The 70,235-nt window shown below is 47.1% G+C and overlaps 3 protein-coding genes and 1 non-coding gene across 4 annotated transcripts; 3 read left to right on the top strand and 1 right to left on the bottom strand.

Moving 5' to 3' along the window:
• Positions 1-37,509: 37,509 nt before the first annotated feature.
• LOC129734639 (ras and Rab interactor 2-like) lies at positions 37,510-42,111 on the top strand. The gene is given in 5 exon segments (XM_055698275.1): positions 37,510-37,549; positions 37,864-38,160; positions 38,163-38,255; positions 40,346-40,477; positions 41,840-42,111. Coding segments are annotated over 5 exon segments (690 nt in total). The 3' UTR covers positions 41,968-42,111.
• Positions 42,112-47,920: 5,809 nt separating this feature from the next.
• On the top strand, positions 47,921-50,829 carry LOC129734598 (N-alpha-acetyltransferase 20-like). Its single transcript, XM_055698238.1, has 3 exons — positions 47,921-48,848; positions 49,867-50,012; positions 50,495-50,829. The coding sequence occupies exons 1-3, from the start codon at positions 48,694-48,696 to the stop codon at positions 50,578-50,580; spliced, it is 387 nt and encodes a 128-aa protein (XP_055554213.1). The 5' UTR covers positions 47,921-48,693; the 3' UTR covers positions 50,581-50,829.
• Positions 50,830-52,115: 1,286 nt separating this feature from the next.
• LOC129734653 (small nucleolar RNA SNORD45) lies at positions 52,116-52,200 on the top strand. The gene has a single exon (XR_008730141.1). It is a non-coding gene; the product is annotated as a small nucleolar RNA SNORD45 (small nucleolar RNA).
• A 3,572-nt stretch (positions 52,201-55,772) lies between these two features.
• On the bottom strand, positions 55,773-62,803 carry LOC129734593 (ribosome-binding protein 1-like). Its single transcript, XM_055698231.1, has 7 exons — positions 62,320-62,803; positions 61,626-61,774; positions 61,267-61,389; positions 60,103-60,255; positions 59,638-59,756; positions 58,697-58,850; positions 55,773-57,782 (listed from the first exon to the last, which is right to left on the bottom strand). The coding sequence occupies exons 1-7, from the start codon at positions 62,705-62,707 to the stop codon at positions 57,723-57,725; spliced, it is 1,146 nt and encodes a 381-aa protein (XP_055554206.1). The 5' UTR covers positions 62,708-62,803; the 3' UTR covers positions 55,773-57,722.
• Positions 62,804-70,235: the final 7,432 nt, after the last annotated feature.

The following is a 70,235-nucleotide window of genomic DNA, read 5'->3' as shown; positions in this document are numbered from 1 at the left end:
CTACAAACCTGCAAGACCACCACATTCCAGGAAACGGACTGATAAGCTAATTAACATACGAAGCGGGGTTTAGGTAACGAATATGTATAGGCGTTAATTGAATATTCATTTGTTCATTGTATAAATGTGAGATGGTTCGTCACTTTGGGTATGCACGCTTGTGGAGGAGCGATCCCCCGTGCATCTGCGCGCAATGAACATACCTACTTTATAACTTTCGAGTTATAGAGTCTAATTCCGCACGTCAGTTTGGCGAGCCAGGCAGGAGGATTTCTGCTCGGCTGAGGGACCAGCTGCGGAGCGGACGCTCCTAGGCGCGCCCCAGGAGATTTCCTCGGAGGAGCCTCCTCTTCTCAGCTGTTCACCCGGGAGCAGAAGAGAAACCCCTGGATCCACAGATAAAACGGTATGTTTAGTAACGGGGCGGCTGGTGAGACGCACGGAGATGTCCGGCGCGCAGCGTAGTCCCCAGGAGGAAAGGTACCTTGGGAGGGGGTTTGCTGACCAAGGGGTGGCCGCTAGCGATCTTGAGGGCAGATCGAGCAAACCCGAGGTTACTGCCATTCCTAAAAGCCCGGAGGCCTCGTGACGGAAAGCGGGGGGCGGGACGGAATAAGGCGGAATCTCACAGGAACAAGAGGGACCTCACAGCAAAAGTAAAAGGGAAACTTTTGCGTAGGAAAAAGAGGAAGCTAAAAACTTTCTTTAGGTTGTTTTAAGAATTGGGGAATTCCTGGAATGTAACAACTGAAATAGCGCTCTGTGTCTTGTTTGTTCTATGTGTTGTCTTGTTATATGTTCAAAACTCGGAGTTATGAAATGTATGTTGAAAAATAATAACATTCTGGTAATTTGTGGCAAATAGCGGAAAACTTAACACTCTGCTTAAGATCAGGAAAAATTGGTTTTTGTTTGTTGTTTGTTTATTGGCAATTGTTCATTGAAATGCATACTTTGTGAACTGTTAGTGTTCCTAAGAGTTTGTACATAAGTGCACGGTACCGTATAACATACTGCTTGTGTGACTGCGGGCTGCCCGGAGAGTGTGAATGGTGTGATTGAGATGCGCATTTTGATTTTCCGTGTATAGCTTAATTATTTTGACTAAGTGTGAGTGCAAGAGTGCTTGAGACAGGCGTTTGAGTGCAAAACGAGTAAAAAGCTCTATCCGCGTTTCCAACCTTGGGTGGCTAAGGCGGCCGGAGAAAAACAAAGTAATTAAAATTGCAAAATGGGAAATGGAAGGAGTAAGCCCTGTGAAAAATCGCCTTTGGGTTGTATATTAAAACATTGGAGTGATATCGTAGGACAGGGTGGTACCGAAAATAGAAGGAAATTGGTTAAATATTGTAAACAGTGGTGGCCTTTGTATAAATTGGAGAGTGATGCGAAATGGCCTCAGGAGGGAGGAACGTTAGATTATAACACTCTCCTGCAATTAATGTTGTGTCTGAGAAGAGAAGGAAAATGGGACGAAGTATCGTATGCAGACATGTTCTTCGCCCTCCAGGACAAACCTGAGTGGCAAAAGGACTGTGGATTAGTACCCCCTCGGGATCCTATGGTACTAGCACTAGAAAGAGTGCGGGATTAGCATCACCTGATCTTTGATTGTGGCTCTAGAAAAGGATAGGAAAAAACTGAGACCTAAACTAGAAAGATGTTCTTGTTGAAATTTTTGTGTTAAAAAGCTCAGGTTGCGGTTCCTTCTGTGGAGCAACCAGAATGAAACACGTTGTAAGATATAAAAACTTGTACTAATGTATGTAAAACCTGAGGCATGTGAGCAACCAGAATGAAACACGTTGTAAGATATAAAAACTTGTACTAATGTATGTAAAACCTGAGGGGTGTGTGTGTGTGTGTGGAGAATCAAAGACCTTGTGAAAGTGTTGGGGTGAGTTTGTACAAACCCCCGTACCCCCTCGAAGGTGCGACTGAAACATGCTGGGACGTGTGGCAGGGTGTTTGCTGTTTGCCTGCAAAGGCATGATACGTAATAACAACAGACTTAAAGCAACAAGTAGCAGATTTGCATTCAGGGTAAGAAAGAGTTAAAACAGAAGTGCTGCTGCAGAGGCAGGCTTGTGTAACCTGCAGAGCAGGAAGAGCATCTCCTGCCCCGAACCCTTCTGCTGGTGAGGAGGAGGGGTTGCTATTGCTGACAATTGAGCAGAAGAACCTGACAATGTCACCCCAATTGCTGCAGCATTTGCAGTACAACAGGACCGGTAACGGCCCTTCTAGGGCAGGGAATGGGTATGAGGTGGAATTTTAGTGAATACAAAACCAACTTACTTGTTAAACTTCAGTAAAAAAAAAAATAAAAAAAATTGTTACAGTTGTGGGAGCTGCTGGCCACCAGGAAAACATCCTGAAACCTTTAAAGTACAAACTAAGAAGACAAATAAGAATGCCAATTTCACCAAAATCTTTGTTGGGATGAGATTTATTAGAACATCTAGATGTTTAAAGAAGGAGAAATGAAATTAAAAGTTAAATATGATCAAGTAATTGAAATATTGAGTTTATCTTTAATTCAACAGAAAAGAGGACAAAGGACCTCCCTGAAGTAAGAGAAATTTTTAACCAGGTGTATCTGAAAATAAATTCCAGGAAAGGTGAAAAATGCTTTACCTGATACAGTAAAATGATAAGGGGGAGGCTTGCTCAGTTCAGATAAAAACAATATCCCTTGGTCAGCAAGGCTGTGGGGATATTGGCAGAAAAAGTGAAATAAAATACACTCTGTAGTAGTTCTACTAATGTAAATCTGTGTGTTTTGCCATGACAGTGACTTGTTATGGGATGTGCAGATGAAACTGCATTGACAACGAAGTACAAGGAATAAGGTTGGTCAGGTGCCTCCTACCATAGTCAAGGGCAAGACTGGGTTGGCCTCTGTGTTTGCCACCAAGAAGAATCTTGAGCTCCGCTGTTGGCTGCAACCCAGTAGGCGTTGAGCGGTGGGAACATATGCCATGCCAGACCTTGATGTGAGGCATGGCCCACTCTGAGGCACTGATTTGGAAATTGGAAACCGCCTGGCCAACCATGAGGCCAGACGAGTAACAGAGGAGGTAGGAAAGGAGGAATTATCCTTAATACCAGATGATAAAATCCAAACTGTAAGTACAGATCAAGAGCCAAACTATTCTAAAGAAAACTTAAAGGTAATTCAGGACATGAATTATAAAATAAAATTAAGTAAGTGGACTTATTTAAGGGATGGTTGTATAGTGGTACCATCCAATTTAATATGGACCACAGCCCTATTATTAATAAGACGCATTGGGGAGCTGATACTTTATATAAAAGTCTAAATCAGAAATTGAAAGGGCGAAACTTGTATACTGTAATAAAAAAGGTGACTCAGCAATGTGAAATGTGTTTACGCAATAATCCCAATACAGCAAATAAAATAAAACTAGGGAACATTAGCAGAGGGAATGTTCTAGGGCAACATTGGCAGATCGATTTCTCAGAACTTCCTAGAAAAGGGGGGTATCGATATTGGTACTAATGGATACCTTTTCAGGTTGGCCAGAAGCCTTCCCATGCAGAACTGCTTAAGCCCGGGAAGTGACCAAAATACTACTCCAAGAGATAATACCTAGGTTTGGAGTCCCAGCGGTAATGTCCTCGGATAGAGGACCACATTTTGTGTCCAGAATAGTGCAACAGATCAGCCACCATCTAGGAATAGATTGGCAATTACATACCCCATACCGACCACAATCGAGTGGCCAGGTGGAAAATCAAACAACAGATTGTCAAGTTAGGTCAAGAAACAAATCTAACTTGGCCCCAATCTTTGCCATTAGCTCTTACACGAATTCAAACTAGACCGAGAGCAAAAGAGGGGCTTAGCCCATTCGAAATTTTATATGGACGACCCTATGGGGTACAAAAGGGGATGTCTTCACAGATTGGTGAAGAAACAATGACTTCCTATATGGTAGCACTAAACAAACAATTAATAAGAATTGAGAAGCATGTGATGGGAACACGCAGTAGGGGTCTGGATGGACCTGTTCACGATATACAACCAGGAGACTATGTATACGTTAAGTGTTTTGCAGATAAAACCCTGGAACCACAGTGGACCGGACCTTTTCAAGTCCTACTCACCACCTACACTGCAATCAAGGTTGAGGGACAGAATTCTTGGATTCACCATACCCGGATTAAGAAAGCCCCTGCAACTTCTTGGAAAGTAACCCCAGATAAAAAAGAACTGAAACTCAAATTTACTCGGACAAATGGGAACAATGTGGGTGGCAAGTAAGTGAACCTGAGCGGTTGCGGATCCACCATATGGGAAGGGCACCACAACAAACAATATAGAACAAGAGTCGGGGACTGAGCCAGTGGCCAGTCTTGCCCAACTTGTTATTAGTAAGCCCCAACTCAAACAAAGATATTTTTGATCAAAACAGATTTTAACGTTTAGATTCTTAAAATGATCAATAGTGGGTTTAAACCATTTGTGTTTTTTTGTACCCTCTCTCTTGCCTACAACCAAGAGCCTGATAATTGGCCTTGGAATCATGCCCAGAAAAAACACACTGGAATAATGGGAAAGGTGGACTCAAAGACGAAACTAGCTATGGTGGTTTTTTCTGAAAATGAGGTGTACCAAAGGAATCAATGGGATCGGGAGGATGTACACAAAGTCGACCGATTATGGGGAAAATTAGGAGATAAGATAAAAGTAGGATGTCAAACATATAATGAAAAGGATAACACCAAGATTTCGGGAGACACCCAGATTAATGTCAGAAAGGTAGATAAGGAATTTACCCTTCTAAATACAACCATGTGCTTTAATTCACGGGAATGTTGGCACAATTTTACCTTAACCGAGCCCATCTTTATAATATGCCTAGGAAAGGAATCCCCAAGAACAGCTCTGACTTATAAGATCAAAATAACAATCATGCTAACCACTGTTCCTACCACCACCACAGTTACAACAACCCCATTAACGCTTGATCTTAAATTAACTAAACCAGATCCAAAGATTTATACAATTGGACCATATGTAATCAGAAATACAGGTCAGCAACAAATGTTGTTTAACCCAGAATGGTCTCTTAAAAGAATAGAGTTAAAAATACAAGTCAATGTTTCTGATGTTAAGCCATCCTGTTCCCCCTTCTTACGAACCTCTTATGAGGGATGGACAACTTGGTTAAGAAAAAGGGGAAATATTTATCGAAACAGAATAGTGAGAGATGTAACTGGAATGTTGGGAACAGGACTCGGAGTATTAAATTCCATAGACTCAGAGGTGATAATGAATAAACTAGCCGCCACCACGGCCGATCTATCAAAACTACAACAACCACTAAAATCTTCATTATTGGCATTAGGGGCACATCAATGGTTGATATCGAAGGTACTCCCCAGGTGGGAACAAATAAACATGGAAGATCATCAACTCATCACTAAGGCATTAGGTGGTTTACAGGATGACGTCGCCCTGGCTCTAAGTTGCATCCAAGCCCAAATGTGGATGCAATCAATAGCTGCATCCATAATAAGAGAAGGAGAGGAAGGCATATTTCCTACAGAAATTCGAAAGATGGTTTGGGACAGTGCTACGGAGGTAGAAAGAAAACTCCAGTCATGGTGGAATGTGGTGAACTTTACCTATGACCCCAACACACACACCATCACAGCTTTTGTGTTAACCATACATAATGCAGTAATAATTACCATACACCCCATTGTAGCCCTTGGAATTAACCATAATGGGGTGCTCCTATACCCTTTTGAACATAGAACATGGGCCAGAAAGATAGGCGACAAGTGGCAAACAGTAGATTAAGAATCTTGTATTATGCGAGAACAGCAGGGCTTCCTCTGTGAAAGCAATACTATAATGGCTCAGGATACTAGTTTAGATACAGATCAGAAAATATGTCATTTCGAGGCCCGACCAAATGCAAACTTGAAAACAGTAATTATATATGCAGGGAAGGGATGTGCGTGTTTGAGAACTAAGTGTAACACAATAACCATAGATGGAGAGGTAAAGGAGACTGCACAGTATTCAAATTATTGTATTTGTAATTTTACTACTATCACAGGATGCGATTTTAGTTACTCAGCCCCAGTAGTGTCTCATCAATTCTTAAAATCCAATTTTACCCTATCACAGATAATAATTCCTACCCCCATAGGACTAAATATAAGCAGTATAAAAGAACTATTAAAACATGCAGATTTACAACGTATACGGGAAGAAACCAAAGAAAAGGGACATGAAACTCTTCTTATGATCCATCATGATGTAGAGGGGATCAAGAAAGTTTTAAAAAAGGTAGAACAGGATAGAAACCATAATTGGTGGGATACTCTCTTTGGCTAGTCACCTTCTGCAACAGGAATTCTTAACACTATGGTACACCCCATTGTGATCTTATTGATCAGTTTAGGAATTTCCTTAATACTAACCATTATGTTATATTTGTGGGTTTGGAAAATGTATGATGCTTTATATCATTCAGGAAGGCTGCTTAAGTAAAAGAATTTACTTAATTTAATAGAAAAGGGGGGATTGATATGGAGAAAAAATGTGAAATGGGGATAATGGACATGGATTGTGATTATATGTGTCTGCTTAAGGAATGTGGGTATGGTGACTAGTCATGGGTGCGGTGACAACTACAGTTTTGAGGAGACGCCTGCCCCTCTTCCTCTAACAAAGGGGAGACGCCTGCCTTTCTTCCTCTAACAAAGGGGCTATTTAAAAGAGAATAAGAAAAGATGAGAGACATTCAAATGCTATCTAGAGGGAGGGAGTGCTAAGTCTCCTTGCTGGAAAAGATTGGGTGGTCACAATCACCTGAAGAAGATCGGGTGGTCACAAGGACATGAATCACCTACAAACCTGCAAGACCACCACATTCCAGGAAACGGACTGATAAGCTAATTAACATACGAAGCGGGGTTTAGGTAACGAATATGTATAGGCGTTAATTGAATATTCATTTGTTCATTGTATAAATGTGAGATGGTTCGTCACTTTGGGTATGCACGCTTGTGGAGGAGCGATCCCCCGTGCATCTGCACGCATTATAGAGTCTAATTCCGCACGTCACGAACATATGCATTTGATTTACTTAATAGAAAATATCTTGGCAGAAACACATGCTTGTGCTGTGTATTCTGTTAGAGTTTGGCTTTTTAAAATACTCATATGTTCTGTCTAATGAAAAGCTGGTAGTATCTCCCATTCACCTAAGAATATATGTTCAAACATAGCTTGAGGTATGCTGCTAATCACGTTAAGAAAAATGTATAGCTTAATATCAAACTAGCTAAAGTGCAGTCACTGGGGAATATCTCGGTGCTTGTAAACTTTAATTTAAAGAGTGCTATGAGGCTGGATTACCCGATAACCAGTACAATTGAAACAGCAATATACCCCCTCTTTTTTGAAGGAAGACTGTAGGTCATTTTGAACAGCATAGAATCATTTAGGTTGGAAAAGTCCTTTAAGATCATTGAGTCCAGCCATTAACCTAACACTGCCAAGTCCATCACTAAACTGTGTCCCTGAGCACCACATCTACACATCTTTGAAATGCCTCCGGGGATGGTGAGGCCACCCTGAAACTTCCCTGGGCAGCTGGTTCCAGTCCTTGACAACCCTTTCAGTGAAGAATTTTTTCCTAATGTCCAATCTAAACCTCCCCTGGGGCAACCTGAGGCCATTTCCTCTTGTCCTATCCCTTGTATCCTTGTTGGATCTGGTAGAAATGATCCCCAAATGGCAGTGTGCAAAGGATTAATTTAAATTCCAGATTCTGGTTGCCTGGCATTAGCAAAAATAAAGCTTTTGTGTTATTTCTCTTAACAGTTAAAAATTAGAGGCAGGAAAAATAAAGAGAAACACTAAGTACTGAATCCCCCCCCCATTTACATTTTGGTAAGACAGAACTAATTTGCTCTCCTATCTGCTGTGCATCCTGGTGCTGAGCTAATCTTTTCTATGCCCTAGATTGTTATTAGCCTTGCTTCCTTATTACTGAAAGATTTACTTTCTAGGACTCCTTTTAATTCCATTTGGTCCTACACTGCCTTTTGTCTTAAATGTTATTTTTTTTGTAGTGTCCTTTGAAAGATTCTTGGCCTTTTCTAACCTGGGACAAATTTATAGTAGCCTGGTCGAGTTTTCCTAATAGTTAATGATCTTCCCAGCAGGATATGTTCTTTGTCTTCTTCCTAACGTGATTCAGGACGCATTCTGTTTTAAAGTGCCCTTACCCTTGAACCATTGTGCTGGGATTTAGTGTATTGACCCAAACTCTAGTAGATTTTTCTTGAGGCTTTTCTGTGTCACTTTGCACAGCACTCATAAGATACCTGCTGTCAAAGTGCTTGAATTTTAGTAATAACACCTTGGCATTGTTAAATTAAGTATGTTTAAATTTTCCTTTGGCCGACTCATCTGTTTTAATTCCTTAAGTATTCAGATTTGTTCTGAGACAGGTCGAGGAAAGGAGCACTTGTTCTTTACAGAGGATGAAATAGCAGAAATAAATGTGTAAATAGGCATGGCCATTAGGCCATTAGGGGTGTTTCTATGGGGATGCCTGCTATGCCCAGAATGGTGTAAGAACAGTAATCCGCTTTGCAGATTTGGCTGTATGACCATATCACTATATTTAGAGGTGCAGGCATCAATAGATGCAAGGGTTTTCACAGAATTAAGAAAACCATCTTGTCCATGCAGTCCAGCCATAAATGATGCAGAGAACAACAAATAATAGAAAAAAAAAAAGTCTTTTCAGAGCCATATGAGTAAATAGAGTATTCTGTGCTGTCCTGTACACGCATGTGTGTACATGTATTCGTAGCCAGTGAGTCACGGCTCCTAAGCCTGATTTAAAAACTGAATGAGTTCATTATAATCCCCCCCCCCCCCCCCCCGCCCAAATATATATATCTGAGGAATCAATCTAATCTGCTTTACTTAATGAACATGTGAAAGTGCTTACCAGGGATAAACATGGGGACTCTACATATTTCTCTCTTTTTTCCTCCAACAGAATGAAAACACCTTTGAGACAATAAAGGAGTTGGAAGAGGAGCCAGTGTGTCCCATTCAGTATTCTCTGTGTATCTGCGTGCACCGCTTCCCCTGTTTGGTTTCTGATCTAGACGGGAAGGACAGGGAGGGTGTAAGGACATTGCAACTCTCAGAGAGAAGATAGGCTTTTGTGCTGGCTTCAGCCAGTTCTGAGCTCTTTGGGGCTTAAATCTCCCCAGAATGGGTGTGATGTTGAGTTGTCTACTCCAGGGCAAATGGAGAGGAGGAGGGGCGCCTGGAGGGAGGACCACTGGCGCAGGGGACACCCTGAGCATCAGACGTTGTTGGAACCACTGATGACTAGAGCTGTGACCAGGGGGGACCTCTCAGATTTCTCTGCATGTGGTACCCCAATTGCTGGGACATACATTAAGCAGAGATTGTGCAGTGTGGCGGGAGGGTGACTTGGTTTGCAAAGGGGGAGCTCAGGCCAAACCCCTGCAAGGCAGGTAGAACTGCAGATCCTCCCTGTGCTTCGTGTTCACCTTGCCTATGACAACGTGCCGCAGAAAAGCTGAGCACAGCCCTTTGCTGACGCCCAGCAGCTTGTGCTCCCTGCTGTGCCCCTCTGAAATATTTTGGTTGATCGTCATTTCACGGCGAGCTCTATTGTCCCCACAGCCAGGGCTACTGCAGCAGTAGCAAACCAGGGCTTCTAGTTACTCCCCGACGCCTGCCTTCCTCCCCCTCTGCATCTCCCCAGCTCTCACAGAGGAGTGGTTGCCAGTGGTACCTTCTTCAGGCAGGGCACATCTGCAGCTTCCCATTGAATACCCTCCTTTCCTTTGAAAGCCCTGCCTCTTTCTGGCGGGTGGGGTTTGCTCATTTCCATGAGCGCTTTTGCAGGTGGTGGTGACATGGGAAGGAAAGGGACATACAGTGCTGGAGGTAAAGAGCCGCTGCGCATCTGTTTGCACCGTGTTTGTACAGCTGAGGTGGATACAAATCGGGGGTGGCTTTGCTGGAGAACTCTGCCAGGGATATAACTGACCGGCTGTTTGGGAGTCCCAGAGCAGCACGTTCAGTAACAGGAGATCGCTGCGCTGCCTGCCCTTGCCGTTGCTGTTGCGCATGCGGCAGTAAACACCTCCTCTGCACAAAACTGAGTCCGGGTAGAGTCCATGGAGACAGTTTTGGTAAGAGTCCCAGGTGCTGCAGAAAAGCAGTCTGAGGTCTCAGCTGAGCTGTACTGCTTCAGAAGGGAGATTAGCCATAGATAGGTACGTGCTTTCTTTCTCAAAGAGGGGAAAGATGGTGTGGGATAGTCCTTTGCTCGGTGGTCCTGTGGGCATGTGCACCGGAGAGGAGCCATCACAGGCCACCTCTTCCTGAGCAAGCCACCACTGTGGGAGGCACTGAGATGCTCAGCAGAGGCAGTTTAGGAGCGACAGGGGTGATCTGTCCCCCTGCTTGGAGGTAATCCCCTCCATACAACCCTGAGATGCAACGTACCCAGCTAGAAGGAATCCCAGTAGAGGTGGACAAAAAGATGAACACGTGCAGGTATTGCTCCCCAGCAACATGCGAAAAAATTCATCAGCCGTACATATCCTGGCATGTATCCGTTCATATGGAAGGTGAATATTTATGGTTTTTAGTGTAAGTCAAAAGTTGTTGGACAGTCTGTTTTGCCTTGGAACGAAACCATACAATTAAATTTCGCGAAGCAACCCGTGTTTCAAATCCGTAGACAAGGTGAAATGCCATCTGCATGAGAACGTTTCTCATCAGCGCGGATCTTTGCTGTCTCTAAAGCAGTGCAGGCTGGGGCTGTGGGTGCTACTGGAGATATGCAGCCCGCCTGCACTGCAGGAAGGTCATTCTGGTCTGACTGTCAGATGGAGCTGTATGTTGTACAATATTGTACGTGTCGTGCCAAGCTTTCTGCAGGTAAAGAAAGAAGCAGTCGTGTATTTGACAACAGCAATCATAGGTGTTGCTGTGAAGAAATTCAGGGAAAATCTGCGGCGCATGTGATTTTGACTACAACCAAGCTGTAATTCTGACTTGTCTTGGTCACTTTAATTAGTAATGTGTCATTAATTTAAAAATAACCGGTGCAGTTAAAGAGCATGGGTGTTGGTCAGAAATGCCTGGTTTCTCATGTGTAAATTCACCAAGTCAGACGCACTGATGCAAGTGCCTGGATGAATCGGCAAAACAGGGCTGGGCTAGCCAGGGCGGGCACGGGCAGCGTGTGCAACATGTAGTGGATTAGGCAATAGCTCTAATTCAGAGTTATGGTGGAGGTGCTGAATGTGCTTGGGTTTGAAAGCACACAGTCTTCGTTAGCTTCAACGGAAACTGCAGGATTCTGCTGTGCAAATCAATGAAACTGAGATACAATCCACTGTTCAGGAAAGTCAGAACATGTTTTTAAGGAAGTCTCTGTTGGGAGGTAAAACCGCTGCTGAAGCAATAGCAGCGATGGAGCGTGTGTAAAAGAGCCTGGGGAGACCCGCAGCCTTCTGGAGCCAGGCAGAATATTTAGGTTTGCATGACGCCGTCCAGCTTTACCCCAGCACTGCTGTGAAGTGTCGCACCTCATCTGGAAGCAGCAGGCAGGGAAATAGGGAAGTGATTCTCCCTTCCCAGCCCTGAGGAGGAATGTGGCCTCTAGAAATGCTGAGGGACTTGGTACTTTATGCAGTAAGATTTGCACATGTATTTTGCCAGAGATACTGAGGCTAGAAAAACATGGCGAGCAATGTTCAAGACTATGTTCAAGACACCCATCGTTATAAATTATACATATAAGCACTTTTCAGCTGCAGCGCTAGGACTCCTGGAATAAAAAGGGTTTCAACACCAGCTGCTTCCCTTTGAACTGGTGGAAATCAAGTGTCAGGATTACCTGCTCCTCTGCTGTCAGACAAATGGCGTGTGAGGTGAGTTGGGAGGAGCTATGAAGATGCACAAAAACCTAGGTGAGCTGAAGACGACCAGATGTCAGGTTTACAATCTGCATTATCTGTGCTCCCGGGAGCCTGGGAGCCCAAGCCTGTGTGCCACCTCCTCCCGGGTGGGCTTCCTAGTGAGAGGATCCTTAGCCCGAGTGGGGCGGCTGTGGTTTGTTTGTGAACCTGTGGGCAAGGGTCAGGAGGCAGAGGAGAGCCTGACGGGGAAGAGCCCGTTTGTCATGTCAGAAGCAGATGGTCCCTGTGTGAGGCCACGTGACACCAGCCCCCCGGTTCCCATGAGAGTTGCCCTCCTGAATGCAAAGTGCCAGGGCCGGGAAGGCTGGGCTGGGGCTCCGGCTGGGGCTGTGTGGGCGTTTGTGTCAGTCCGTGAGTGACCTCTCCCTGCCCCTCGCCTTCCCAGCCCAGCCTGAAACGGGTTTTGCTCATCTGTTGCACGCTGTAAGAACCGCTGGGTGCTCGGGGAGCGGGGAAGCAATGGCAGCTGCTCTCATGTAACCCACCCGCTGTCACCCTGGGATGTGCCATGTTGTGTCGCGTCACTTCAGTCTCTGAGCAGCAACTGAAATACCGACAGGGAAGGAAGAAGAAACCCAGGGTGTAACTTCTGGAAAGCAGCCGATAGCACTTGTGCTCTGTTTGTCTTGTTCCATGTCATTAATACATTTATATAACTTTTCATAGTGATTTTTTTTTTTCTTTTCTACAAGATCACTTCTACAGGATCCGTATTGCAATGTCTGGAAGTAAAATTCAGTTTTCCAGCAACATCAGTGGGTCTTCTGCTCAGGCATCTATTGTCAGGGCAGCAGTTTGACTGAAATACTCTGTCTAGATCTATGTCTAGAGACACATTTGTGTCATGCAAGGAATAAAGCTGGGGTCTTCAAGATTTCAAGCCTGTGACTTTGTTGTTCATGATTTTCTGTGTACAACACATAGGGAAACTGAAATTGCTGGAGGAATACTGTGTGGCACACAGTGTGTCAGAGATACAGAGGTGTATATCTACGTATGAGAGAGGTTGTGCATGTTTAAGAAACAGGAAGGGCCTAGTTGTGACCATATGTAGTGATTTTCAGCAAATTTCCCTTATACATTAAAAGGTATAATGCCCTGGAAGAAAGGAATTCACACAGATGCATCTTAAATCTGTATTATGATAATTTTCTCTTGGAGTGCACAAATTTGAGGGGATGTTTTATTTTGTGTTAAGATTTTTGTCACAAGTAGGATGATTCAAGATGCACTCTAGGTGTAAATAAGTAGTATTAAGTCGTGCTGGTTATAAAAATGTGTGGTTTTTCACTGCAGGTGAGAACTCGGGATCTACCTTTCATACGTCATCATCAGCTGAAAAAGAAGACATGCAGGATGCCATTGAATATTGTGGGGTGTGGGTATGTAAACCCAAATATTTTGGATTACAGTCTGATTCAGTAAGTTGTACTATACACTAAGGTAAAGAAAACTTACCAGTCAGTGAATAATGCTGAAGGGAGAGTCCTGTAGGTGAAGGCTGTGTTACAGTCTGAAGGAAAGCTGGATACAGTTGTCTTATGGTGGGGTAAAATCCTTGTCACTATGTCGGATGCTTGCTGTTACTGATTTTTTTTCAGTTGGTTTGCTTAAATTTTGAGCGGTGTTTTTCCTCTTGTGCACTGCTGAGAAACAGTGTGGCCAAATGTGGGGTTTTTTGCCTGTGCAAAACGCACGTTCAAGTGAAGAGGGAGATTTGTCTGTAATAGGCTGATCTGTTTGGTGAAACATGCCGATCTTCCTCTTTGTAAGACAAAGGTCAAAGAGAACACCTTGAAATGTGGTGACCTTTCTGAGGCTTCCCCAGCCTCTGCAAAATACACTCTTGTTTGGCCACGTGAAGTGTTTCAAAAGGGTTTTCTCAGAGGGTATCCTAGAGGGGAATAAGGCAGGCGTCCTGCTTGTGTTGGGCATGTGGGGCAGGGCTGCACAGTGGGGTCTGGCATCCTCTGGAACACCCGAAGGGACAGAGTAGCAAATTATTTCCACCCCACAGCCGGGCATCACGAGAGAGGGACGTGCCTAATTCTAGGAGGCAAAGCACAGGACTTAAGCCTGTTGCAAGGTGGTAGTAGTTGGCCAGTGAGCTTGGGAAGGGGGAGGGTGAGACAGGTGGTGTCTGGCTGAGGTGCTCCTTCCCTCTTGTGAGCGGAGGGGTCTTTGCCGTGGGAGAACAGGGCCTGGCTGACGAGAGGAGCACGAGGAGCGTGACGGTCTCAGCCCGCTGGGACACCAAGGCTGCAGGCCCTGTTCAGAAGGCACCACGAGCCGAGGAGGCGTGTGGGCAGGACTGTGACACGGGGCAGAAGCAGTCGGAGCTGTTGAGAAACAGAGCGTGGGGACAGGGACTTGAGGGGGCTGGGTAGGGTTAAGGCGTGGTGCGGTTTTCCTGCGAGCTTGGGTTCCTGATTCCTGGGATGAGGGCAGGAGCAGGCAGGTTTCCCTAATAAATCCTTTCCTTTGCACCTTGGAGTGGAATTTATTATTTCTGAAGCTTGGGTGAAGAAATAATCCTCCCTTAGCTAGTTCTCTGTGTGGTGAACGGTAAAAAGCTTGTCATGTTCATTCCCGTTGGGTTAGCTTAGGTGGCTGGGGACTGTACAATGCCAGATGGTAGAGCGCGATGGCGGGAGGAGGGTGGGTGAGGAAAATGTTGGCAGTTTAATGAAAAATGGTATTAAAGCAATAAACCGTGAAAAATAAACATGCTCTGTGACAAATGCCGGCAGTTACAGAAAGCAAGCAGGCTAAAAGGTAAAAGCAACCCTAATGCCTAGGCAAACCTAACCCAAGAAACTGCTGTCTCTGAGTCCTTCTCTTGTTAAGAAGATGGTGTGCAGTGAACCTTTCATTTAGTATCCCTTGATTTTTGTTATGAAAATGGCTTTCAAAATCCCTTATTTCTATTATAGGATGAGTTTGCAACAGTAATTGCATAGATTAACTGTAATATTTTTTTTCTTGATAATCTTTCTGTCTGTACCTGTTTACTTAAGGATAAATATATTTTAGAAACTACCAACTTGACAGAAAAAAACAGCACATGAAAATCACACTGATAAGGCAGAAATTTTACATCAGAAATTTCACAGCAGAAAATGAGGAATTGCACAGTGCTGACAAGCAGTTAAGTCCAAAACCTTGGGAAGAAAGATATGCAAGAATGTGAGTTTGAAATGAGAAAAGGGAATTGAAAACAAATTGTAAAAATGTTACAGCAGAGCTAAAGCAGCTGCTTGGTGAAATTAATGAAACTGGGAAAACTACTTCCCTTGTGGAAGAAATGTCAGAAGATGGCTTCAGTGCTGAACTGAAGAGTTCTCATGTTGTTTTGTCTCATGCAACAGAATCAAGTAACAACATAGAAAGTAAAGGTGAATTTGGAGATACTAAACTTATGCTAGGTGGAAAAGTACCCAAAATGGAAACTGTAATCCGAGTCTTGGTGTCCTTTCTGATCAAGATAACTGAAATGCAAACATGGAAGATACCTGGATTACAGATGAAGCAGATTGCACAAATAATATCGAGGATACAAAGATGCCTCTAGCAAAAGGAGAGAGAGAAAAAAAGCGCCTCCTATGGAAATGGAAGAGAATGAAACTTGAAGTAGTAGAAATGCAGTGGGAGGTCCTGAATACTCCCCGAGATACAGCTTTAAAACAAGTCTTTTGGATGACATTTCTAATATTATTCCTTAAATAAGACCAGTTTCTACACGTGATGAAAATGCACTTTTTGTATCAGAGAGGGAACTTGGAAAAGACTCTGGATTTAGTGATGATTTTCCCAGGGACTGCTTTATCGACAACAAAATAGGAGAAACAGAAATGGAAAGTCCTTTTGCAAATGCTCAGCATTCGTGTGTCATGCTGAAAAGGAATCTTGATGAAGAACTAAAACAAGATAGGGGAAGATTTAAGGGTAAGGTAGGAATGCTGCAAATAGTATTCCTGGCTTTGGAGAAAGAGAAGGTACGGCTGCCAAAAGACTTGGTTCACCTGCTACGCTTTAATCTCGCTCCGGATCAACGGTCCTGTTCACTTTAGCTATTTGTCATGAAGGGGAAGATGCTTCCTACAAATTGGGTTTTGTTCTAATGGAAATAGGTGACTTGTGAATAAAGAGGGCAGTGGAGAGTTGTCTTTTTCCCTATTTTTGGAAAACGGAATGCATTATTGTTCCAGTTTAACAGCAGGTGGCACTTGGTTCCAGTGCAAGTAGTTATCACTTCATTGCCATAAAAAGAAATCCATATAAATATGTCGGTTCTGATTCTGAATCAAAGAATGAAAATAGCTTCTGAACAGGGTCTTGACTAATAATTCACGTGCTGTGGTATCTGCATGGTGTGTCTTCATTGCCTTTCCCTAAAATTCCTCTTTCCTGTGAAACCAGTTGTGTTTGTGGGTTTGGGATCTTTTTTTTCTTTCCTCCCCTTGTTCAGGGAGCAGTAGCCCAGCACAGTTCCACTTGATTTTTTTCAGGTGGTGTTACAACTAACATTGTGCAGTCCTTCTAACTCTGTCCATCAGTAATGCTTTCACTTTTTTGTTGTTCATGTTTTAAGAGACACTATTGTTTTCTTTCTAAGGGCTGTATTTTTGTTATGTCCTTCATGATGAGTGAATTCAAGGTACTTTCAATGGCATAATACACTTTGTAGTGTAATTTTGTGAAAATGCTCCTCTATGAATTACAAAAAAGATTTCATTTTATATTATTTCGGAGGTAAACCCTGAATTAATCAATCTTGGATGTGGTGTTTCTGTCTTCTAGAAATACTAAGAAATACATGAAGCTTAACTTTGTTTTTATAGGTTGAGAAGGAAAAAGCAAACAAAGATGTTCAAAAGTGCAGGCGGTGGCAAAACAGCAATGTCTGGACAAATTAAATACACCACCAGGCAACATCACTAATCGGCAAATGAAACAAAAGATTACTGTAAGGAAGAATGACTGTTTGAAAATGGAGAATGAAAACACGATAGAAGAAAAAGACAAAAAGAGTTTTTCATCTGGGGAGAGCTCAAAATTGATTAAAATGCCAATGAAATGGTAAGCTAAGGAAATAATCTCTAATTCCTATTTGTAGTACTATGTAAGTGTCTTAGGTTTTCTAATACTGTAGTAGTTGAAGTAGTTTCCCAGTGGTGAAAGCCATAGTGAGTAGTCCACTGCTTCTGAAAAAGTGAAGAAAATTTCTTTTTAGAAAACACGAAGCTCATGATGGAGGTTCAAATTTATTGCCTGCTCTAAAAAAAGAAAAGGGGAAAAAAAAAAAGAACCCCCCCACCCAAATTCCTGTGAGTTACATGTCAATACTGAGGCAAAATGCATCTTCAAAACCAGAAAGAAAGGCAGACAGGAAAAAGCAGTTATTTTTGTAGGAAATGGCCACCTAGAAAAGAAAAGTAGGAACTTGCGGTTTGCTACTACTCCCTTTTCTAGGTGGTTTTAGTGATCTCCGCGCAGTTGGTGTTTTCCTTTTCATTAAGTTAATATGCCCTTTGTCAGGAGAAGATGATATTACCAATCTCAAATAAAACCAATCTCAAAAGTCTAAAGAAGGCACACATATTTTTATGCAAACCTAAGCAGGAGTTTTTTCCTGTCTGTCCTTCAAGGAATCTCTGCTCTAGATGCTTCCTGTAACGTGACTATTGGATATAGTCCAGCTTAACCTGGATCTAGCTCAGATTCCACGTGTCCCCCTCACTCCTAGGGGCAGGTTTTTTAAGCACTTGGGTATCTTCCACGATCTTTGCAGTCAAGTCTGTGATTTTATCATAGATATTTGTTGTCTCAGTTTTTTCTGGACATCATCTTAAGTATGTCTGTTTCACGGAAATACTTTTTGCAAACCTACTCACTTGGTGATTTTTTTCTTTCTTTCTGTGTAATGCAGTAAAATTGCCCTGAATGCCGAAGGTGTAAAGGAAAGTAAAAGAAAGCCTTCAAAGCAGAAGGCTCATCAGCAGATGAGCTCTTCCAGTGGCAATCATGGTCAAGTACTGGAGCAGCAAGAGCTGGGGGCAAGTTTGGGTTTTTGTTGTATTTTGGGTTTTTTGGCAAATCTGATGCATATGAAGATTCTTGTTCTTTTGTGTGACCACACTACCTGGTGTGCTTTGGGTTGACAAACACTTCTTTTTTGTTTAGAGTGCTTTGAGCATGCTGGCCAAGTCAACAATAAGGTCAAGTGCACAAATTCTGATTAATTACATGAGTGTGTGCACAGGCATAGAAGTATTACATGTGTTTAAAAAGGGTGAGGAGAGACTTAGAGAAAAGCAAGATTACTCTTTCACTGCAGGTATCTCGGGATTTTTTGCCCTGCTCCCCGCTCCACACAGCTGTGTACCCTCCTGACTTCTTGCCCACCCTGAACTTACTTGTGTGGGTTGTGGCAAAGTGAGAAAGAGAAGTTGTTGACACTAGCTAAACTAGAAGTTTAGCACTAGCTAAAAATCTGGTGTGTTATCAACACTGTTTTGGTCAGAAATCTAACACAGCGCTGTGTGGGCTGCTGTGAAGAAAATAAACTGCATCCCAGCCAGACCCAGGACACCAGAGAATCCAAAATTACAGTTCTTTGACCTTTAGGAGAAGGATTCTCATTACTGAAGAGAGCTAAACCCCTGGTATTAAACAGGGAACGCACGTAACCGTATAGCTACATGTCTGTAGCTGTAAGATTTCTGTCACTTTGTGTGAAGTTGAGAGAACAGTTATTTCAACTATTTGCTTAATATCTTGTGGAAAAAATAGCCTTCCAATAGACATAATGGTAGACAATAACTGTTTCAGTCTTCAACTACATCTAGCAAAGTTGTTATACTAGATTTTAGTTTAATTAATTTCTGCAATGAAGTTTTCAAAGCAACTGTAGTATTATTCATAATGCAATGTAAGCATTTCAGTACTGAAATATATTTCTGTTTTCTAGACCTGCAGCAACAACCGGGAGTGAAAAGAACAAGGTACTGTAAAGCTGGTTTCTTGATAAACGGTTTCTATCAGCTTTTAATCACTTAGATGGGAACTGTGTTTATGTCGTTGTGATAAATAACTTAGTCCCAAAATAGGATTACAATCAAAGTTTGCAATGTATTAAGCAAATAGAGGCAAGCAAACAGTGCTGGGTGCGCCGGGAGTCTCCGCTCCACCAAGACGTGCGCTGCACAAAGTTCATTTTTTGTTTATATTTCCTAAACTATTACATATTCATAGCTATTTCTAAGAAAGGGCTGGTTTATGTAAATGGATCCTTGGAATAGGCGTGTACTTCGTGGCGCATGCTCTTTCTATCTCCGAGGGTCTTCTTAACCCCTATCCGGTGGTCGGTGGATGAAGTCAGCAGTCTTCCTCGGCTCACCCTTAGGATGACCCTATATTTTACACATGCGCCCTGTAAACTTCTCTTACTTAACACTATGCGGTTAGCAGCTCAGCCTGCATATCAGGGTGTGTAACCAGATGTCCTTTGTAAGATACAGAAATTAGGTATGTAGCCGGATGTTCTTTGCAAGATACAGGAACTATATACATTGATCACTCTGTTTTTCTTAAGCATATGGTTATACAAGGGTATGTAAGACAGAAGGTTACATTTCATCATGCAGTCCTAGCATTGTTCTATATTGACACGAATCAAATGAACACATTTCACACAGGGAAAGTGGCTGTGAAGAGGGAGAGCGATTTAGTGGGGCAGAAGGTTTTAGCCCAGCCGTAGGGTGGGAGCAGGCCAAACCAGGGGAAGTGATACAGGCTCCCCTGCGCCAGGCTGTGGGAAATGAAGGACCCATTACGGTGAGGGTCCCGTTTTCAATAACAGAGTTGAAGAATTGCAAAGCAACCGCAGGAAATTACCGAGACGACCCTGAGAAGGCGGCTGGTGTTTTTGAAATAATGATGGTTAAAACACAGGATCCAGAGTGTAAGGATATAGAGGCAATACTGCAGGTTTTGTTTGATAGTAGTGAGAAGGAGATGATTTGTCAAGCCGCTAGAATACATGTGGAAGCTGAGGTTAAAACAGGAACTGTGGAGCATCATTTCCCCTCTGTTGGTCCAAACTGGGACCTGCATGTTAACGGACCCAGGCAGCTTTGGACTCGGTATCAGAAAGGGATTATATTTGGCATTCAAAGTGCTGTGGCTAAGGCAATAACCATGTCTGAATGGTACGAGGGTAGGCACGATAGCCAAGAGCCCCCCACAGATCTGCAGAACAGAATGAAGGAGGTAGCCCGCAACTCTACAAGTGTTGACCCTGAATCTTAAGAGGGATGAGATCAATTAGCCCCTCTACTGGTGGGCCAATCCTGGGATGGTATTAGAAGAAAATTACAAAAGTTACAAGGAAGTGATTGCTTGAGATAGGGGAAAGCTGTTGGATGTTGCTTGGATTGCATATCGTCATAGAGAGAGTCAAAAGGGAAGAGTAAATTGTTGCTTGTTGGCGGTATCAGAGTAAAATAGTAGGGTGAGGGCAAGGGCCTGAGGATGGGGCAGAGCCCCGAGAGGGGGACTCCGGCCCAGCCCTCGGTTGGGTGATAATCAGTGTGCACAGTGCAAAAGGGATGGGCATTCGGAAGAAGACCATCTGCTTAATGATTGGAGCCCCTCTGCCCCCTTGCTCCCAGTAAGCGAGGAATGAGGGGGAGCGGAGGAGTCTCTCCCCAGAGGAGCCTCTGGTTAAAGCGGAGCTGGGAAGTGAAGAAGTTGAGCTTTGGGTAGATCCTGGGGCTACTTCCTCTGTTCAGAAGGCTTTAGAGGGGAACTAAGCAATAAGAATATAAGCATTGCTGGTATGGCAGGGACCCATGAAACTTGGCCATTTTTGAAGCCCTTAGCAATGAAGCTGGGAAAACAGTGGGTTACTCATCAGTTTTTACATTAGCCAAATTCTCCAAAAGCATTGTTTGGGGAGAGATCTACTCCAAAAAATTGGAAGCAGAAATCTGATTTTAAAACAAGGAAATAGAAAACTTCATTCCAGAAACTGTTTGTGTAGAGGCAGCAGCTTTGTTATTACAGGCTATGCTGCCTTGAAAGGAGAAAGATAAGCCCAGAGGTCAGAGATGCTGTGATTCCTATTGTACGAGCCGGAGAGGTTCCTGGAAAATCCCACAGGTCAAAACCTGTGAGGATTGACTTAAAGCCTGGATCATCCCTGCTGAGGATGAAACAGTATCGCCTTGAAGCTGGAAGCTAGGAATGGGTCGGTAGCGATAATTCAGAAATTCTTGAAGTACAACCTGTCCGTGGGGTGTGCGTCGAAATCCAACACCCCTGTTTTGCCAGTGAAAAAGGCCAAGGGTCAAGACTGCCGATTGGTGCAGGATTTAAGAGCAACAAATCACATACCTCAAGGTATTTATCCTGTAGTAGCACATCCATACAGATACTAAACCACCCTTACAGGGGAACAGGGATGGTCTACAGTTTTTGATGCGAAGGATGCCTTTTTCTGTGTTCCCCTGGGCACTGACAGTCAGAAGCCTTTTGCTTTTGAATGCGCAAACCCAGAAACGGGAAGGAAAATGCAATACACTTAGGCGGTTATACCACAAGGCTTTCAAAATATCCCGACAATCTTTGGGAATCAGTTGGCAAAGCAGTTCGACATTTGGAGAACAGAAAATGATCAGGGAAGAGTTCTGCGATCGTAGGATGATATTCTGGTCGCAGCAGGGACTTGGGAGCTGTGTCTTTCCCTGACGATAAGCCTTCTAAATGTCTTGGGAATTAGTGGATATGGAATTATCGAGGAGTCACTTCCACGTTTGGGGTTTGAAGTGCTGGAAGGCCAGAGACAGTTGGGATCCCAACAGAAGGAGGCTATTTGCTGCCTCGCGGAGCCTCAAACTCTCAAGGAACTACGAGGATTTCTCGGGGTGGTCGGATGGTGTCGGCTTTGGGGAGGCAATTGTGTTTTATTTGTGAAAGCTCGGTACGAGCTCCTGAAAACCTCCTGCCATGGGTCTGTTAGCGGGACAGAGGAGGGTAAAGCCACTTTCAAGCGTCTGAAAAAAAGTGAGCTCTGGTGGAGGCCCCCGCGTGGGGATTACCTGATGTGACAAAGACCTTTGCACTTTTTAAGCGTGAGGGAAAAGGCATTGCCTTTGGAGTTCTGGCACATTGTTTAGGGCCTCAGGGGCGGGCTGTAGCTTACTCCTGCAAAGAGCTGGATGAGGTGAGCTCAGGATGGCCTGGATGCCTTAAAGCAGGAGCAGCACCTGTGCTACTGATGCAGGAGGCCCCTAAGTTCACCGTGGGGCAGAAGGTGACCGTCCATGTACCACCCGTGGCCGTCACGGCACTAGAAGAAAAAGGAGGACATTGGTTGGCCCCTAGCATAATGTTAAACTGTCACGTGTCATGTGGGGAGGGGGTCCTCCCATTTTGGGATGGGGGGGTCTGTTTTTGGGGCTCCGTTTCCTTGACAGTGCAGATCTGAGGGTTGCCCTGCTGCTAAGACTTCCATCGAGGGGGAGCTTCTGCGTGATAACTGAGAATGACCTGCTGGAGGGTCCCCTTGGGGGATCCTGATGTCCCAGGAGTGCTCTGCGGAGGGTCCTTCTGCTTCCAAGATGTCCCTAATGTCACTAGGGTGTCCCTGGGAGGGTCCTAATGTCCCCGGGAGTGTCCCTGGTGTCCCAGGGATGTCTCCAGGGATGTCCTAGTGTTCTCAGGTGGCCCTATAGGCATTCGGGTTTCCCAGTGTGTCCTGTGGGGGTCCTGGTGTCCCAGGGGGAGTTCCTAATGCCCCTACAGTTTCCCTGGATGCAGGTCGTGTGTTTCCAGGGGGGTCCTAAATGTTCCAGTGTTGTCGCTGGGGTGGTCCTGGTATCCGCGGGCCATTCTAGATGTCCCAGTGGTGTGTCAATGGGTCCTTGTGTATCACAGTGTGTCCCTGGTGGGGGTCATTAATGTCACAGCGGTATCCCTGGAAGGGTCCTGATGTCCCCAGTCCTTTCTAGATGTCCCGGTGGTGTCTGTCAGGGGGTGCATGTGACCTAATATGTCCTTCTGGGGGTCCTTAACGTTCTAGTGGTGTTCCCCAGGGGAGTCCCTGATGTCCTCATGGTGTCCCTAGGGGGGTGGGGGGGGTGTTCTGGTGTCCTGGTGTCCCAGTGTGTCCCTGGGGCGTTGTGGGGTGTCCCTGGGGGTGGTCCTGGTGTCCCCAGGGAGGTGAGTGGGTAGTCTGTTATGTCCCGGGGCGGGGTTCCTGGGAAATTCCTAATGTCACAGGGGTGTCCCTGGAGAGGTCCTGATGTCCTAAAGGCTATTCTAATGATGTCCCAGTGGTGTCTCCCAATATGTCCTTGTGTCGCAAGGTATCCCTGTGGGGGTCCTTAATGTCCTTGTGGTGTCACTGGGGCAGTCCTGGTGTCCCTGATGTCCCAGGGATGTCCCCAGGAATGTCCTTGTGTCCCCAGCATGTCCCTTGTGCGTTTCTGGTCCTGTGGGGTCCTGGTGTTCCGGGAGGAGTCCTTAATGCCTCTACATTGTCGCTGGGGTAGGGCTTGTGTTAAAGGGGGGTCCTTAATGGCCCAGTGGCATCCCTGGAGGGGTCCTGCTGTCCCCAGGGAATGTGAGGGGGTGGTCCCTGATGTCCCAGGTGGTGTCCCTGGGAAATTCCTTATGTCCCAGTGGTGTCCCTGGAGGGGTCCAGATATTACCAGGCCATTCTTTATATCCCTGTGTTGTCTCCCCATGTGTTCTTGTGTCCCAGTGTGTCCCGGTGGGTGTCTTTAATGTCCCAGTGACATCCCTTTGGGAGTCCTGGTGTCCCCCCGGAAGTCCCTAACGCCATAATATTGTCCCTGCCTGTGTCCTGGTGTCCCCAGAGTGTCCCTGAGGAGTTCCTGTTTCCCTAGGGATGTCCTCAGTGAGCACAGCCTCTCCTGCCTGATCTCTGCCTGCCCTCACCCTCGCTGCACTCTGCGACCGAGACCTGCAGCCGCTGAAAAGCTCACCCACACCCAGCCCGATGACCAAGGCCGAGAAAGGTGAAGCGTTGCTGCTCCTTCCGCGGAGGATTCACAGCGGGCCTCTCTCAGGGAAGTCCCTCAGCAGCTCTCCTGCTCTTGCTTCTTGGTCAACCAGGAGTGAAAGCATGCCCAGATCTAGTCTGAGAAAGCATTTGGCACGTAATAGAGTTTCGCTTTTCCCTGTGGTCAGCCTTTGTGTCGTTTTCCTGGGCAGGGGGTCCTGGTCACAGGACTCGGGACCTTTGCTACGGTCCAAGAGTGATTCCAAGGTGAGGAAGAGATGTACGCGGTTCGAAGACCCGTCTTCCAGCTGGACATTGCTGAGTTATCTCTGCGGGAACTCACAGAGGTTATCCCTGGTGAGAAGGCAACTTTACATGGTTACCAGGGTAAAGTGAGAACCACAAACAGAAATCCTTCCTGGTACCTTCTCCGGTGGAGCTGTGCATGGGTGGTGCTGTGGAGCATTTTGGCTGCGGCCGAGTGCAAATGTCAGCTTTTCCCCATCTCACCCCAGAAAGTAGGTAGCACAACTGTTGTGGTGTGCTTCACATGGCTACCAGGGCAAAGTGAGAACCACAAACAGAAGTGTCCTGGGGCCTGGTTGTGGGCCACAAGTTCCTCTGGGGGGGCCCATGGTGCTTGTTGGTGCCGGGGGGGGAAGGGCATAGGGGCCTCTGGGGAGGCTCTGAGGGGCCATAGAGTCTAGGAAGGCATAGGGGCCTCGGGGGCGGCACAGGTGTCTCTGGGGGGGCTTGGGAGGCATAGGGGGCTTGGGGGGGGGGGGGCACAGGGGCCTCTGGGGGTTTTGGGGAGCCCATGGGTGTCTGGAGAGACATAGGGGCCTTAGTGAGGGCGGCTGGGGGCTTCTGGGGCATCTGGAGGGGCCCATGAGGCTAGTTGAGGGCCGGGGGGGGGGGGGCATAATGGCCTCTTGAGGGAGTTGGCAGGCAGGTGGGGGGGTACAGGGGCCTCTTGGGGGGCAGTATTGTTGCTGAGAAGGGACTTAGGTCCTTTAGGTGAGCTGGGGGTTGCAGTGACTATGCAGGGGCCTTGGCAGCAGCTGGGGGGCTGGTTGGAGGGCACAAGGTCCTCTGGCGGGGCTTGGGGGGCATCTGGGGTGGGTGGGAGGCACAGGGGGGGAGCCCATGGGGGGGCCATGGGGCTGGGGGGGCCATAGGGCAGCTGTGCCCCCTGCCTGTTCCTCTATACTCCCAGTTCCTGCTGGTGGGTCCATGGAGGGCCCAGGTCGAGCCCCCTCCCCAAGTAAGGGGGGGCCCAGGACAGCGGACATGGTAAGGGGGCTGGGGGTGGCACTGACACACACCCCCGAAGCCCCCCCGGCACCGCTGTCCTGGGGCGGGCTGGCGGGCGAGCGGTCCCCCCCCATGCCTCCCCAGCAGAAAACAGCCCGGGGGGGCTGCCCCACCCCCCTTGAGCAGGCAAGTGGTGAGGGGGCGGGGGGGACAGGATGGGGGCTATAGGGGTTAGGAGGGGCTATAGGGGCTATGAGGGAGCAAACCGGGGCTGTAAAGGCTGAGGGGGCAGGTGGGTGGGGGTGCACGGGGGCGCGGGGGGGCAGGTGGTCAGAAGACGCAGGGGGGTGGTGGAAACGGGGGGGGGGGGCAGGTGGGCGGTGCGTGGGGGGCGCACGGAGTGAGCGGGGAGGGGCTCTCAGGGCAGGCACAGTTTTGGGGAGGGATGGGGGTGGGGGTGTGGGTGGAGGGGGGCCGGGAGGGGAAGGGGGCTGGACGGGCAAGACAGGGGCTATAAGGGTTTTGGGGGGGGGGGAGGGCGGCAGGGGGCCACAGGGGCAACACACCCCGGGGCCGTGGGCATGCCCGTGGCCGGCGGCGGGCCCGGCCCGGCCCCGGAAGGCGGGTTTAATTTCCGGCCACGCGGCGCCCTGGAGCGGCCGAGGCGGTGCGGGGCTTCCCCGGGAGCCTGGAAGGCTTTCAGGCCGGGCCGTGCAGCGGCACGCTAGGTGAGCAGGCGGGCCCAGGCCTCCCCGTCGGGCAGCGGGGGGGACGTGGCGGGCCGGCGCTCGGCTGCGGCAGGGAGCGCCTGGTGCTGGCGGCGGGCGGGCTGAGGCAGGAGGACGGCCTGGGACCGGCGGGGCTGCCGGCAATTCTCGTCTCCCCGCCAGTGACGGTGGTCAGCGGGCTGCTCACGGTGCTGCCTTTTTCTTTCTCGGAGCTGCGCCGCTACCTCGGCGAGGAGGCCAGGAGCGGCTGCGGGGCGGCTCCGGTGCTCCCTTGTGGTGGCGGGGCCCGGGAGAGGGGTCAGCCCGCGGCGCCCTGCTGCCCACCCACCGCCTCCGGGCTGCCTGGGCAGCCGCTGCAGCTCTGCACGGGGCTTTGTCTTTCCCCCAGCCGCTGGCCGGGGCCGTGGCAGCGGGCTGGGGCCGCAGGGGCTGCATCGGGGCCTGTGGTAACGCTGTCGCAGGGGGGCGGCTCGGGAGCCTCTTCCTGCCCCTGCGAGCGGGCATGACAAAAAAGAAAGCCGGTGGCGGAAATTCCCCCCCACCCCCACGGTTGCTATTTTTCGTTAAAAAGCATTACAAAGGGCAAGCGTGAGGAATTGGTGGTGCCTCGTGGTTACGCAGCCAGGCCTGCTGGGCGCTTAAACCAGTGCGTCCAGTCAGGTAGCATTATTTTTCTAGGTTGTAAATAAGCCTGAGGTTTAAACCCACTTACATTTCTGTATGGCAGTGTACTTGGTCAGAGAGCTCAGTCGCACTGACAGAGCTGGCACAGAGTTCCCTTGGGACTCCAGACTTGACTGTCTTGTTGAAAGGCTCGAGAGCCTGCTTTGGAAGTCACTTGGCAAGGCACAGCTTTGCCGTGATTTTGGTACTTGAATTCTGACTGTGATGCCAATGCCATGTATGCCCGTATGAGGTTCATGGGAACAAGGGATGGCTGATTTCAGAGCATTTAAAACACCACAAACTCTTGAAGAGCTTATAGGACGCCAACCTATTACAGATATCTGGCAGATGAGGCAAGCTCCTGTTTGTTATAGTCGGTACTTTTGTGAGGCATGTCTTTGCCTAGTCCAGGGGTCCTCAAACTACAGCCCGCGGCCAGATACGGCCCCCCAGGGTCCTCAATCCGGCCCCTGGTATTTACAGGCCCCCCCCCCGCCGGGGGTTGGGGGCGGAACCAAGCAGCCGCAGATGACTGCCTGCCACTGCATCCGCGCACCGGCCCTCTGGTTAAAAAGTTTGAGGACCTCTGGCCTAGTCCCTCTGAAATTGCGACAAGGACTCATGGCTGCACTTCAGGAGCAAAGCTGCCGAGCACATGGGCTTTTCCTACTAGAAATCAAGCAGCTGTTCTGGCAAAACTTTACTTTGGTTGCATCTTTAAACCCTAGGAGGCCGACTGTCCTGGTTTCAGCTGGGATGGAGTTAATTTTCTTAGTGGCTAGTCAAGTGCTGTGTTTTGGCTGTGATGTGAGAACAATGCTGATAACCGCACTGATGTTTTTAGTTATTATTGCTGGGTGATGTTTATACTAAGTCAAGGACTTGTGGGTTCCTTGGGCCCTGCCAGCCAGAGGGCTGGGGGGCACAGGACACTGGGAGGGGACACAGCCAGGACAGCTGCCCTGAAGCAGCCAAAGAGGTATTCCATGCCGTGGGACGTGCTTGGTATAGAAACTTGGAGGGTTAGCTGGGGGGGGATCGTTGGTTCGGGACTGGCTGGGCATCGGTCAGCGGGTGGTGAGCAGTTGTACTGTGCATCAATTGGTCTTGGTGGGTTTTTTTTCCTTTTCCCTTCCTTGGGATTTTACCCTTTCCTCCCCACCTCTCCATCCTAATTGTTGTTACTGTTATCACTGTTGTCCCTATCTCTTTATTCTATTTAAATTATTAAATTGTTCTTATCTCAACCCTCAAGTTTTGCATGTCTTTCTGATTCTCCTCCCCACCCCTCTGGGTGGTGGGTGGGTGGGGGTGAGCGAGCGGCTGGGTGGTGTTTGATTGCCGGCCATAGTTAAACCATGACAGTCTATTTTTTTGGAGCCAAACGTGGGGCATCGAAGGGTTGAGATAACGACAAGTCTAATCGGACTGTGTTAGATTAAATTGTTTGCAGTAGTCATTGTATTAAATTAAATGTAATTGGCTACAATGCTGGCTTATCTGTTTTTGAGTTTGCTGCCCAATCTTTAAATCCTGGTAGGCTGACAAATGGGACACGCTGGTTAGAGGAATGAGCCTTTTTCCAGGGAAAGCTCCACTGACTTGAACTTTAAGCCTAAATTATCACCTTACTGCATTTACTTTGTGTGTGTTAATGCTTACCTGATAAATATATTTCAGTTGATTTATCAGTTTAGTTACAAGTTGGAGTAAGTGGTCCTTGGCTATACGTAAACCTCTCCTCTGCTTTTTTAACATGTTGTGTGTCATAACACTTACTGTTGTACTTCAATACAAACCGGGAATGATTCTGGTAGTGTTGCAATCTAACGGTAATACTGCATCATCTTGTCTGTGAAGAGAAGGGAATCAAGCCGACTGTCGCTGTTCTACCAGGCAGGGTGGACACCCGAACAGCTTCGGTCTCAATGCCCAAGCCTGGGCCCAGCCCAAGAAACGACTGTCTGCTTCAATAATTTGGCCATAAGGTATTAACTGGTTGTGTGGGAAGGTGCCTAAACAATACTGTCTGTTCTTTGCTTCGGTATGTCTCATCTGTAATGGATTCTTAAACGTTGGGTGTTGCAGGAGGCTTGGAGAGGCTGTGTTGGTCCCCGGCCGGCAGGCCATGCCCTGTGGCAGGGGCTGGGGTCTGCAGGCGGGCAGAGATGCAGTGTGCAGGGGCGCAGCCTGTCGCCCGCTGAGTCACTCTGCCGGCTGCTCCGGGGAGGCTGCTTTGAGCAGCGCTTTTGCTTTTGTATTCCTCTTGCTGAGAGGCAATGTTTTACTTTTGTTCTCATGAGATTTTGTCACATTAGCTTTAGGCCCGTTTCTCACTTATTAATTAAACCTGGTCTGCGAAGGACTGGGGCTGCCCTTCTTCCACCCGTGCTGTGATGTCATGTGCAGATTTTGCATGTAAAGTCTCTGCTCTGATATCATGGCTGACCCCTGTGCAAATACCTGTCTTGGGCTCCAAGTGCAGTATTTTATACACCCGTTCAAGCCACCCACCTTATGGTAATTACAGCATGACAGTATTTCCCTTGTTTGCTTATAGGACATTTGCATGGAATAGGGTTTTAGGCTTTAAAAAGGTTAGGATACAGCCCATCCCCTACTTCCCTGTACTTCACTGATCCAGTTATCCTCTTAAAGGAATTAGAATGGTATGACACTACTGGCTCTTGGGGAAAAAAAAAATTGTGACTGTTTTCTAGTGCTGCGTTACTTTTTAGGTGCTTGTACATTTGTTTTGGTGTCCCATTCCCTTACCCTGTGGTTCATCCTAGTACCTTTTCATATTGAGTCGAGGCCAACCACTGTGTCCCTCACCACTGCTCCTTTCTCTATAGGAGCAGGCAGATAGGGCAAGTAAGAAACAGCGGTAAAAGTGCCGAGCAGAGGATTTGGTTCTCCCTTTCCCAGCCATCCCTTTGATTTGCTTTGTGACTTATTCCATGGTCCTTTATTATCTCTTCTTTAAGAAAAGATAGGTATTTACCACACTGCCATAACGTGAGTTTTAATTAACCCACAGCTGAACAAAGCAAACCAGACCTAGCACAGATAGTTCTGTCATTAATTGGCATGCTTTAGGCAGGTAAAATGGGAGGAGGTTTACCCGGAGACCTGTCTTCCCTAGTTGTTTAGCTCCTGGCACCACCACCTATCCATCACCTGCCTCAGTCCTACCTTTCTTTTCAGGGTTGTGCAGATTATCAAGGCATATAGGTTGTGCGAGGTCTTGATTTTCGAGCCTTGCTTCTTTGGAGGACATGCCCTTGTCTGCACAAGGGGTGAGGCATGTGTCACTGTAGATGTCCACCAAGAGCTGGACACCTGGCCATCCTGACATGAGGTGTCTTGAAATAGATCTGTATCAGTCATGCCAGTCTATACATGTGCAAGATATTAGGAAGAGCTATAAGAAAGCAAATGCAGCGTAGTCGTGTATTCTGCACATACACACCACACACCGTGGTGTTCTAAAGCAGCCTTCTGCTTTCAGCCTCCCAGGCAACGTTACTTTACAGGACTGTGCCTTTTTGTGGTGGTTACCAGGCTCGTTCAGTCTGTTACTGAGCCTTCTTTTATGGATGGATGTTTTTTCTGTCGTAGGTGATGATCAGGGCTTGTATGTAAATCTGAAGTTTGACAGGTAATCCCAGTGGAGCAACAGTAGTGGGTAACAGGTAAACTGAAGCCAGGAAAAGGCAAGAGCACGCCTGCAGTTTCAGGCAGTGAGGCTGTAAAGAGGCTGTGTAAGGACACTGGTGATGACTAATACGTTGTCCTTTCCAGATGCAGACTTGTGGGGTTTGTGGCAAAACAAAATAGCACATCAGCACAGGATACAGATGCATCCACAAGTCATGACGAAACGAGCTGGTTTGCCTTTACAATTCATTTATCAAATCACTTCCTGTTCCCATTTTGAGGCTAGAGGCTAATGATTGATAAGTATCACTTCAGGAACACTACATGGTGCTCAGTTCAAATGATGTTCAGTTAAAAAGCAAAACAAACAAAAAACCCCCACCCCCACAAAACCTGAAGAGTGTCTGTTTTGGCTTGAAGAGTATTAAGCAACCTGGCAGGACAGCTGAAAACACTTTGCATATGCCGAAGCAAACAAGAATTTTTGTTGCCAGTTTGGATTTGGGGAGTATACAGAGATGTTCATATGCAATGAATCAGTCCTCAGTTCAGAACTTAGATGCTCATTTGCCTGGGGGGGGATGACCCTCCTATACTTTTTTTTATTTAATCAGTGAAAACTGCTAGCTGGGAATTGATTTGGGGGATCGGATCCAGAAACACCTTTCTCTGAAAGGCAGCAGTAACAGCAGTTCAGTAGAAAGGATAAACAGCTTATAGGTGTCTTCTGACACTGAATATTGGTCAAGGACCCAGATTACTAGAAATGCTGTCCTTCCAGGCTTTAATAATAATCTAAACGTTTCTATAGGTTTTCTATTAATTAGGATACGTAGGGGTGTTTATTGACCATTGAGAAATAATTCCAGTGTTTATCAATCTTGCTGTGTTGTTGGCGGCTTCAGCTTCCTGGAATTTGCCACTTTTAATTTGAGGGCAGAACTCTGTGGTTCTTATGCCTATTCCAAGAATTCACGAGGGAGAATAAAAGGCTGTGTGTTGTTTTGGGGTGGGTTTTTTTGTTTGGTTTGGTGGGCTTTTTTGGTTGTGATTTTTTGTTTTGTTTTTTAGAACAACAACCGCCTCAGACACACTGTCATGTCTTAGTCACCTCCTCATTTTCTAGTTTTGTGCAAACGTGCTGCATTAAAATGACAGTCTCTCTCGGACTGCCCTTACGGAGCCAAGGAGTTACAGCTGCGATTCCAAATAGAGGCTATGTCCTTTATTTCATTTGATTCCTATTAGCTGTAACAGAGTCACTGGACAGCACTGAAGTGCGGCAAATGAAGAGACGGGACACAGCTTGATGCAAGCAAATGTCAATTTATTGTACAGAAGCATGCATTTTTACACACTTTCAGAAGCTGCGCGTTTTAAACAGATTGGTTCTTGAAGCTAAGCCTTGCATACTAGGCTGTTGGGGCTCTTGCTGTATTGAATGATTATACTGAACTCTGAAGCAAGTGGAAAAATACTGAAGAGATAAGACGAGGTTACGGCCAGAACAGTGGGATGAAGAAAAAGGAGCAAATTGCAGATGTTGGCACAAAACCAAGGCCAACGGGACGTGATAAGAGGAGCTGGGAAACCGCAGAAAGGAGCCTACGTGCCAGAAAAAGCAGAAACAGAAATCTTCCCAGTAAACAATTGTTAACCAATCATATTATTATACGCTTGTAAAATAGCCAATCACATTATTGCACGCTTATAGAATGCCTTATAAAAGTCTACCTGGTTTGTACAATAAACGGATCAGATCTTGAACTCTGTGAGTATTTGAATCTGACTCCCGCTCGCCCGAAATGCCCGCAGCACTAGGCAATCCCTGATTGGTAGTCAACTACCATCAATTAACAGCAAGGTGTTACCTTTCCTTGGCGCCATCCTTGGCGCCATCCGTCTCCCACTCCCCTGTGCTCTGTAAACATGTCTCATCATGTTAATTGTTGTCTAGACAAGCTCGAGCAAATTCCCCTCAGCTAACGGATTGCCACGCATGGTCCTAGTTTCCAGCCCGCTCCTGCATCTCCCCCTTCCTGTTGCACAAAAGAACCCCTGAAACCAAGCAAAAACAAGGCATAAGTAATAGAACAAATAAAAAACCAACTAAGACATATTATCAATGTCAAAATAACCCACTGTCTTTGTTCCGTACAGTTTTACAATTTCCCCTTTTTGTTTTTGAACAGCTAGTACCAGGTTTGCCATGTTCTGCAGGGCCCTTGCAAACATGACAGCAACCAAGGTGACAGCAAACAAACAATACTGCCAATTGAGTGAATGGATGCCAAAAAGGCTGAAATTTTCTCAGATTTTGATAACATGTTGCTGCAATGGGGCGCCTAAAATCCACGCAGCACATACCATCCAAATCCTCAGAGCCATGTCCTTGAACCAACAACAAAAAGCAGTGGCAATTTTGACTCACATGCTTAACTGCCTACCAAACAAGGTGATTTAACTCTTTAATGCTTTCCCTGCTGTTACTCTGGATAAGAGAAGAACCGCTGCGACACGTTCCCATCATAGCCTCCTACTACATTAGCATCTACAGAAAGACAATGATCGACATTCAAAGTGTAAACAATATCAGCTTCTTTTTGGATTAACATTATACATAGATGGAAGGGCACACCAAACAAGAACTGGTTCAGTCAAAAAGTTCGAAACATCGCATGCCTTCTCTGAACATACCTCTGGGGTCATTCCCTTCATTCCCTCTCTTTTTTATGCAAAGAGAAACACTTTTACCATAACAGAGAAACCCCTATTTACATCTCTGAGCCCGGACACAAGCCACAGCTGTATGCTCCACCAGGCTCAGGGCAGGAATCGTTTATGTAGTTACATAGCTATATATCACTACAAGCATGAAGACACCTATTAAACACTAGATAACCATGTTTATCTTTCCTAGTCTCCTTCACAATACCTAGTTGTTCTCTCATTATGAATCCTCCCTTCCCCCACTGCTTTGCTTAACTCTTTAACAGCCTCGTATTGCACAGGCTGCCACTCTCGAGGTTGATCTGTCTGATAAAATACTGAACATGCCCTAGCGACTCCCAAAACCCATCACTTAAGTGTTTCCCACTTGCATTCCTGCCACCAATCCCTCAGACCCCCTTTCACCCTCCCCAAAAATACAATCAATGCATCAGGAGAGACGAGGGGGTGGGGAAAAGGTCTAGCTCCTTTTCCAGATCTATAGGACCTGGATCAAAAGGTTTATCAGTGTCAATGGAATCATTGTCCGAGTTGTCCTGTTCCCATGCTTGGTCCTGTGTTGTGAGGGTCGCTGCAATCAGTGACGGAAGCTTTGGGGGCAGAGGAGGTATGGACAGAATCGCCATCGCTGACGGTGTCTTGAGAAGAGTCGCGCTGTCGGTGGAATTTACAGCTTTCTTCTGGTTTAGCACCGATAGTAGAATTAGTCCACTTTTGGCAAAGAGTAGTCAGAATTTGCCACCAAGATGTTAAATGCATTCCCGACACAGAGTTCCCCTCCACGGCAGTATCATACAATTGGCTGCTGTATGTACACACTTTCATTCTTTCAAAGTCTCTAAAGTTTCTTGGCTGCTCACCTGTCTCGATGAATACAGGTGTTATCCTCGGGGTTTAGGTTGTCCGCCTGGTCCAGACAGCAAGACGATCGTTCAGCCAAGCCGTCTCCTCCGGAACGCAGCCCTCTTCCACGAGCTGTCTTTTTTCCATCTTTATTCTTCCAAGGCTTCGGAACACCACCATAGGGGTCACCATTTGAGGAGATTGAGGCACGGACTCCCTGATCTGACTAGAAGACCCTTTATGAGTCCATATACGTCTCTTTCTGGGGACGAAGCCTGATTCCCCGTTACAGATTTCCCACAGCTCACCTCTCAACTCCGGAGGGATTTCAGGCTGGCTCCTGCTTCCTTTCAGCAGATCATTCAAAGTTCTGTGGGATTCGCTGCATGTCGCTCAGATAGGCGATTCGAGAGCCCTTCACGTTAGATCCTTAAACGCATCACGTCGGGGTCACCAATTTGCGGCGAATGAAGAGACGGGACGCAGCTTGATGCAAGCAAATGTCAATTTATTGTACAGAAGCAAGCGTTTTTATACACTTTCAGAAGCTGCGCGTTTTAAACAGATTGGTTCTTGAAGCTAAGCATTGCATACTAGGCAATCCCCGATTGGTGGTTAACTACCATCAATTAACAGCAAGGTGTTACCTTTCCTTGGCGCCATCCGTCTCCCACTCCCCTGTGCTCTGTAAACATGTCTCATCATGTTAATTGTTGTCTAGACAAGCTCGAGCAAATTCCCCTCAGCTAACTGATTGCCACGCATGGTCCTAGTTTCCAGCCCGCTCCTGCACTGAAGGATGCTTTACTCAATGTTCTGTCCTGTTTTTATTTACCCGATTGCCTTAACGGCACAGAAACCATTAGGAGCAGCCTTCAGCAATAAGTATTTAGATCTTGTTCAGAGCTTTGAGCCCAGCCATGTGAGTTATCTGCTCTGTTTCTCTGTGCTGCTTCAGATTTAAGTTTTTAGAGTAAATGTGGAGTGTGATCAAGTACATTTTGGAGCAATTTGCAGGCACTGCTTTTGGAGCCCGTGACAAACTGCCAATGTGAAATAACACCTCCTGCGACGCTCATCTGCACGGGAAGCTGTGGGAGCAGCACTAAGTGAGGGTTGAGGGCAGAAGGCTTGAGGCTTCTACTTCTTGCCTACAGGTAACAAGCCTGGCCCCCCAGGGACTGGGGCTCTATGGGGGAGTTTTTCCTGCCTGCCACGTCCAGTTCCCATAGCCTCTGGGGAGGGACGGTTTCTGCAGCTCCCTCTGTGCTGATGCTGCAGGCAGCAGCTGAACCAGCCGGGCTGGAGCCTATAAAGAGGATCGGAGAAGTGTACTGAATTTTCCGATGTCCCATCCCAAGCTAGGTTCTCCCTTGTTTTTGGACCAAGGGCTCTGGGGATCTGTGCTGAACTCTTTACAGTTTATTGAGCCTCCTGTGACCAGATGTGGTGATGACCCCGCTTTACTGAGGGGAAGGATGTCTGATGTTAACTAGTCATGTCCAGTGGAAGCCTGTGGGAGTTAACATGGGCATAGAGAGTTCTTTAATCCAGTGCTTGGTGGCACAGACTGCTTTAATTTTGACTTAAATGAGATAGGCACTTGGAATGCAAACTGCAGAGATGTTCCACTTACAAGCAAAGCATTTGACGGTTTCACTTTTTTAAAAAAACTGAACAGGCAGTATAAATAAAGGAAGCAAGCTGAACTGTAAAAAAAATAAAATAAAAATCAGTGAAGCTATCAAGGAACTATGTGTACCCTCTAGAACAGGGGTCCTGAAACTTTTTAAACAGGGGGGGGCGGCATGCAGATGAAGTGGCAGGCAGTCATCTGCAGTTGCTTGGTTCCCTTCCCCACCCCCCCCCCCCAACCCCTGGCAGGGGCAGGGGGGGGTCTGTAAATACCAGGGGCCGGATTGAGGACCCTGGGGGGCTGTATCTGACCAGCGGGCCGTAGCTTGAGGACTCCTGCTCTAGAAATTCAGCTAGCTAACATACCAGTGGGTGAGATTTGTGCATTTTTCTTGGTGGAAAAATATTTCTGCCCTGTGAGCCCTGAGGATGGCTCTGATAGCAGGGAGAGGCAGGTTCTATCACTGTGCAGAAGGGTGATGCTTCTGCTTTCCTGGCTGGGTTTGGTAGTGCTGTCAATGGTGATTGTGTGGCTCTACCAGATCAGTCATTTGAAATGTTGCCGCTTGTTATGTATAATTGGTGGCTTTGGTCTGGTGGGAAGCTAGATCTGCCCTTCACACTGTGTGACAGGCCATCAAGACCATGTGTCAGACTGGTTATGCCTTTACTGGTGGCTATAGAAAATCAGAGGGCAAGTGTTGCTCCTCACATTCACTCTTTCCACCTTTTTGCAGGCTCCGTGAGAGAGCACCTAGATGTGTTTGAAGCGTCTGGGAATGAAGCAGACACGGCTTTGCCACCTCCGTCAGGATCTCGGAAGGGGAAAATAGTAAGAGAAGCTACCAAAGCCCCAGCAGAATTGGGACAGGGGAGATGGGAGCTCCCAATAGGGTTGGACATTTGGGAATTGTGTGCCAGACAAGTACAGAATAAATGCTACATGTGAAGCAAAGACACCATAAGATGAGGAGTGTGTGAAGGGCATGTTTGTATGGGAAAGAGCAGTCTGAAGGCACAAAAGGAAAATTGGTTGAACACAAGGATAAAATAAATGAAAACATAAAGCAAAAGCAAGAAAACAAAAGTAGTAGGTAATGTTTATTTGGAGGGGAGTGTGTGTGTGTGTAAATCCCAAGCCTTAGGAATAGCCTGCAATTTCTAAAAAAAACACCCCCAAAAAGGGCAGGCCGGGGGGGAGAAAAAAAGAGACTGATCTAGGAGAAACATGTAAGAACAGGGAAAGAACCTGGAAAGGGCATGAGGTTTAAGGAAACTTTTGAGTTGCCACTAGCAGCAGGGATGTCCACTGTTAGCCTGTATAAATATGTGATCTAGTGGTGACACGGCCTCTCCTCTTTCTCCTCTCAGTCCCTGCGCTCCCCTAATACATCTGCCTAGTCTGGGCTCTGGTCCTGCCCCATCGCCAGGGTGTTTGTGCTGTGGCCAGGCTGAAGGGTCCTTAGTTTCTATTGTGCTTGTGGCAGTTCACTATAGTACAAATAATGGATATAAGCTAATCATTAATGTAAGCTATGTTGTCACAGGGAGGCTGAATGGGAGAGAAAATTCACTTACAAAGTAAAGGTTTTCAAAGAAAATATTTACCAAAGAGCTTTCTCTGTTGGTGTGTTCTGTACCTTGGAAATGGAGACTGACTGTTAAAGAAAACCTTGAGTAAAACAAGAATAAAAGAAAAATGACTGAGAGATTACTGTGCCATGTGCACACTATTGCCAAACAAAGAACTTCAGACTTGATGACAAAGCTGTATATAAGCTTGCATGATGAAATCTGAAGCTGGATAAACGCAGCTTGGTTTTCATTTATAGTTTAGTACCCGTAATCTGTCCGGCATCATAAAGATCTTAAAGCTGAGCCAAGTTTTAGGAGACCTTGGGTGAGTTATAGTTTCTGATGGAAACCATGCAAAAAAAGATGGGCTTTCATGCCAAAGCAGACAAAAGTTAGGGTTTTGACTGTGTTATGCTTCAGGTTTCAGAATTAAAGTCTAAGCTCAAAGTAAAATAAAACCAGGACACTTCTGGCCAACAAAAGAAAAAGTTAACTGGAGCTGCTGCTTGCTTGCTGCTTTGTTTTGGGGTTTATTTCTTTTTTTGTTGTTTTTTTTGTTGTGACAATCTGTAGTCTGCCTTTGTGGTTTTTTTTTGTACTTCCCACGTTGTCAGAAATGAAAATGGAATACAGATTCTGTTCTGCCTTTTATTTTCTTGTTGACAAACATCTGGAGACTCAGCTTCTATAATAACTAAGCCTTAGCAAGTAGGTCTTGCTCTACAGTGTCTCTTGGGAGTGGTTGTTACTACTGGCTCTGCTCTAGAGGAGGAAGACAGCTCAACTTGTGTTTTCCCGTTGCAGATGTTGTCCTGGAGAAGGCCATGCATAAGTGCATTCTGAAGCCGTTGAAGAGCCATAATGAAGCAATGTTGAAAGTGTTTCATACTGCAGATGGTTTTTGGAAACAACTGAAGGAAAACCGTCAGGTGGTGCGGCAGAGGAATCCTCAGGAACTGGGCATGTTTGTTCCAACACCAGACTATGTGGATGTTGAAAGTCTGTGACCACGCAGAAAATGTATTCACCTGAAAAGAAAGTCGTGCTGCTGCTGAGAGTTTGCAAATTGATTTATACTGTTATGGAGAATAACTCTGGTATGATGCTTCTTGTGGTTCAAGGTCATTGTTTTTCTAAACCTGGGGTTGTGTTTTGGTGGAGGAGATGAGACCACCTGATTCTGCAGCTTTGTCTCCTTCTCCTGGAGCTCTTGTAGCATCTCCTTGCCCTTTTGAGAGGGATTCTTCCTCTCTGCTTCCTTCCTGATCTCTCTGCATCTGGCAGCACATCTTACAAATTCAGTGTGAAGCAGAGTTGTGAAGCAGCTTGAAAAAAAATCCAACCACCAGCTTTGCTTGACTGTAGGCATTTGAATTTGGCTGTCAGAAAGGCTGTCCTGTAAGCCTAGAATTTGACACTGGTTCTAAATTAGTATTTTCCTGGAAATCATAATAAAGGATGCACCCAGTATCTAGCTGTAGTAATTCAGCAGTGTGTATGCAATATGACAATTACAAGGGCTCTGTGTTAATGGCTAGAGGAAAGCAGCCCCTGATCCAGTGTTTTGGGTTTGCTGTGCCTCTGAATGTTCTCATTTGGAAAATTTCTTTGTGTTTTTGCAAGAGAAATAACATCTATTTTTACGCTGTAGCAGGAGTCCCCAAGTGACTTGAAACCTAGATGGTGAAATGGAACCACAGACCAGTTAAGACCCGCTTGATTAGTCAGTGGCACAGTTAAAACGCTGTGCTGGACAGCATGAATTCATAGGTGCAGCTCTATTGCCTGACATCTTATCATACGCTGCAGTGGTAGGTCACGAGCTAAGGTGAAGCAATGCTGGTGGTAGTGGAAGATTTTTTTCTCTTAAGAAAGTATAAGCTGCTGCAGGTGGTTGGCAGTTTTCTTTCAAGCGCTGAATCTGCAGCTGGGCTCTGTGCCGATCAGGATGCTTGCTTTCTTTTGAGATTTGAGGTGAATGGTGAAAGCTTGAGGCTGTGAAAGACCCCCAGGCACTTCGGCAAGATTTGGGCAGGAGCTTAGACCTGGCTTATTTCTGTGCAAAATCCTGCATTTTAAAATGTATATAGGAATCTTTGCCCAAAGTGATGTAAAGTTTGGTTTTTTTCTCCATACTGTATTATCACATTGAATAAGGTATTCCCAACATGCAAAAGAAAAGTACTGAGAGGCTTCTGGTGAACTATTGTACTGAGGGGCTTGGGCTAAGATGCAGCAAGTGCTCCTTGGGGTTGTCTTGCTTTGTCGTGTAAAGTTTTAAAATGTGGCATGGAGCCAGCACCTGTTTCCAGTACCTGCTTTGTCCTGTAATCTCAGCCATATAATAGTGTAATACCTGGAGGGTATGTCTTAGCTGGTCTGACTTTCAATATCAGCCCTTCAGTCCTCTGGAGTTTCGCCATAGTTTAAACTGGCTCCCAATCTTGATGTTTCAAGTGACCATCACACCGCTTCTGCAATGAGCACAGTTTGGCCAGACCCAGAGATCTAGCCACATAGCGTTTTCTAAAGAGAAAGTTTAAATGCAGTAAGAGGAACACATACAGACCTAGGTACAGCAGAGCCTCTGTGTGTTGCGTGCTGTTGTTACTGATGATGCTTCACCAGCTAGTTGGGAGTTACGTGAGGCTTTGCTCACTGGTGTTTTTAACCATGATCCATCAAGGAAATGTGCAGAGTTTTCATGTAAAATCTAATAGGCTTTTATATACAGGCTTCTCTGCTGGGTTTCGGACTCAGGAACTGATACTTGTGGCTGGATCCTTCCAGAAAGGGGACGTCGTCCATGCATGTATAAAGAAAATGCCCATTGATTTTCTTTTAGCCACTGACAGAAGTGCGGGTGGAGGTCAGGCCAGACTGGCATGGCTACTTCTTGTGAGTTCACCAGTTGAGCTGACACCAAGGTGAGCCCAGTCTTTAAATTCCCTTGCGTGCTTCAAGGTCTGCATCATCCAGTTTGTGCTCGTTAGAAGTACAAGATGAAGCTGGACGCTGCCCACCAAGTGTCCGATGATGTTCTCTTTGCTGCACATCTGTAACGAGAGGCTCTAGAGTAATACAAACCTGGTCAGTAAAGGCAGCAAAATAACACTTTCCTTTCAAACACCGAAACTGGTAAAAGGGTGTGATTTGTCTATCGCTGCCTGTGTTCTCTTTGACCCAGGGAGGCTGTATGGAGCTGATGACTTCTTGCCTGTGTTGACATATGCGCTGGCCCAGGGTGATACGCTGGAGCTGGATACTGAAACTGAATACATGGTGGAATTGCTGGATCCATCTTTGCTGCATGGAGAAGGTAATCAACTTCTATTAGAACTGAGTGGAGGGCTGGGGAAGGGGGATTCTTCCTCACCTCGTTTGAGTAGAAACCCTTTTGACGGAGTCATGTAGTCAGTGATGGCGGTAGTGTAACAAGAGAACCTCGTCATTATTTCCACCTTAAAATAAGAGAAGGCTGGTTAGCTTGCAGAGTTACAGCCCCAAGTGACCTGGGAATCTACCGACGTCTTAGGAGGACGTATGTTGTTTTCTGCCAAGAAGGAGGAGGCGTCCTGACTTAGCAAGCAAACATAGGCTGTGCAGGTGCCAACTGTGGTTATCCTTCTGTGCCTGAAAATGTCCTGAGAGTATGTATGGGTCTGCAGCATTTAACTGAGTTGTGAGACCTGGAATGGGACCCGGGTTAGGTGCTTTGTAAAAACTTCTGGGGGAATTCTCTGCCCCTCTGGGGAAAGTGCTTTTGAGAATGTTGCCCCCCTTAATGATCCCGGTTTATGCCCGATACTTGCTTCTCACAGAGTATTTTTATGAGGCCTAGGAATATGTTTCTTAAGGCACTCTTGAACAATGGCTGAAGTCTGCTAGAGGCAAGGAAATCTCCCTCCTTTGTTTTCACGGTGGTGTTTTTAACAAAGAGGTATTCTGCCAGCCCTTGGTAGGCCCCAGAATCTATCAGTTTATGAGGAAGTTTCAAAGGTTCTTGTGACCAAGCTCAGCTGTGAGTTAAGTATATGTGTATATGTCCCATTTCTGCTATCTCTTGGGTTGCTGAAATTGCTGTATCCTTTTACATGCCGATATGCATGACAGAACTGTGTCGGGTTTCCTCTGGTTCAGTACTAGTCTGTTCCCTGCTTTGTGTGCTGGGTGCATTGTTCAGGAATCTTAGGACAGAAAATACTTCAGATGTGAAGCTGGAGATCATTAACACGCTTGAAAGGCAGAAATATTTACTGGGCTGTTAAGTTGTGTCGTTTTTAATGTAGCAAAAGTCGTTCATCTATTGGCTGGCCCTGTCTGTGTACTAGTTAAACTGTACGGTGCAGGAAAAATTGTTTAGTGCTTTGGGGTTGTGCGGTTCAAATGTAAATGTATTTTCCAGTTTGTCTGGTGGGTCTTGCGTGTCTTCCACGTATTGAACTCATCACAGAGCTGAAAGCGAGAGGATGCTGTCGGTAATACAGAAAGCACTACTGTGAGCATAGACTGCATCTCTGAATGACTCCACAAATAGACCGTGCTGCCTCTTAATTGAACGCTCCCACTCAAATAGTTTACTTAAAGAGCAAGATAAATAAATGATAGCCTGTCTTCTGTTTCTCCTGGTACTGAGGACTGTTGCCTCCTGCTGAGAGTCCTTTTCCTTTGTGACCTGCAGCTCCTTTTGTACATCGGCAACTCTGTTGTGGCTGTACTTTGTTCTCCACTCATGTAATAAAGGTGAAGTCTGGAGAGCTGTACACGCTGCCTCCTGAACTAGTTGGATGTAGTGTTGGACACAGGTGAACAACCACAGCCTGCCTTTTAAAAACAAAAGCAAAACCTTTGGGATGCTTCCAGGTACAAATCACACGCTCGGTCATTGCTTTGTTGCCACTAAGGGGGTCACTTTTAAGTTCCTGAACAGTGGTAGATGGTCTTTTATGTCGTTTAAACAGCTGTGTTTGTTTGATCCCCACTTGAAGCTCAGGAAGAAAACAAATCGCTGTTTGGAAACTGTTTAGAAGAAAACTCATGTTCCACCTTTGTAAAAACACTCAGGAGTAAAGGAGCGACACTGGTCATTTAAATAACCGGCCACCCCCGGCGCTAGCGGACCCAGAGATGGATACTGTTGCACCACTTTGATAATATGGAGCCCAAGCAACCACTGCATGGCTCTTAGCAGCTGAGAACACACTGTCCAGTATTTTGCAGGCAAGTAAGCTGTTTTTCTTTACATATAAATATTTTGGCCATAGAATGCAGTGACTTTCGTGTATGTGTGCGTCTGTTTATTAAAAAAAAAAACCCAGAAATTGTTTGTACTTTTGACTGTGACCCGTTGGAACTGGCGTGGTGTTTGTGACCACTCTGAATTGTTCTTCCCCTGCTGTCCTTCACAGGAGGCTATTCCTTGGCAAGTGCTTATGGAGCACTTTTGCTGATCAAGAACTTCCAGGAAGACCAGGCTGCCCAGCTGCTGAGTTCAGAAGCTAGAGATACTCTCCGGCAATGGCACAAGAGGAGGACAACTAACAGAACAATGCCTTCAGTTGATGATTTTCAGGTAGAGCTTTAGGCTGAAGAGAAAAAAAGCCCAGGGGATGGTTGTTTTGTTGGAAATCTCCATTTGAGAAGTATGATTCATAATGATTTCCTTGGGGCCACAAGTGGTGTGAAGCAGTGCTGAGAAGATGGCTGGCAAATTTGCCTCTGTTTCAAAGTCTTTCCACTTCATAACAGAGTGTGTTTATGATGGTATAAAGGAAACACTAAATAATGGAGCTTTCCCACTGTCCTTTGTATTTAAGTCGTGCAGAGCGAGGACAGACCAAATTGTATTTTAGATTCAGCTTCTTTGTACGCTTTGCTGTTAAAAAGAACAAACCCAGATTTCCAGTGGTATAAATCATCCCAACTCCCCAGTAGCGACTGGTGGCTTACCGTGGGTAATAGAGAGGAGACTTGGCAGAAAAGCTTGCCTACAATTTGAAAGTTTAAGCAAGGAGTAGAGTTCTATATTGTGGATGTCTTCATGTTTGTAGTTTGTTTTGTGTTTTTTTTTTCTCCCCCCTCCCATTTCTTACTGCTCTTTCAGAGTAGGGCTGTAACTCCAACTGAAGAATAACAAAACAGTCGGGATTACTTTATCTTTTAAAACCAAGTCTGCATGCCTTTCATATAGGAAAAGATTGTTACGTAGATAGGCGTGCTGTTGTCTGTCCAGATGCATCAGTTTGCGAACTGAAGCAAGGAGGATGTTGGAATCAAGAAGAAAGGATTTACTCCTTTGTGTCTGGTTGTTTACAGTTCATACCACAGTGCAAAGCTGCTGGAGAGGCTAACAACAACCGTCAATAAGTTATGATGTAGCTAAGAGCTTGATAAATGAAGGTATGGGGTCATCAGGAGGTAATTAAACCTTTCACTTGCGGCTCCTTCTGCTTTATCAGTGTCCATGCAGACAACCACAGCACATCACTGAACACGAAGGAGCTGGGAAAAGCAGCAGTCTCCCACAATATGCCTCTCTTAGGAAGAGGAGAACTGACAAACAGAAATTCCAAACTGTGGCAAGTGCACAAAGCTAGTCCATCTTACTGGGATCCATTTTATATTCTGCTTACCTGTAGTTAGGTGTCACATTCAAGTAGCTTGAGTCTTTGTTCTTTCTAGCAAAATATTACGCTTAATAGGAAAATTAATCACCTTTGTATTTCTGCTGGATGACTAAATGACAGAAGATTTTTTTCAGCAGGATCTTGTACTCAGTTTCACCTTCTCTTCCTCAGCAGCTGAACTTCAGCCAAGCTACCTGTACAGCTGGACACCGTGCTGGATACTGGAAGATGCAGGGGAGCACGGGAAGAGCTGGCACCAGGTGTGTCCAGGGCTGCTCCTTTGACTCTTTGAAAGAGAGCCTCAAATCAGCAAGGTCGCTCCGCTTCCAGGCTATGCTTGGCACAAATTCAAGCACTTTGCTGCCTGCCCAGAATGCCAGTTTTCCATCTCCTTTCTCCACATCTGCAGTCCTGAAATGAAGCACCTTCCCTACAAGGTATGTGTAACACAGCTTCAGCTCAACTCATCTTTCCCACATTGAAACAGGATGTGGTCGCTACATGTCTGTGGTGCTGTCTCACAGCCTTACCACCAGCTTTTGGGTCCTGGAAAGGCCTTCATCCTCCCTCCCTCAAAAGGATGGAAAAGCAAAAAATCCGGTATTTTGATGATGATGAAATACAACTTGCTGATACTGCATAAAGAATTTTGATACTTACTATATGAGTTACAGGCATTTGCACAAACCTCAGCCGCTCCTTGAAGCAATCCTGTCCATCTAGAAGCATCGAAAAACAGGTCTTCTGTGTGTTAGCTACGTTAGAAATTGAAACTGTAGTGTGCTTTGCCTTATTTAGAGCTGATTTGATTTTTTTTATTTATTTTTTCTTCACACCAGCTAACAAAAATGGATTAGTTCTGCTCAGTCCTAATGGTTTAAAAGCTGTTGCAAAGTTCCAGTGTTTCAGTCTGCAAGCTATCAAAAGTTTATTAAAAACCCAGAGTGCTCTTTGGAACTGAAGTCATATGAGCATTCTTCTCAGTCTTAGCTTTTAACAGCTTGTTCTTAGGAAACGTGAATTTTTGCCATTGTGATTTAGCATGCTTAATTTATTCAGTGTACAAACATAAGTATCAGCTCAGTAAATAAACAGGTCTTTCTTACTGTCATTTTTTCCATCTCCTTTCATTTTACTGCTTTTAGTTTCTAATTGCAGTTAGTTTTTTGCAAAAAAGCACGTGATGGCAGGCTGCTTTGCTCATGTGTCCAAAAGTGTTTTGTAGTTGGGTGTGGTTTTTTTCCAGTTGCTTTTTATTTTACTTTTTAAATACTTTTTGAAAGGTAGAACTGCGTTTCCTTGTAGGGCTTGTTTAGAATTAATCCATGTTATCGGTTGTGCACATGTGTGAATTTCAGCAGAGAAAAAAGATCCAGCTTTTGCCTCATGATCATACGGATTTACTTTAATGTTGCAGAGTAAATTTTCTTTCTGCCTCCCTCTAAGCCTGTTAGATGAAATTTGGTTACATCAGGCTCAGACACTAAGTTGCCATCGGTTAATGTGATGAAAATGTCCTGCATGAAAATGGATTGCCTTTTGCATGCTGCAGCATAAAGAGTGTGAATGGTTTATCGTGCAGCAACCTGTGGATCAACACCCTTGTGTGTTGCTGGCAGAGGGTTGGGTTGTTTTTTTTTTCCTTATGATGAACATATTGCTTGAAGCTTCTCTTCAATAGTATTGACCAGCAGTAGCAGCATCATCTCTTGGGCATGCTGCCTCTTGTGGCGCAGTTCCTTAACAACCGAAAAAGAAAGAGCCTCCCATCGTGGTCCCCCTGCCCGACCCTGAGTGTACAAGACCGGGGTAACTATAGTCTTAGCCATTTCTAAATCCACCTCCCTTAAAGCTTGTTTGTTTATTTTTGCCCACAGATCACGTGGATCAGGAGAGTATAAATCAGGTCCTTTTTCAGGGTCTATCGGTCCTGGGTCAGAGGGATCTTCCTCTGATGGATACTCAACTGCATTGACACCCAGGGTTTTAGAGCACTGTGACTTAGAGGCTGGTAAAGAGCATGCAACTCCTCTTCCTCTCCTTCCTCTGCCTTTTCTTCTTGTGCTTTCATAGTTTCAAAAATAACTCTCCATGAAGAGAGCAGATGGTGGGACTCAGTGTTGCCTTTTGTCGCCGAATCCCACAATTTCACCCCTGTGTCGTCCCAAAGTTCCCGTGTAAAAATTGTAGATGCAGTCACTGCGGGCATATCTACTTGCACCCACTTGAGCATTGCTTTAAGGTCATGCCCAGAAATACTTTTCTTATGTTTGTTAGGGAGACCTTTCATAAGCTCATAAACGTCTCTTTCTGGGGACGAAGCCTGATTCCCCATTACAGATTTCCCACAGCTCACCTCTGAACTCCGGAGGGATTTCAGGCCGGCCGGCTCCTGCTTCCTTTCAGCGGTTCATTCGAAGTTCTGTGGGATTCGCTGCAAGTTGCTCAGGTGATTCAAGAGCCCCTCCACGTCGGATCCTTCACTGGATCACGTCAGGGTCACCAATTTGTGGCGAATGAGGAGACGGGACACAGCTTGATGCAAGCAAGATGTCAGTTTATTAGTGATTTTCTTACAATTATATACGTTTCTACCTTCTACATATTACACACTGATTGGTTGATATTTAAGACACACCGTTTAAACAATAGGAACTGATTAGTTTACCTTATCATAGCAACAATTCCTATTCTAAGATTAGGGGGTTTCTTTCTACGCCGCTTTCGTGATTGGCAAAGTTCCTTATCGGCACTATGCGTTCCCTTAGCTGGCTACTTGTTTCTCTGTCCGTCTGGTTGCCTCCTCAACTGTAATGGCTCAGGGTTCTGCAGTTAGCTTGTTCCTTGGTTCCCAGGGCTTGTGCCCTACAAGTCTCTATTCATCAGGCTAACAGTACTTGGACTCTTGTTCTTGAGGCCTTGTCCTACAGCCTCTGATGTTTATTTTGCTTCACAGCATTTAGTTTCCTAGTAAGGCCAAACACCCAGTCCCGTTAAAACCACTGATGTTTTCAATGGGGCTTTAAGACTGCTATCTGTTCGTTTGTAATTGCAGGGTTAGAATGTGAGCCAAGGAAAGGAGGATGTCAGCTTATGAATTTGTTATGCCTGCCACAGTCTTATCACCACCGTCAATTCACAAGGTGGCTGTAATGTACAGGAATCACTGGTGTGCGTTTCACAACTAGAACATAGAGAGGATTGCTGTTTGTTGCTGAGCTTCCTGTTTTCAGAGGATGAGGTTTGGAGGTTTTGTTTCTGATGTCTGTTTTCTCATTTTACAGAACTACCTTCGTGTTGCATTCCAGGAAGTTCACAGTGCGTGTACAGGAAAGACCTTACTAGTAAGACCCTTTATCACTACAGCAGATGTATGTCAGCTTTGTGCTGAAAAGTTTAGAGTGGACAATCCAGAAGACTATAGCCTGTTTCTTTTTGTTGATGACACCCGGCAGCAACTGACAGAAGATACCTACCCTCAGAAGATTAAGACAGAGCTGCACAGCCGCCCGCAACCCAAGGTCTTTCGCTTTGTCTACAAGCGCATTAACAGTGATCCATATGGTGCCATTTTTCAAAACAATGATGAGTCAGCTTCTTAAAACCAGCAACTCCTTTAATTTCTGTTCCGTGTTAACTCTTGAAAACATCTTTGCTGGCTGCCTGCCTTAGGAGCTAAAACAAGTCTTAAACCATAAATACCTAGTTAAACATGTGCATTGCATACAAAACTCCGTGTAAACCGTGCGTATGGCCAGTTATACAGAGTGTTCCACCAGTGTGTTTGAGCCAGCAGCCCATGAGGCTGAATTTCTTGTACCACAGACTCTTTTGAAGCATATTATACCGTGGCCCTTTGCAGGTCTCTTGCTGTAGTGTGCAAAAATGTATTTTCTTGCACTCACTCTATAGCCGAATGTCTTAGCATACATATACTTGAATCAAAATGACAAGTGTTTCAGTAAACCAACTGGTATGAGCTTAGTTTCACCAGCATGAGTTTGACAAGACTGTCCGATGCAGCGCATCAGTTAACTCTTCATTACTTGGATGATTGCATCCTTTCCTAATTTTTTTAATTACAGAGATTTGCCGTGTTTTTACGTGTGTGTGTGTGTATATATATATATATATATATATGTATATATATGTATTTGTTCCTTCCAGTTGTTTTTATTCCCCTTCTTCTAGGGGGTTTTAGAAGGTGGGCACAGAATGGGAGTCTTTGTAGGGACCCAGGAAATGAAGTGTTTAATGGTAAAGCTTAAAGCGTTTGCTGTACGGAAGGTTTCTCTGTACCCACCACATCAGCTGCTTATTTAGCAGTGCCTGATGTTTATAAGAGTGCCCTGTGGAAGTCTGCATATTCATTAATGAGCTAACAGTAGCTTGGCTCTGTGTAGAAAGGAGAGGAACTATGAAGAACACACACCCATCCCTGCTTTTATTTTTTTATTTTTCCTTAAACGTCCAGTGTTTCCAGGGCCTTTGCTTTCTCTTGCCACATTGGCAAAGCATCCCAAGCTCTATTGCCCCATAGTCACAAAAAGTCTTCAGTAATTGCTGGGATGGTGAGTGGGTTTTGGGCTTCTAGCCCTCCATTCCTTCGGTCGTGAATTCCACTCAGTTAAAGACTCGAGAGAATTGCTTAAAACTTGCATTTGGCAGTCACGCCTCAAACAGTGAATTTGTGGAGATCCATTTATTTATTTACACTAACGAAGAAAAAACTGTACTACTGCATCAAAATGAAACTTAGTGGCTGCTGAATCACTGAGTAATAGCGTAGAATCGCTGCTTAAGCCTTTACCACAATCATTGCAATGTTTGTTTGTAGACTGCTTGGTTTTTTGTAAAGTCGTGTGGCTGCGTGTGGTGCATTATTCCCAAGGTGCTCCTTAGTGCTCTGATGCTCTGTACGTTCGCAGTACCGGGTAAAGCGGAAAGCTCTGTGGCTGGGGAAGAGTGGCATGGACATGTTACTGCTCTCTCTGTTGCACCGGAATTTCAACAGCTGGGTTTGGCTGCTAAATTGATGGAACTACTGGGAGAAATTTCAGAAGTGTGAGTACCATGCTTATCTTTAATCTTCTAAAAGTAACCTCTCAACTGACATGGCTTAGGTATTTGACTTGCATGAAAGAGACCCAGAATTTTGCTTTAAGCAGTGTTCTGATTCGCTGAGGATTCCCTGTAATTAGAGAACAAGACTAAAACTGTCATATGGCGGTGTAAGATCTCAGGGTTTCTATGAAAGCTAACTTGCCAGAATGAGTAGGGTGTAGCCTGAATTCTAATAGAGATACTGTATAGAAAAAGGTCCTTGTCTTGACAGCAAGAGAGTTTCATGGAATATCAACACTTTCCCGTAGGGTCTCCAGCGTGATCGTGAGATCGTTCAGTGATCATGAGATTTTTGCAGTTCCTGCAGGCAGCCTTGGAACCAATTCTGTATGGCAGACAGTACCTTAGCTTACTTTTTGTCATGCTTGGCTGCTTGTACTTGCTGAAAATTTAATTGAGCATCAAATGAACCCAGAGGGAAATGTCCTGAACTCATGGTGGTAGGGCAACCCCATTGTAATCGGTAAAATGGGAAAATTGCACATTGAGGAATCTGCCTTGTGAGGAGAAGGGCTGCCTTGTGTTAGGTGACTGAACTTTGTGACCCGTTCCGCCACTGCCCCCTGCCACACACACTGAAGGAGGCAGTCCCTAAGCCAATGCAATTGAAAATGAGGATTTTTAGATGATTTATTTTTTTTTTTAATGAAAGGTTTCTTATGTGTATATGAGACCTGTGCGAGTGCTTAGCTTGCCCTGTTCTTTCTGTTCATAATTTTGAACCTGCGGGCTGGTATAAAAGAATGGTTATATGACAAAAATAAAATAAAATCTGAACTTATACCGGATTTGTCCCTTGGGAAAGGAGTGCATCTGTTACTGCAGTGTGAAAGGTGTTTGATTAGCATATGACATCGTCAGACCTGCTCTTGGTCAGATTACAAGTTATGGGTTATTTAGCAATACATTCACCTGCTGTTCCTTACTGTGGTTTTTCTTTGGTTTTATGTTTCCAAAGAAAGGGTGGATTTTTCGTCGATCTCTTTGTGAGCGTATCAAATCGGGTTGCAGTAAATATGTATAAGCAGCTCGGCTACCGTGTGTACCGGACAGTATTGGAGCGCTACTCTGCTAGCAGTGGAGAGCCAGATGAAGATGCTTACGGTAAGTGGTTGTTGTGCCTTAAGTTGAATGGAAAGGTTCTTGTGTTGAGGGTTCCTGGGCCTGTACAAGTTCAGATAGTCGTTGATGAATGGGATTCTGTATTCTGCTTTAGATAGGTTTTCCTACTGAAGAGTACATCAGTTAGGAAACTTGATTGCAGGAAACGGAATGAAGCTGCGTCAGGGGAAGTTCAGGTTGGACATTAGGAAAATCTTATCCACTGAAAGGGCGTTCAGTCAGGGCACCAAACCTGTCAAGAGCTTAGGGAGCATCTGGATGATGTTTTTAGTCATATGGTTTAGTTTCGGGTAGTCCCGCAAGGAGCATGGAGTTGGACTTGATGAATCCTTATGGGTCACTTGCAACTCAAGATATTCTAGGAAATCTTCTTGAAAAATGATCTTAACGTAATAGAGAAGTCACTTAATGTGGCTTTGTGCAATGACTTTCTTTCATAATAGCATTATTTTCTTTTGCCATAGGTACGAGGAAAGCTCTTTGCAGAGTTACAGAGAAGAAATCAATTATACCTCTGCCTCATCCTGTGAGACCAGAAGACATTGAGTAACTGTAAACTGTGATTCTCAGACAACCTAGTAAGAGTGTCAGTTTCCTTCTCCCCAAAGCCCCCAAGAACTCTACAGATGAGAAATATTAGGCTCAATGTTTTTCCCCGTGAAATACCAAAAAGCAATATTGAGAAGCTTACCAATGCTGCTTCTGTCGGTATTGGCTGCATATTCGTGCTCTTACCCTATTGTTCTTCCTTTTGAACCATGACACTTTGGAGACTATTAAAATGGAATTGCTTCCTGTATGGTGGTGTCATGGTTTTCCTTCTCGGCCACAAAACAGTCCCCTCACTTTGTCACTCCCACGGAGCCCTGCTCCAAAACTGAAAACGTCTGGCCGCTGCTCCCACACAGAAGGTGCCAGGAAGGAGTTCTGTTGCTGGCTCTCGCCTTCCCTTTGCAGCCATATAACTGCTGCGACAAAACCTGGGCTCTGTTCTTTCTGAGCCACAAAACCAGAAATTGGGTACATCAAAATATACTCTCCAGAACTCAGAGGTCTCTGTTTCTCTGTGCCTTTTACTTACCTCATTCCCTAATTTAATTCTTGGATCCATCTGTCCCTTCACAGTCTGTCTGGATGTCACAGATGCTGTTACTTGGAGGCATTGACCAGGCACTTAGTTCCAACACAGGTTTCTGTCACTGTCTTCCCTGCAATTTCTTGGAGTGCAGAGGAGTGAAGGCAGAGGGTTGATGAGTATTGATAACATGCAGCTGTGACCTTGCCTCCAAGGCAGTGGGTTGAGGGACATGGATGATGAGCAGCTGCAGCTCGTTCCGCTAAGTAGTTAAATAGCCCTGAGGAGTGTGGGAGAGGGGGTTGGATGGAGGGGGTCTGGTCTGGTCTGGTCTGGTCTGGTCTGGTCTGGTCTGGTCTGGTCTGGTCTGGTCTGGTCTGGTCTGGTCTGGTCTGGTCTGGTCTGGTCGAAGGAGAAACAGCACAGACAGTAGAATCTGACTGACGGTAAAAGCCTTGTTGCAGCCTGATAGCTTGCTTGCGCTGCAGCAGCAGGTGCCCTGTGTGAGGCCACCTGAGTTGGGCTCCAGCTACAGCAACTGGTGCCCAACGTAGCTGAGACAAGCGGGAGAACCTGTGACCCATAACAGACATGGTGAGAGGCGAGCTGTTGCAACTAATCAATATGGGTGTATTGTGATATTTGTTGTCTGTCTTAACTCAGATCGCAACTGAAGAGGACGTATATTACTTGTGCTCATAACAATCTCCAGGCAGGGTTTTTTCTTTTATTACAGTCCTGGGCATGCAGGCTTTTGCTACTATTCTGGTTTTGCTGTTCTCCTTAAGTGCCCAGTGAGGTTTGCTCTAGTATCAGTCATGGCAGTTAATGTTCTCTCGTTCACCTGTTGTGTTTTTAGCACCAGTTTCTGTAGGCGCAAGGGGTCCATTTTAGATCTTTGAGTCACCGTGTCGTGCCGTTGTGGTTTTTCCATTGGCAAACTGCTGCTGTAATTCCCTAAGGGGCTTCCTAGGTCAGGAGGTAGCGGATGGGAGCAGGTTGCCACCCTGGGTCAGTGGTGAGTGCTGGCATGTATCATCTGACCTAAAGCTGATGTCTGTCACCACTTTAGCTCTGGAATTACTCTGAGACCCAGGGAACTCTGGTTCCCTTAAGCTGCAACCTTGGAGCTTTTCCAAGCAGTGGATGAAATTCCTGTCACAGGCTCTAAGGCACCTTAAGGAGAAGGGGGCACAGTCTGAGTTTTCCTCCATGTAGGTGTCAGGGAGGTACAGTTCTGAGCTTAGTACTGGCCGCTACTAGGAGACGCTTTCAAGTGATCCGAGTGCAGCTCTGGCTACCCAAAGCTGGACAGGGTTGGCAAATGCTGATGTAGAGTTTTGGTGGTAAACTTGACCAGCCTGTCTTAACGAGCAGGCATGTTCTTTGTTCACAAGCACCGTTTAGTCCCGCCTAGGCATCCCGAAAGTTTGAAGGGCCGTGGTCACATCTTCCCTTGGTCACACACAATGAACGGTTGCCTGTGCAGAGCTGCTTTTTAAGGAGCATGCTGTGGTTATATTTTCTCTGTTTGGCTTTGCATTTGGGAAATAATGTAACAGTTACAGCTGAACCAAAGGAGCACGATACCTGACGTGGCAGAGAAGGAGGTGCATTTTACTAATTTTTTGGTGTGCATCAGTTTGACCCCAAAATGACATTGTGTCAAAGCTTGTGGCCAAGTTCCGCTGTAGATGTTGACTTGGGATATGAATGGCTCCAGGTGTGCTTTAGGAGAGCTCTGTTGGTGTAGGTGTGCTGAGCAATTGCTCTGCTGTGTGTGCAGCTGTTCTGGTTTGGCTTCCAGGTGTGCATCATCCTCACAGAAGAAACACCCTATGCTGTTGCTGTCAGGATGTCTGGTGTGGTACAATAGGAGGAGGTTCTAGATACTAGAAGTTGCAAGGCCAGCTCTGGGACAGCAACTCAGGAGTCCTTTCCAAAACGGCTGACATCTGTCCAGATCCTTAATTCTACTGAGAGAAAGAGGGGTTTAAACTAAATGAATCACCAAGGGGGTTTCTTTGGAGGAGTCTCATCAAGCACAGGCATAGGCCCCATCCTGCTTATTGTGGTGGCAGGAAAATAAGCAAGCAAGCACATCGTTCAAACTAAGATACAGTTTTGTGCATGCCCCACACCTTTTTGCACATTTTAGACCCGTTCAGCAGTGCAGTTTTATCTTCACTTTGAGCTGATGGCAGCCACTGCTGCATGAAAGCCCCAAAATGGCTTTGGCAGCTGGAACGCCTGTATCAAGACAAAGCAGGGAAAGAGATCTGCATGACCTACTAGAAACAGCTTGTGCTCCAGTGCCCAGACATGAAGATTCACATCATCTAAGAAAAAAAGATTCCAAAAAAAATGCATAAAACCAGCCCCAAATCTCAGCTGCAGGAGCAAGACAGCCTGCCCTTGATTATGGAGATCAGCACAGAAGTCTGTTTAACTTCCAGCCATCCATACTGAAAATTCCTCAGTATTTGCTTCCTGTCGTACTCTTTGCAGAGCAGAGCTCGTATTCAAGAAGTCAAGGACTGTGGTACCCATAGTGCGTTCACAGACTCTGCAGTGTGAACCAGTTTTAGATTCCACCACTTGCCTCCTCAACTGTAACTCAAGAGTGGCTCAGGGCTGAGAGGTTCCTATCCCTGTTCCCTGGGTGTCTCAGCACCACCAGAGATGTTACCTTTGGTACCCCTTGCTGAGGATTCTTCTGTGCATTTTAACCTTTATCTCAGGAGGCAAACACAGCATTTTGCAGAGGACAGAGACACTCTCTCCCCTCTGTGCTCTTGTTCTGCCTCATGAGAACACAGGGATGATGGGTCCCAGTCTCCTTGTTTATCAGCAGTCCTGGAAGTGGACACGGCTCCATGCAGTGCCCGTGGTCAACTGCCAAGTAAAACAGACAAGAATGTGCATGCCTGGGTGAATGCAGCTTTTTCTTCCATCTGGAGCTACAAGCCTTGACGATAAGTGTGTGACTGGGTGTTTTCATCCATAAAGAGATCTTCAAGACGTTGTTACAGGGAGTAGCTGACACATCCCATCTATCTATCTATGTCACTATGGTATCTAGGCACTGTATAATTTCACATTATAGCTGATTATGGAAAACATTTCCCTAGAAGACTGTTGGCCCTTTAGTAACACTAATGCCCTCTTTTGTGACATTCCCCGGGACTGTTATAAGAGCGGGGCTTGCCTGCACTAAGAAATTTACCATTGAAATTATACAGGCATTTCATACTGCATAACTCCCACTTGGGATGCTTTTCCAAAAGAGGCACTTTTCTGATCTTATTTGTGTTACTCAACTGGGGAAAGGCATTATTATTTGGAATAATAATAGAGATCATGCTGTTACACCTACAGTACTTTAACTACGCTGATAACTGTTGTAACTTTTTTTCAAGCCAACAGACCTTTCTCAGTCTCTGTCATTCTCCATTCATCCAGTACTGTGCCACAGGAGAAATTCTGGAAATACCAAAGAAACCTGCAATGACAGTCTGTAATCTGAGCTTCTGTGAGACCAGGTGTTTTGGGATTGGATTTGTCTCCTCCTGGAATAGACAGGAAAAATCTTCCCCAGCTGATTTCTGCTAATACCTTGATCTGTGGCCCATCAATGAGCAACTTATTACAAAACCTACATCTTTGTATTTCAAGTTGTTTTGCTTTGGTTGGATGTACTGTTCATGAAAAGATCTAGGTGCCAGAATCAGGCTTTCAACATGCATATTTGCAATGACAAATTCAAAATTCCCTTTCCATTGATGTTCTTGGAGGCATCTTCAGACTTGCTGCTGCAGTCGCTACCACTAAATGCCACTAAATCAGTAAATCCATTTATTGAAATAGTCATACAGAGCTGCAGCAATGACACACAAACTCAATCCAATTCAAAGCTCTTCTAAGCAGAAGGAAATAAAGATTCAGCTCTGTTCTCTGTGAAACTTGAGTAAAAAAGGGTGGAAGCTTATGGATGTATATGGTAAAGAAAAGGCCATTCAGGGGACAATACAAATGAACCCTAGCAATAACTCAACAGGGACAAGAAGGTGAATGGTGTCCCACTCCTTTAGCAAAGCACTGAAAATACCTCTGGGATTGTCCAAGGCCCCTTGATTCAAGATATGTCTTTCCATCAGCTCTCTGAAATGCTCAGCAGTAACATCTGGAACCCCCATCCAATTATCAGATGAAACGCAGGAGGATCAAAGAGAGAGTTTCCCAGCTGTCTTGAGAACAAGCTGGAGCGTGGGATAATCAGCAGCTTCTGACTGCTGCTAACCACCTCTCACTCATTAGCATTTTCCCCCGGCCTCCCCACCTGCATGTGCAGTCCCCTTTGCCTCCAGAGTACCAAGGGCCCCTCCATGCATGTTTCTTTAAACCTGCCTGTAACAGGCATTGCCCTGACACATCCTAGAAGTTTATAGCGGTCTCTTTTCTCCTCTCGCCATTAACTGGAGGCAATGCCTTTTGGGACATACTTGCACTGCTTGGGAGTGGGGATGAGAGCAACAGATGGGAGGGTTGGGGGGGGGGGGGGGGGGTCAGGAGGGGTCAGGAGCTCCAGGGATCCTGGTGCATCTCCAGACGGGTGACACCAGGCGAAGAAAGTCCCCCGTGGAGAGTCAGCCAATTCACGACAATCACACCAATATGGCTACATGCCGTGCTCACTTTATTAAACAAACAGGTCATATTTATAACTTAAACCGACCGCCCACCCGACTTTACACACAGGTGATTGGATAAAAGACTCTGGCCATGCGGGCATCCGTGTCATATGCTGCAGGCACCTGATCAGAGTGTGCCAATGAGTGTGTCGATTCTGCGGTTCCCAGGACTTGCTCTGCACCTGGCTTCTTGTTCGTGCATAGCTTGTTTTATTTCTCACACTGCTTGTTCCCAGGGCAATTTAAAGTTGCTCTGCAGCTTCAACTAACAGGCCTTGGTTGTCCAACCTGGACAACGGTAACATATGTCCTCGGTCCTTTAAAAATCCCTCTGCACCCCTCCAGCTTTCCTGTCAGTCCCTTCAGGTACTGGGAGCTGCTCTAAGGTCTCCCTGGAGCCATTTCTTCTCCAGGCTGAACAACCCCAACTCCCTCAGCCTGTCTGCACAGCAGAGGGGCTCCAGCCCTCTGAGCATCTCCACGGTCTCCTCTAGACTTGCTCCAACAGCTTCATGTCTTTCTTATGTTGAGGGCCTCAGAGAAGACACAGCACTGCACAGGGGGGGTCTCACGAGAGCAGAGCAGAGCAGAGCAGAGGGGGAGAATCCCCTCCCTCGCCCTGCTGGGGATGTAGCCCACGGCATGGTTGGCTTTCTGTGCTGCAAGCACACGTTGCTGGGCCAAGTTGAGCTCCTCATCCACCAACACCCCACAGTCCTTCTCCTCAGGGCTGCTCTCCATCCATTCTCTGCCCAGCCTGTGCCTGTGCTTGGTATTGCCCCAGCCCACATGCAGAACCTTGCACTTGGTGCTTCTTTCCTACTTTCCATTAGATCTAGAGATGTGGGTGACTTTCCTTCTACGGAACATGCAGCAAGAGCACTATGTCAAATCAAGGTTCTCTCTCTTTGAGTTTCAAAATTTTTTCACAGATTGGTACTTGCATAACGGCTGCTTAGAAAAGAAATCTTTGCCCAGAGGAGCCTGCTGTGTGGCCCAGCTCCCAACGAGGTGTTCAGGCCTGGACATAACTTTTAATACCAAAGTGCAAACCACTTCTGTTTTGATGGAGTTCTGAGAGTTCTGACACCATTTAGGTAACAGCATGAAATGTTGGCATGTGGCTGAACTCTGTTGATTCAATAGCTGGTAAATATTCCCTGGCCAGCCTTCCAAAAATAATCTGTCCAGGGGGATGCAGGAGGCTTGGCAGCAAGTAAAGCAGGGCTTTGCAGGGTAGGGGGGTGGTTTCTCATTGAACGTGTCCTCAGGGAGACTGCCATGTTTGAAGCAAATGGGAGGCTGGTGGAACAGGTGCACACAGCCAGTGTGCATGTTGTAAATAGATGTTATGATTGCTAGCCTTAGACTCTGTGTTAGCAATTACTATATCCAAATATAAAAAAAATGGAAAATATCAGAGCTGCACAACAAAGGACAGCCCTGGGAAGCACAAAAGCCAGGAAACAAAACCAGTGCATTTACGGGTACCTTAACTCTGCATCTTCGTGTTACATGGTTTGCTGTTAGATGCTGGCAAAACAGAGTGTATTACCTCTGGAAGAACTAAATTCTGCAGCAGAGTAATAGTGAGTGCTGCTTATCGTATGGAGCCTTTCCCTCTTTGTAGACAAGTCAGCTAAGAAGTTCATTGTATTTGTGATTGTTTTGCTAAAAATGGTCTGGCACTGGAGGCTGTCCCAGTGTGCCTCCCCAGCCGAGGGCAAAGCCGTGTCTTTTTGCTACTCTAACGTTGTTCCTTGCTTGATAATACCGCTGTAATGGTACCCAGTAATTTACAAGCAGAGCTGCAACCCTTTGCAGCCTGGGGTCAGATGATAAGATGCCGACAAGTGATATTACAAGGTGGGACAAGTGCTTGCCCCTGTGTCTCTCTCACTTTCATGCACTCTTCAGCCTTTGCCCTCAAGACTGAAGTCTTTTGGCCAGGAGGCTCCGTGAGGGCCATGGCTGCTTCTGGAGTGCCTTGTGCAGAATATGTAACAGATAATAAAAACGATTATTGGTAATCAATTATTTAAGATTTTGTTACTCCCCTGTTTTCCTTTTTCCCGACGCAAAGTTTCCCTTACATTCTGCTATGAGGTCCCTCTTTTTTTAACTCATTACTGTGAGATTCTGCCTTATTCCGTCCCGCTCCCCGCTTTCCATTGTGAGGCCTCCGGGCTTTTAATAGGATTTGGCAGTAACCTTGGGTTTGCTCAATCTGCCCTCAAGATCGCTAGCGACCACCCTTTGGTCAGCAAACCCCCTTCCCAAGGTACCTTTTCCTCCTGGGGACTACACTGCGCGCCGGACGTCTCCGTGCATCTTACCAGCATTGGTGGCCACAAGCCAGCAATGCACCACTGCTCCAGCAGCATGCTCAGAGGCTCTACCTGGGAGGTGTCCTTTCAACACCTCTAAAAAACCCAAATCCAGCCACACCCCCATGACAACAACAAAGCCACAAGCTCTACCTCCTGCACCAAGGGCTTCAGAGTCGAGAGGGAGCATCCACGTCCTCGTGAGCACCTGCTGGCAGGGGCCACTGGGTTTCCTCTCTCACCTTAGGCTACCACCCAGCACGGTGCACCACCTAGGCTTCCCCCCCCACCCTCACAGCCAGCTGGGGAGCTTCACAGGTGAGCAAGAATGGCTCCCACCAGGGCATCGTGCCCCCTGGGCTTTGCTGGGGATGTGTAAGAAGAGTTCGTTGCATGTGACAAACTGACAGGGGGCAGGAGGCGATGAAGAGGTCCACCAGGCAGCTCGCTTTCCAAATGCAGACGTTCATCTCCCCCCCGAGCTCTCCCCATGGCCAACCCCATGGATACCACACAATTCAGCCACCCCCCCCATCTCCCTGAGGGGAGCAGGTTTGCAGGCGCTTGCCTGACCTGCAGCTGCTCCATCTGCTTCTCCAAGGCTGCCACTTTCATCTTCCAGCTCTTCCTCAGATGCTCCTCTTGCTGCAGCACCTCTGACTTCTCAGAGAGCTCGTTCATCAGCTTGCCGCACCACTCCTGTAACCTGGCCACCTCAGCGTTTTGCCTGCACCAACAGAAGCAGCGTTATTCCAGCCTGCAGGCCAGTCAAGCATCCCTGGCGTTACCCAGGGGGAACACATCCTCCTGGTGGGCCTGATAACAGGGCTTGAAACATCTCAACGGTTGTGTTGGCCTGTTTCTCGGACATGCCTGGTCCTTCAGGGATGGGGTGGAAGGAGCTGACACATCAATTTCAAAAGCTCCGTTTCCGTCACAGGAGACATTCCTTTCTCATGAAATAGAAGACGCAAGGATCTGTGTTCCCAGACACAGGAGAAAGTACTCTAAGCAGCTGGAGTCTGCTCTGTAATTAATTGACCACTGTTAATCACCAGCCATTTCAGACTTTCTACAAAAAGGGAGTGCCAAATTCTTCCCCCTAGCTCCTGGTTGTTCTGTATGCACCAGGCAGGTCTCGGTTCTCTGCAGCACCGTTCCCATCAAAGAGCCAGAAACATTTCTTCTGAAGTTGGTGAGCACAAGCTCTCCAAAGTGTGGAGAAATGCTGCAGCGCCTTCTGGTCCCCTCTGCCCCCTCCGCTAGCATCAGCACAGGTGACTCCAAAGCAGAGAGGGCTTCCCCTGCCCTTCCACTTGGGAAAAGCATCCTTGTTTCCCCTGCCAGGCCCACAGAAGCCATTTGGCAATCTCTTCCTCACTCCCTCCTCTACTCCAGCTAGCTGGGGCATCTGTAGAAGCACCCTCCAGAAAGGGGGTGGCCAATCATGATGGACAGCCACCCCCAGGGCTTGCCAGAGGGGGCCCCAGGCTCTGCCCCCACCCCAGTCTTACTTGCTCTCCATCTGACTTCTGATCTGGCAGAAGGCATCACTCAGGATGGAGTTCTCCTGCTGCAGGCGAGCCAGCTGCGTGTTGGGGCCATTCTCCAGCTGCTCCTGCAGGGTGCGGATCTAGGGAGAGACCAACAGGGGTTAATGCCGCCGCTGCCAGCCCCTCAGCTCTCCCCCGAGGAGCCCACTCCATGAGCAAGAGGGACTGGCAAGGACTGGCAAGGAAGCCACAGCGAGGTGTCTGCTGATGCTGACAGCCCCTGCGGCTGCTGCATCCCATGAGGATGATCCCACATCCCTCTTCTAGCATGAGCACCACAGCTCAGGAGCACTGCGGGGCTCTTGCCCCTCCCCGAGGCTCTGGCCCCCTCGTCCACCTTGGTCTTCTCTAAAAGACCAGGCAGCTGCCACCGAGGGCCAGCCGGCAGCCAGCGGAGGAAGCTGCAGAGCACCGCGTGGGGCTCACCTTGCCCTGCAGCTGCTGCGTTTCGCTGACATGGTCCTGGTAGCTGGCCTGCATGCATGCCTGCACCGCTGCCATCTCCTGCTCGCGGGCCAGCAGCTGCTCCTTCAGCTTGCCCTCCAGGGTTGTCGCCTTGGCCCGCTCGGCTGCCAGCTCCTTCGAGGAGAGAAGCCACCCGGTCAGTTTCAGCGTAGGAACTTCCCTGCTTTAAGGGGACTCGAAACAAGTGGCCTCCTAGCTCAGAAGACTCTAAGAAGTGTAACCCTTTCGGTGCTGCCCCCAGGCCCAGCTACACCGTTCCGCACTTACATTTCCTCCTGCATTAAGCTTTGGGCTCAGTGGCCACTGGATGCCACTGTTGTTCCACACTGGGCCAGCTAAGAGACAGGAGTGACAGCCTGGAATTTTATTCCCCTCCCCGGCCCCAGGATCAATATCATCACATCAAGTTTGGGGCAAAGCAGGAAAACTAAAAAAAGAAAACACCCCCACAAACCAAACACACACCCCCTCTGCCCCCTGCCAAGGCAGGGGTGCTCTCTTGGCCGGCTGGGTGATGCCGTGCCGCTGCCCGGGGCTGCCTGCACAGGCCGGGGCTTAGCACAGCACTCAGTGCACAGGGTGGCTTTGCCCTCTCCTCTCCTGCCTGCAGGCAGATGGACCTGCTGCAGCAGGGTCCTGGCGGCTGCAGGGCAGGAGGTGCTGAGCATGACGCGCCGGGGGTCCCTTCTGACTTCAACACCCAACAAGAGGTGGAGGCAAGGGGCTGAGTCAGGCAAGGGGGCTGTAAATAGGATCAGGCTCCTTAAAAAGGGACTGATCAACATCTTCTCAGCTCAGGGGCTCTGGCAAGAGATGAGAAGGGCTTTATTGTCCTCCGTAAAGCAGCAGAAAGCTGCAGTCTCTTACGGGCACGGCTTTAGCCCCCTCCAGCTGTGGCTGCCAACAGGGCACATGCCTCCCCGGGCTGGATCAGGCCCAGCAGAGGAGCTCAGGTGGGCATCTCCTCCCCTTTTTGGGGAGAAAACAGCAAATGGATGAAGGGCCCAGAGAACCCCTGGGCTTCACCTCCAAGGGCGGGTAAGACACAGGGAGAGGGAGGCACACGGCGAGCCGTGAGGCGCAGAGCCCGTGCCAGGGGTGCCGGGAGGGCTGCGCGGCACTTACCTGACTCAGCTCCTCCACCTTGTTTCTGGCAGCGGCTGCAGCCTCCTGCTTAGTGGCGATCTGCTTCTCCTTCTCCTCCAGCTGACGTTTCAGGACAGTGACAGGGTCACCCTTCTGCTTGGCCTGCCGGCACAGGGTGGCACATCAGCAGGGACCACCACCTCCTGCATCACCACGCATCCAACCCCTCCACCCCACACGCACAGGGTCCTGCCCTCTGCTCCAGGGGAAAATTCAGCTCCTGTCTCTAAGGCTGACCCCCGGGGGACAGCCTGCCCAAAAACGGGCTGCCTTCACCCCTCCGCACCCCCGGAGGCTTGGCCCAGCCCTGGTGGACACGACGCTGCTGGCAGCCCTACCGTGTGCCAGGTGTCCTGGACGATGCCCGCTTTCTCCGTCAGGATCTCGATGAGCCGCTGGGCCTCCCCCTCACTGAACACCGTGCTGCTGACAGTGGACACAAGCGTCTTGTAGGGCAGGTAGAGGGGCCCATCCGAGTCCGCAGGTGCTGGGGAGGAGAGAGGAGGGGTTGGGACCGCTTGAGCCAACGGCAGGGCTGAGTAGCATCACCTCAGTTGACTTCAACCCCATAACTGCCATTTCACGCCAGCAACCGCCCAGATGTCCACAGCCAAGTTTGATACCTCTCTAACTGAAAGCAATGTGACGAGCGCTGGGGACGGTGCTCACCACAGACAAGCGTTCCCTGAGCCAGCTGCCACCTCTGCCTGGCTCTGCTACTGCTCCTGCCACCCTGCCACCGCCCTCCATCACACTGATCAATTCCAGACGGAGCTGGGCACGCTTTGCTAAAGCCAGGGAGCAGAGACATGGTGGGCATCAGAAGCTGGACTCCATTGTGACACAGCCTTGCTGGGGGACTGTCGCTCCACGCAGTGGTGCCAGTGATGCAGAGCAGCAAGGTCATCTCCTGCCTTTCACCAGGCAGGTTCATTCCAGCTCTTTGCTAAGGGAACGAGATGACTCCAGCCCTTCTCCGATCCCTCTGCCGGCTTACCCGACGGGGATATATGCAGAGGAACTTGGCCTTACCTGGCTCGCTCTTCTTCTTGGATGCAGACACCTTCTTGACAGGTCCATTATGCTTCTGCTCCTCATGGGCTGGAAGAACATTGCTTTTCTTTATGGTGACAGAGCTGACCACTGGAGCACTTTGGTGCGCCTCTGGGACCTGTCCATTAGGTTTCTCTTGATTTTTCTTTCCTTTTCCTTTTTTCTCAACAGCTTCCTCTTTCTTCTTTTTCTGTTTTTCCTTCTGCTGAGTCTTCTTAAGCCCTTTGCCTTGCTTGGCCAAGGCTTCCTCAGAAGGACGGAGGACCTTCTCCATGAAGGTGAACACCAGGAAGATCCCAATGGCTGATACCACCATCAAACCTCCAAAGAGCACAACATTCAGCATCTGAGGGTCATAGACATCCATCCTGCCTTATTCTTCTGTGCCTGCAAGACACCACAACAACAGTTAGTGGGGAAAACAAAGAGGCGCAACAGCCTCTCTGTGAGCAGCGAGTTTCCCATGTCCATCTGTGTTGTGTGGGCAACCTGCTGACACCTCCCGCCCCCTCCCAGGTTTGCGCTCCTCCGCTGCGCTGCCTGCGCACGGTGCTCCAGCCACACCGCAGGGGCTGCTTGCGCTGGCTGCAGCAAGCTCCAGAAGAACCAAAGAGGGGAAGAAAAAACCAGGGATGCAATCAGAGACAGCCATGAGCAAAGTGCCCATGCCATGTCCAATGGGACGCTTTTGCACGACCCTGGGCAATCCCTGCAGCCCTGCGGCAGTAAGAGAGCCCGTTTCCAGACTGCCTGGTGCAGTTTGGCCAAGACCTGGGCTCTCCCTGGGCCACCTGGCCTTATCTCTGCACCCAGGCTCAGGTGGAAGTGCATCCAGGGTCTCAGCTTTGGAATAGAACACCCCCCTGGAAGGGGAAAGCATGCACGGGAGAGCTTTCCCCAGCTTTGCAACAGCCCTGGCCGCCTCCCTTTGCCAGCCGCACCCTGCGGCACTGCTGGCCTCTGCCCAGCCTGGCAGGGAGGACACGCAGTGACCACATCCCACTGGGTCGCTGCTCCCAGCCTCCAGTGATGAGAACCACCCCAGCAATGATGCTACAGACGCCACACAGAGAACCAAGACTCTACCATCTCCTTGCAACGCAAACACCATGAAAAGGCCTAAGTTCAAGCCAAAAAAAAGCAAAAGCATGGTCATTAACCATCTCATCTCCCCAGCAGATGCCCACAGGAAGAAACGAAACTTGCAAAGGGAGCACTGGATGTGGTGCTTCTCTTTCCACCTCTGCTGTTAACTGGCGGGCATCCGTTCCCACCCTCCTCTCCACGCTCAGGTTCTCCACCCGTAACACACGGAGCTGCAAGGGAGACTGTACTGCCTGGTCTGAGACCTGGCAGGCAGGGTGCAGCCCCACGCGGAGGAAGATGCTGCTGCCTCCACTCTTCTTAATCGCTAACCGAACCCCGTCCCGAGTCTGGAAGCCAGGCTCTTCCCTGCTGTCCCACTCATGCGTTTCCCCCATGGGCATCACCTCCACGTGGCTCACAACGCCCCCCCCCCCCCCCCCCCCCCCCCGATGCTGCAGTCAGGCAGTTCATCTGCGCAGGGGCACTCCCCAGGAGGTGCCAGGCTGCGCTTTCTCGTGATCAATGCATCAAGCCCTCGGCTATCAGAAGTTCCCATCCCCGCGCTTAACTGTAAACATCATTGAATTTCCTCTTTAAGAGGTTGTGGGCTGGGGACAGAGGGAGTGGCTGGAAAGGGAGGAGGCAAAAATAAGAATAAAACTACTGAGATCAGCATCTTTTCAAAACCTCAGTGCTCACAGGGAGAGACCTCAGAGCCTTTCCCTTTCCCTTTCTCACAGCCGACAGCGGCGAACTCACTCACAGCCGAATCCGCACTGGTGCAGCGAGGGGGTAACAGGGCAATGAAAACGTCGTCTCCAACCCCCAGGGGGGTTGTTGAGGGCTGTTTCAATCAGCAGCCCAGCTCTCCCTGCCCGCCTCGCCAAGCATCCCAGACAAAGCAGCAGAGAGCCAGCAGGCGGGCAGGCTGCCAACACCAGCTGGAATCAGCCTCCCCCGGCAGGGCCAACTTTCTACACCAGGGCACTGCGCGAGATCCCAGCTGATACTACAGGCATCGCTATCCCGGTCCGTCCCAGTCGTTTGGGATTTCAGCGGCCTCAGCTGGCTCCATCCCAGCACAGCTGGTGCCAGCCCCCTCCCTCCTGACAACGCAGCATCACTTTGGGATGGTCCCCATCGGGACAGAGGGATTATTCCTAACCTGCAGGGTGAAAAGGGATGGATTTCCTCTTCCTGGCAGGAAACAGAAACGAGGGTCCAGAGAACACGTACCCACGTCCTTCTGCTGGCTTTAGGGCCAGACCAATGTGCCCCAGAGCTGACCGGGGCGGAGCTGAGCGCCCTGCATTCCTCACCTGGCAACCCCAACAATGCGCTGGTACCAACAGAGCTGCTGACCTCACACTGCCACCACCAATAGAACTGCTGACCTCACACTGCCACCACGTCAGACTTAGATCAAAATTCGCCACTCCAGCTTAGGGCAAGGGCATCACTGACTGCTGGCAAATGCTCTCCAGCCCCGTCAGCTGCTCCCGCCACCTCCCAAAGCAGCTGGATGCTGGATTGGCCTTTGGGTTTTGGTTGTGGATGGCTGGGTTTTTTGAGATACTAGTGAGAGATGAGAACTTCAGAAGTGAAATGCCCTGTGATGCAGCTCAAGTGAGCTCTGGCTAAAACTTACACCGTCTGACTGAATTTTAGAGGCACTAGAACTGTGCGCAGGACAAGAGCAGGTTTTGCAGTGTCTGTGACACCATAGCTGTGCCATGCAGAGCAGCACATCTGCACCATACAGGCTAGAAACCATTAGATTCCTTCTAGAGCTGCTGCTGTGGCAGAGGACGTTCAAGCCTGTGTCTGTTGAAAGACACGATCTCAAACATTCTGTGCAATAGTAGTAATTAACAATGTGCTTGATTTAGAGATGTGGTTGTGATTACTCATTTCAAAGGGCATTGCATCTCCACATGGAGAAGCAAAGTTCTGATCAGCCTGTCAGACACCGTTAACCAAGGAGTAAACATCTTGCTGCAGCATTCAGAGATTTCATGCTCAGTCGGCCTGGCTTGTAGCCAGAGAGCGCTGACCCCCTTCAGTTCCTCCTGCTGCACTGGGCCAAAATCTTGCAGCCTGCAAGACAGACAGGATCGCTGTGCAGCAGTGCCAGCCTTCACACGACAGCTGGCCAGTGGACTGGAACTAGCCAGGGAGGCTGTGCTGCACAGGTGGAAGTTAAAAAAAAAAAAGAAATCCTGAAGAAATTCAGCTTTTCTCCACATCAGACGGGCTTGGGTTGGGCTCCCTGATCTCCAAAAAAAGAATCCATTGTTGATCCCTTGGAGCAGCAAAGCCTTTCTGGTCTCTACAGCCCAGATTCTCACTCTGACTCTTTCACCCACCTCTCCAGAGCCAGCGGGAGCTAGGTCAGCCATTGGAGCCTGCCTGCGTGTAGCTTCCTCACCTGCCATACCCAGGGTAGCCCTAGAAAGGAGAGATGCGCTCCTGAGAGAGCCTGCAGTGAAAAGGGGAACAGTCTGAGCACGGATGTAATGAAAACGTTCTCCCCGGTATTTCTACATTGCTATTTGGCGTGTAGCCAGATGTCTGCTCTGACACACGTCAGAGAAAACCATCCAAATGCCTAAGCTAAGGCAGGGCTTACCTGCTTGGTGACCCGATTGCCTCTTCTAATGTTACTACCAAGTACATTTGATTGATTACTAGCATGCTGGAATACCACATTGAGTGTTTTGCCTCTTTTTTTAGGCATAAAGCATGAATGCCAAGCAAATGGGCCAGAGGACCTGCCCCGAGCTTGCACTGCTGAGAAGCCAGGAGGCTCCCTGGTCGTAGCTTTTGAAGCAAGTCCCGTGTAGATGTCATGCAGTGCCACAACTCTACAGGCATTCCATGTTTTAATAGATCAGTTATGTAAAGCAACCATTCTAGGCAAGGGTTTCACTAACTGCAGGGAAGCTGTCTGGTAGGATAAAGCACATTTTGGAGATGTAGCTCGTATGTACAAATGACCCTCAACAAATCAAATCTAAGGATTTCTCTTGGTTTATTAATATTTGCATTGGTTGTCCAGCAGCCCAATACTGTCCCCAATGGACTAATGCTAAAGGTCTCCAAAAATGTTGGTCCAACGCTGCAAAGTGTCAATGTATCGTGGGATGAAAGGGGGGTGGGGGTGGGGTGGGGGTGTGAGAACAAACTGGTTCCTGTTCTTAATTTTCTGAGTTGTAAAAAGCAAAATTCAGTCAGTCTTTTTGAGGCTGCTGGTCAAATGGCCAAACTCAGAAACAGTTTCCCCTGTAACCACTTTATACAGAACTGAAAACCTGTAGTGAAAGTTAGGCTAAAACAACCTGTTGGCACAAAAACTGGGTTAAATTCTTAGTGCTAGCAGTTGTAGAGCAGTACTAATAAAGGCTAATCCTGAAGTGAAACAGACATAAAATGGACAAATTTTTCTGGAGAAATAGTCCTAATCCACTCTTGTAAACTCACAGTGCAGTAATAATATTTAAAGGTTCACTTGTTCTAGAGGTTCAATGTTCTTGTTATGAAGTGCCTTGAGATCTCCTTCAGCCTGAGGGATTCTATCAACTACTTTTCTGTTGACACAGTTTAATTTAGAACTACCTTCGTTTCACTAATACACACTTACTAGCGGGTCAGATGCTTCTGAGGCTTCTACAAATGCCGATACTTCTATCAGAGTGCTCCAGTTCTATGGGCAGTACAGTGAAAAGAAACCACATCTCAAAAAGTGGTATTCTCAGCCCCAGTCTTTGGTCACTTGGTCCATTTGTTCATAATCACTATTGATCTAACTTGGTAGAACCAATCAGCCTGACTAATATGGCTTGATCTGGGCTTTTTGTCTGTTAGCTTCTTTAATTCTGTAGAAATGCATGGAAATATCACCTAGACAGTCTGACCTGAAATTGAAATGCCTTTTGTATGGGGGGTAGAGAGCATTCCTGTGCCAGCTCCAGGGATCTTAAAAGGCTTCCACGTTTCACCGGTGGTTGCTTAAAGCTGTTTCCTTTGTGCAGTGTGTACATGGGAGTTGCATAGAGTTTTCCTGTATGTCTGTAGAGAAGAAGAAGAAAGAAAAAAAACAAAACAAACCCCTTAGCCTCCCGTGCGTTACTGGGATATGTTCTGTGCGTGCCAAATTCAAACAGCCTAAATAAATGGGCTTTCCCTTCCCTGGGTCAGTGAGTGATTCCTCTGCAGCCTGCGGATTAGCCCTCCTGCAGCGGGGCCAGCGCTGCCGGCTGAGCGTGCCAGTGCCCCGCGTCAGCCGGGGGCTCGGGAGGCTGGTACGCGCCTGCTGCAGCTGCCGCACGGGGAGAAGGGATGGGGGTACGGGGCGGGGGGAGCAGGCTGGAAGTAAGAGCTGGTGGAGGTGGATGGAGTGGGGCGTGGGGAAGCAGGTTCACCTGCCTGCTGAGTGACGGCCAGCCTGCCGCGGGCTCTAGCTCCCTGGCAGCGCCTGCTCTCGGCCTGGGGGGCTTCAGACCCAAACGTCCACGCCTTGGGGAGCTTCCTGGGAAACTTGTTGCAGTCCGAGCAGGAGAAACCCTGCACATGTCAGTCACTTCCCCTGTGAGAACTGGGGGGGCTTTCTCTGGCCGGCTGCTGGAGCCCAGGCGCTTTCAGGCCGCCCCCTCCCCTGAGCTCTGGGCAGCTGTGTGGGGACAGAGCGGCACTGTCCCCACCGCTCCCGGCACAGCAGCGGGCTGTGCTGGCTTAGCCGCAGGGCCAGGGAAATGGTGGTCCGTGACCTCTCGCAGCATGTGCCCTCTCTGGCCACACTGCGCGGTTCAAACCTTGAATTCAAAGGCAGGCAATGACGGACTGCTCTGACTTGGAACCCACACAGGTCACAGCGTTGTGAGCACAAGGGTTTCTGATGCAAAGAGACCCACCAGAGCGAAGCTTTGTGACTTCCAAGACAAGCAAAGCGGCCTGGTTTGAGCTGGGGCTTTTCGCTTGTGTTTCAGTCAGCTCTGAGCTCACCCAAAAGCGGCTTGTTGTCGTCCTCATCAAGGGCTCCTCCTTGCCGAGGTGTCTGCAGCACTGGTCTCTGTCCAAAGTCCAGGTTGAGAAGGAAATGTGGTGACACAGCGGGACTGGTGCTGCCTGACAAACAACAGGAACTCTGAATAGTGAATGCTGTACCACTTATCTAAAAGATGACACACCTATGTTTAGTTAAAAGTCGGGAGATGTCCAAGGACCCTTATTGCCACATGACGGATGCACAGACTGCTAAAGTCCTTGGGTTGGTTATCTTAAGAAGGGACATTCTGTCTTAGATTCCTGTTGTACATGCAACGTGGTGAAGACAAAGACTTTAAACATGGCCACTGAGGAATAGAGTCTGCGCAGAGACAACTCGTCAAGGACATTGTGCAGGCATGAGATATGTAAATGAATTCTCAGAATTGTAATGAATATGTAAACAATTTCTTGGAAAACTAATGAATAGGTATGAGTAGCTTGTATAAAGGGGGGACTGAAAAGTCACCTCGGGGTGCATGACTTTGGTGGCGCGATCCCCCATGCACCCAGCGCTGCCGAATAAAGATAACCTCCGATCGCCTGCATACTGCTGACTGATTCTTCAAATCACCCTCTCCTGACAAAGGGCATATTAACTTAATGAAAAGGAAAACACCAACTGCACAGAGATCACTAAAATCACCTAGAAAAGGGAGTAGTAGCAAACCCCAAGTTCCTTTTCTAGGTGGCCATTTCCTACAAAAATAACTGCTTTTTCCAGTCTTCAGTTCTGGTTTTGAAGATGCATTTTACCTCAGTGTTGACATGGAAATCACAGGAATTTAGGTGGGGGTTTTCTTTTGGTTTCCCCTTTTCTTTTTTTAGAGCAGGCAATAAATTTGAACCTCCATCGTACGCTTCATTTTGTCTAAAAAGAATTTTTCTTCATTTTTTGAGAAGCAGTGGACTACTCACTATGGCTTTCACCACTGAGGAAACTACTTCAACTACTACAGTATTAGAAAACCTAAGACACTTACATAGTACTACAAATAAGAATTAGAGATTATTTCCTTAGCTTACCCTTTCATTGGCATTTTAATCAATTTTGAGCTCTCCCCAGGTGAAAAAATCTTTTTGTCTTTTTCTTCTATCGTGTTTTCATTCTCCATTTTCAAACAGTCATTCATCCTTACAGTAATCTTTTGTTTCATTTGCCGATTAGTGATGTTATTTAATTTATCCACACATTCCTGTTTTGCCACCGCCTGCACTTTTGAACATCTTTGTTTGCTTTTTTCCTTCTTAACCCATAAAAACAAAGTTAAGCTTCACGTATTTCTAGAAGACAGAAACACCACATCCAAGATTGATTAATTCAGGGTTTACCCCTGAAATAATATAAAATGATCTTTTTTGTAATTCATAGAGAAGCATTTTCACAAAATTACACTACAAAGTGTATTATGCCATTGAAAGTACTTTAAATTCACTCATGATGCAAGACATAACAAAAATACAGCCCTTAGAAAGAAAACAATAGTGTCTCTTAAAACATGAACAAGAAAAAATTGAAAACATTACTGATGGACAAAGCGTTAGGAGGACTGCACAATGTTCGTTGTAACACCACCAGAAAAAAATCAAGTGGATCTGCGAACAAGGAGAGGAAAGAAAAAAAGATCCCAAACCCACAAACACAACTGGTTTCACAGGAAAGAAGAATTTTAGTGAAAGGCAATGAAGACACACGACGCAGATACCACAGCACATGAATTATTAGTCAAGACCCTGTTTAGAAGCTATTTTCATTCTTTGATTCA

Source organism: Falco cherrug, chromosome W (assembly GCF_023634085.1).
Source record: "Falco cherrug isolate bFalChe1 chromosome W, bFalChe1.pri, whole genome shotgun sequence".
In the NCBI taxonomy this organism is placed as follows: Eukaryota; Metazoa; Chordata; class Aves; order Falconiformes; family Falconidae; genus Falco; species Falco cherrug.
Note: the sequence above shows the minus strand (reverse complement) of the source record. Positions and strands in the feature narration are given on the sequence as shown.

Bases quoted from the DNA above. Each gene is read 5' to 3' on its own strand.
- LOC129734598 (XM_055698238.1), top strand. From the start codon at position 48,694: ATGCTCTGTACGTTCGCAGTACCGGGTAAAGCGGAAAGCTCTGTGGCT. The intron at 48,849-49,866 runs GTGAGTACCATG...ATGTTTCCAAAG, and splicing joins CTGGGAGAAATTTCAGAAGT to AAAGGGTGGATTTTTCGTCG. The intron at 50,013-50,494 runs GTAAGTGGTTGT...CTTTTGCCATAG, and splicing joins GCCAGATGAAGATGCTTACG to GTACGAGGAAAGCTCTTTGC.
- LOC129734593 (XM_055698231.1), bottom strand. From the start codon at position 62,707: ATGGATGTCTATGACCCTCAGATGCTGAATGTTGTGCTCTTTGGAGGT. The intron at 60,256-61,266 runs GTAAGTGCCGCG...CTCTCCTCGAAG, and splicing joins AGGTGGAGGAGCTGAGTCAG to GAGCTGGCAGCCGAGCGGGC. The intron at 59,757-60,102 runs GTGAGCCCCACG...GTCTCTCCCTAG, and splicing joins CGCAGCAGCTGCAGGGCAAG to ATCCGCACCCTGCAGGAGCA.